The 67879-nt window shown below is 41.0% G+C and overlaps 2 protein-coding genes across 3 annotated transcripts; both read left to right on the top strand.

Moving 5' to 3' along the window:
* Positions 1-23558: 23558 nt before the first annotated feature.
* Positions 23559-30554, top strand: nccrp1 (P1, F-box associated domain containing). Its single transcript, XM_040011943.1, has 6 exons — positions 23559-23768; positions 24855-24935; positions 25012-25108; positions 25274-25369; positions 29955-30093; positions 30176-30554. The coding sequence occupies exons 1-6, from the start codon at positions 23627-23629 to the stop codon at positions 30320-30322; spliced, it is 702 nt and encodes a 233-aa protein (XP_039867877.1). The 5' UTR covers positions 23559-23626; the 3' UTR covers positions 30323-30554.
* A 131-nt stretch (positions 30555-30685) lies between these two features.
* Positions 30686-64762, top strand: slc8a2a (solute carrier family 8 member 2a). 2 transcript variants are annotated; one of them, XM_040011924.1, is made up of 13 exons: positions 30686-31970; positions 45118-45528; positions 46862-46999; positions 47153-47380; positions 49389-49667; positions 54157-54588; positions 56414-56775; positions 57249-57352; positions 59878-59990; positions 60238-60261; positions 61498-61597; positions 62428-62694; positions 62833-64762. In XM_040011924.1, exons 2-13 carry the CDS (start codon positions 45187-45189, stop codon positions 63207-63209), a joined length of 2766 nt encoding a protein of 921 aa, XP_039867858.1. In that variant the 5' UTR covers positions 30686-31970; positions 45118-45186; the 3' UTR covers positions 63210-64762. The 2 variants fall into 2 exon arrangements, with proteins under 2 accessions (XP_039867858.1, XP_039867867.1); XM_040011933.1 differs by lacking the exon at positions 60238-60261 and having other exon boundaries at positions 62833-64761.
* The last annotated feature ends 3117 nt before the right edge of the window (positions 64763-67879 follow it).

The following is a 67879-nucleotide window of genomic DNA, read 5'->3' as shown; positions in this document are numbered from 1 at the left end:
TGCAGTGTCGTGTTGGGCTGCAAAGATCACAACCATCTAATATTGATTTCCAGCTTTTACCCTTATGTACAGATATTTCTGTAGACAAATAATTTCAAATATTCATGTCAATACATTTTGCAGGTCTTTGTATCCTATTATAGATGTTTTCCACAAGTCAAATTTTCTCTTCTTGTCTTGGAGCCAGTGGTTTGCAGAGTCTGACAGTGATGCGCCTATCTCTTCCTAATGACTATTTTCTTAAGTCATCAGATTGTTGATTTGGTCACTTCTAAACTTTTTTGCTATCTTTATGATCTTGTTTTTGTTTTGCTCTTCAGCAAAACAATACAAATGCAAACTTAACACTTGGAATTAACTCTATATTCTTTATCGGCTTATTATTTCATGAAATAACAAGGGTACAGGTCTCACCTGGCCATGAAATGATGATGAAAATTTGCACTTCAGTCATATTTCAGGTAAAATGGTGTACAGAGGAAAACCTACAGCAACTGTGTCACTGTCTAGAAACTTAAAGACCCAAGAGTCCAAAAAATGAGGGTAGTTCAAATATGCTGTGCATGTATTTAAGGGAGTGTGTTAATATTTTCTGTGACAGCCCAATCTTCATGATTTCTCTGAAGACCGAAGGGAGAAAGAGTCTCACGTATGTTTTGAGATGTTGATGGTACCAGTGCTGCCCCACACCACAGACATCTGAAACCCTTGACTCAAAACTGATATGATAATTATCAGATGCTGAATCTTTGATGGGAATACTGAGCGATGGAATGTTGAGGAAGAAAGTCGATGCCACCTGTGACTTAGAGAATCCATCATAGCTATAACACTGGCATCGTTCCAAGAGAGAGGGGCATCCCAGAATGCAGCTCTTTCTGTGGGATGGCCCACCCATCTTTGACTGGCAACTGACAGTTCACAGCTGCTCTTTCAACGTCACCATGTCTGTGAACCACAGCACAGAAAGGACATATCCAGCTATCCAATTCAACCATCCCAGACTCCTTAGGCTTGCATGCATGCTTTCCTAGGTCCCCTCTCATTTTTGCACTCTAACTCGCCTGCTGTTGTATTGTAGAGGAGGGTCACCGTGCCCTTGCCCTGAATTGAAACCACTTCTCATGTTTCTCAGCTGTCCCCTGCCTGTCCTTCAACAAGTCAGATGTTACCAAATTAGTGCAGGTTTCTTCTATCTCTCCACATACCAATCTGTCCCTGTTAACTAGAGCAGCTACTTTTGTCTGTGCAGAATATTTAGGTACTTTGTAAGTGGCTGGGGTTGTTTTGTTGTTTGTTTTTTCCCTCAAGTAAACAAAATATATTTTTTGGCATATATATAATATATATATGTGTGTGTGGGGGTGTGTGTGTGTTAGTAAAACTTAGAACAGGTTTTAGCATTTAATTTTCAGGAGGAAGCAGTATGAGCAGACCCTAGCTGCTTCTACACACAGCTACTGGATAATACTGGTCTACAGCAGTTATGCAACAGGGCGGTTACATCACATAAGCTGCCTTCTACAAACGGTGCTCATGGAGTTCCTCCAGCGTCACAACAAGTTGGAATCACCATCATATTACAGAAATAGTCACCTATCGTGTTTGGGCACATGCTAACCGAAGGGAAGTATGTTTCTAGTCCAAAATTATAGTTATGAGAATTTCAAGATGTTTTATGATTTGGTCTCACCGGTTATGGCTGCTTACATTTCTCTGGAATTTTGGTGTTTTGTTCTTTCAATACATCCAAACAAGTGAGCATTAATCTGCAGGCTCGCACACACTTTTGAAACAGCGTGAGCCTTTGAAAGGAATCTGTGCTGGCTGCACTGACCCATGTCAGAACAGCACAGTGTCAAGCTGCAGCTGCGTGTAATGCTACACTCTCAGTATTGGTGAGGGCAAATTGTGTCACTTGGTCTAGGAATGGGAAATGGGTCATTTTAATTCCAGTGTCGACGCTTATCGGCAGTTCATTCATAATAAAACAGTTTCAAGAAATCATGATTGGAAAAGTAACTTCTGATGCTTTGCAACCAAATACAATGATGGAGCAAGCAGCTAAAAATAGCACCTTTATGGCAGGCTATATTTAAAGCTTCTTTCACACATTAACCTCAGCACCTGTCTGGACAGAACCAGCAGGCTCATGCCCACAGTATGAGCTGCATGTAATATGTAATGTGTTTGTTCTTAATTACTTAATTTCCAGATATCTACATTGTTACGAATGTGTTTTATACTATACTTTCCTGACTTCACAAAAGAAAACCCAAATTGCACCGTTTTAAAAAAAAAAAAAAAAATTTTGATTGACGATTATGCAAATTATCAACTGGAAAAATTAGATTTTATGGAAGCCGGGTTTGAGGTATCGCAGTTGTTGCAGCGCTTGGTTTCTGGTTGGCCTTTCTTCATTTAAATTCTAACCACTTGCGTCACGTTCACATAGCGTGGCATGGGTGAGGCTATAATTATACCAGGTTTGCTGGGTCCATCCTGGTAGAGCAGCATGTGTACACCCAGAACCCTGATTCAATTTCATTGAGTCAGTTGTCTGTCCATCACAGACAGGACTCGAGGTCCCTTTGCTTTGGCTAAACACCCCAAATACTGACTGCAATAAGCAGTATGAATAAGTGTACCAAACGTCCATGGAAGTGGGTGAAGCGAGAGAGTTATTCCATTTGCTCACCAAAGCATTTACAACTGAGTCTTCCAGGTTCTGTTCTAAACAAATGAGCCTGTCAGTAGGATCCCAGAACCTTCCAGTACAATTTGTGACCATGGACCTTTGCATGTTTAATGATCCCAAATGAAAGAGTGTGCTGTCCAACATGAATCCACACCTAGTCCAGGACCATCGCTGAAGAGAAAATATTTATTTTTAGGTTATATGTCATGTCATCTTGAATTTTTGCTTCTCAAGTTTTCTTTTGTCTCTTCTTCCTCCACTGAAAGTCAGAAATCTTGCATAAATGTTAGTGTAAGATTATCTGCTGTATCCCATAAATTAAAAAAAACAACAACACAGGTTTGGTCAGTTCCACAAATCTGAGCCATCCAACAATCTGAGCTTATGTGGAGGAGGTATGTCCTTTCTACCTTTTGTTTTCACAAAAGAGAGGTAAGTAGGGAAGCCATGTGCTTTATTTCAAAGATGGGTCATAGGTTGGGTCTAGAGAATAAAACCTTAAATCTGCATTTGCTCTACTGACCACCAAGGTACTCATGTCAAAAGAAGTCCACCTGTACTAAAATTCTTAAATGCAGTCATTAGTTTCAAGCCTTACTAAATACAGTGGCACAAAGGTGGTTCACTTCCTACCAGGGTATACACTCATGACGTGATGTATGTCATATGTATGGCATCTTACTTAATGACCTTGTAGTACCATATCACCCTATTAGAGCACTTCGCTCTCGCTCTGCAGGCCTACTTGTTGTTCCTAGAGTATTTAAAAGTAGAATGGGAGGCAGAGCCTTCAGTTTTCAGGCCCCTCTTCTGTGGAACCAGCTTCCAGTTTGGATTCAGGAGACAGACACTATCTCTACTTTTAAGATTAGGCTTAAAACTAAAGCATATAGTTAGTGCTGGACCAGGTGACCCTGAATCCTCCCTTAGTTATGCTGCAATAGACATAGGCTGCCGGGGATTCCCATGATGCATTGAGTTTTTTACTTTCCAGTCAACTTTCTCACTCACTATGTGTTAACAGACCTCTCTGCATTGAATCATATCTGTTATTAACCTCTGTGTCTCTTCCACAGCATGTCTTTTATCCTGTCTTCCTTCTCTCAGCCCAACCAGTCGCAGCAGATGGCCCCGCCCCTCCCTGAGCCTGGTTCTGCTGGAGGTTTCTTCCTGTTAAAAGGGAGTTTTTCCTTCCCACTGTCGCCAAAGTGCTTGCTCATAGGGGGTCATATGATTGTTGGGTTTTTCTCTGTATCTATGAAGCGCCTTGAGGCGACTTTTGTTGTGATTTGGCGCTATATAAATAAAATTGAATTGAATTGAATGTCCAGCTTAATGTCTCCCATTGTCATGTGTGGCTGCGTGCAGGCAGGCGTGGAGGACCCAAAGTGCAGACACACAGAGAAAAAAGGTGAACTCAAATGCAACTTTAATGGTGGATGGCAAAAAAAAACAGAAAACTGGCTGAACTGGGAATACAGAAACTTAAACTGGCAGGCAGATGGACAGAACCCACAGCATGGGATGAGGGAGATCACAACACAGACAAAGGAAAACACAGGGCTTAAATACACAAAGGGAGCAATCAGGGAATGGGAAAGAGGAGGGAAACACGACTGGGACAAATCAGACCTAACGAGGCAAGGGAAGCAAAACCAGATACATTGACATGAGACGCGGACTTTCAAAGTAAAACAGAAAAAAATAACACAGATGCGGACATGCCAAGGGGATACAGCAGACAGGGGAGAAAGAGCAACTAAGGAACACAGAACAGAAACCAGAAGGCAGAACTCTCACAAACAAATGAAAAGACTAGAAATGATAAATAAAGGCAAAATCAAAGTACAATAGTAAAGAAAACTCAAAACTCTGGGTCAACGACCAAGGTCTCCTAACACCTATGCTGAACACATAACTTGGTCAGTAGCAGATTACTTGGGTATGATGAACTTTGTAGTATAGGGCCCTGTTGTCTGGTATTAAAATGCTAAGCTGGCAAATGCTGAGCTCCAGGTTTCACAAATGATACCTTCCAAATGTGGCAAAGTGGCATCCATCCTTATGCATCTTCCTCCCGTCTCATTGTATGGAATGTCGTCGCCTATCTTTTGTTTGCCAGGTGTTTCCACTCCCCCTGATTGCCCCTCTTGTTTCTGGATGTGATATATAAAACTTCAAATTTCTCCTTGACCTTTGTCACTGTGTCTGTGTTCCTTGCCTGTCTGATCTCCCTGTGTGCGTCGAGCCTTAGAGAGAGATTTGGCTTTTATTTTTGTTGGAATTTTTATTTTCTGTTTGTTTTTCCTTTTGGAGCCCCACCAAAGGCCCTTTTCCCTTACAATGCTAGTAACAGATGCCACGGTGCACAGCCAGAGATCCTATTGCCATGGTAACTTATGCTGCAAACCAGATTAGAGGTGAAAAGGTGAAATCACTTCTACTGACCAGCCAAGTCCCTGGAAAACAGTGTCACCATTCCTGGAAGATCTCTGAGACCTGGGCAGATAGGTGGGTCTAAAGTTGTTGTTGTTGTTGTTTTTTTAATAGTGTCTGTGTCAGGGTCTATGCTAGCAGACCATGTGGAGAGAGGAGGAGGACCCAAATGCAGACACTTGGAACAAAACTATAATTTAACAAAGGGCGAGGTTAATCAGGTCCAGTTGTGTCTCCCACCTGTGTGTGATTTCCTAGTGTCCCTCTGTGTATTTATAGTGTGTGTCTGCCTGTGTTCCTCGTTGCGTCGTCTGTGTTACTCCGTGTACTCTGCATTACTCTGTGTTCGTCTCCTAGAAACTGTCTGTGAACCTCTCCGTGAATCCACTGTGTGCTCTCCCTGCTGTCCTCCTTTCGTGTTCAGGTTTGCCATTTTATAGTTTAGTTTCTCCCAGTTTAGTTTCTGTTTTGCCATCCCCTCTTTGTCATTTATAATAAACCACCATCGCATCTCAGTAAGTGCTGCATTCGAGTCCTCTTTCCCACACATCACACGACACAGAGGACAGAGACACAAAGGGAATTTAAATGGACGAGATTACACATGACAAACAGGGGAGACGACAGGATACAAAGACACTGAAACATACAAAGCGCAAGGGAGACTGATACACAGGGGACTTGACAGACTCACACACTGAAGACACACCATAACCAACATAGTGGGGAAGACACAGATGCGGGACGAACCTAGACAGACGAGAACTAAATAGGGAAGCAGAACTCACTATCAACAGAACTGAAGTCTAAACTATACAAACAAGAACATCATAACACCAGCCCATGACAGTGTGAAGTTAGTGAAATTGACAATAATGTTGTTGTTCTATGAGCAATAATATATAAATTAGGATACTTATTTGCACTTGGTGTCAATCGCTGGTAGACTGAGCACATATATGAATTCTACACTGTAAAAAAAAAATCTGTAGAAAAACAGAAAATGTCCTGGTAATTTTCTGTCATTCCACTTTCTGTTTTTTTACGGAAGTTTGACGGACTTTTCTGTAAATGATAATGATAAAACGGAAAATTCTGTAGATTTACAGTATATTTTCTGTATCATTAACTGATATTTTCCATTAATAGAAAAATGTAAATTTCTGTTTATATTACTATTTCCAAGCACTTCTTTTCTCTGTAACTCATTAAATAAAGTTCTTTATATCCTTAAACGTACATTTCTATGCAACTACAACGTAGTACACCCTGTGCTCAAAGAATTCATAAATTAAAACTTTTTAAATTAATCTGTGCTTAGTACACAAAAACATACAATTAATGTTAAATATTCTTTTATTCTCCTCAACTCAAAAACTATTCTAAAATATAACGACAGCATCCATCTCGTCATAAACAACTAAACAGCTGATACATGAACAAAGTAACTCACAAGCTTTCAAATTTGGTCATTTTTATTTTCCTTGAAATCTGTTTGCCCTCATGTAAATGTGTTTACATTCCAAGTGTTTTCTTCAAGCAGGACACCTGACAAACAAAAATGTCATATTTAACGATATGTTCACATTTAATAATATCCAGAGTTTGGTTTACATCCATGTCTGTCCACTTATGATACAGTATACACATGTAGTCAGTTATAGCCACTCACCTTTGATGACTGAATACATTCACCTCATTAATGAAGTGAATGTAATTCACATTTTTTTTGAACATTTGTCTGAGATTAACTCTTTGGGGTCTTTACCTTGCAATACAGGGAGTGCATAATTATTAGGCAAGTTGTATTTTTGAGGAATAATTTTATTATTGAACAACAACCATGTTCTCACTGAACCCAAAAAACTCATTATCAAATCAAATCAAATCAAATCACTTTTATTGTCACATCACATGTGCAGGTACATTGGTACAGCACATGTGAGTGAAATTCTTGTGTGCGAGCTTCACAAGCAACAGAGTTGTGCAAAATACAATAATGTAAACAAGCAAAATACAAGAATGGCTACATCTGAAACTAATAAATATATGTACAATATATAATAGTATATGCATTTCTGGATGTGTATACTAAATATTTTTCTACCTGTGTGTGTGTGTGTGTGTGTGTGTGTGTGTGTGTGTGTGTACACATATTTTCCAAATTAAATAGAGTAAACAATAAATAAAATATATAAAATAAAATATACAGAGTGAGACATGTGCAAAACAGTGGCGTTACTGTACAGTATGGAGTGCATAATGTTAAAGTTCCAGTAGTGACTGTGAGGTGTCTATGAAGTGTTCAGCAGTCTGATGGCCTGATGGAAAAAGCTGTCTCTCAGTCTGCTGGTACGGGACCGGATGCTGCAGAACCTCCTTCCTGATGGAAGTAGTCTGAACAGTTTATGGCTGGGGTGACTGGAGTCCTTGATGATCCTCCCCGCTTTCCTCAGGCACCGCTTCCTGTAGATGTCTTGGAGGGAGGGAAGCTCACCTCCAATTATCCGTTCAGAGCACCGCACTACTCGCTGGAGAGCTTTGCAGTTGTAGGCGGTGCTGTTGCCATACCAGGTGGTGATGCATCCAGTGAGGATGCTCTCAATGGCACAGTGATAGAAGGTCCTGAGGATGCCGGGGCTCATGCCGAATCTTTTCAGTCTCCTGAGAAAGAAGAGGCGCTGCTGCGCCTTCTTCACTGTTTTGTTTGTGTGTACTGACCACGTAAGATCCTCAGCCAGATGTACACCAAGGAACCGGAAGCTGCTCACTCTCTCCACAGCAGCGCCGTTGATGGTGATGGGGGTGCGTACTTCTCTGCACCTCCGGAAGTCCACTATCAACTCCTTTGTCTTTGCGACGTTGAGGGTGAGATGGTTGTCTTGACACCAGTGGGTCAGGGCGCTGACCTCCTCCCTGTAAGCTGTCTCATCACTGTTGGTGATAAGACCCACCACTGTAGTGTCGTCCACAAACTTCACAATGATGTTGGAGTTGTTAGTGGCCGTGCAGTCGTAGGTGTAGAGTGAGTATAGGAGAGGGCTCAGTACACACCCCTGTGGAGCACCAGTGTTCAGTGTGACGGGGGATGAGGTGATGCTGCCCAGTCTGACCACTTGGCGTCTGTCAGACAGGAAGCTAAGGATCCAGCTGCAGAGGGAGCTGCTCAGTCCTAGATCCTGCAGTTTCCTGTCCAGCTTCGAGGGAACGATGGTATTGAATGCTGAGCTGTAATCTACAAACAGCATTCTCACATACGTGTCTCTCTTCTCCAGGTGTGACAGGGCAGTATGTAGTGTCAGGGCTATGGCATCATCAGTGGACCTGTTGTGGCGGTATGCGAACTGTAGAGGGTCCAGTGAGTCGGGTAGTGCAGAGCAGATGAAGTCCCTGACCAGCTTCTCGAAGCATTTGCTTACGATGGGGGTCAGGGCTACAGGTCGCCAGTCGTTCAATGAGGAGATGGTGGAGGATTTGGGTACAGGGACGATGGTGGCCATTTTGAAGCAGGCTGGGACTACAGACAGAGAGAGGGAAAGGTTGAAGATGTGCGTGAACACTCCAGCCAGCTGAGCCGCGCATGACTTGAGGACGCGGCCGGGAATCCCGTCCGGACCAGTAGCTTTGCGTGCGTTCACCTTCCTGAAGCACCTCCGCACATCCTCCTCAGACACAGTGTGCGCACTGACATCATCCGCGGTGCACACACTGTCCGGTCTCATGGTGTTCGCTTAATATCAAAGCTGAATGTTTTTGAAGTAGTTTTTAGTTTGAGCTATTTTAGGGGGATATCTGTGTGTGCAGGTGACTATTACTGTGCATAATTATTAGGCAACTTAACAAAAAACAAATATATACCCATTTCAATTATTTATTTTTACCAGTGACACCAATATAACATCTCCACATTCACAAATATACATTTCTGACATTCAAAAACAAAACAAAAATAAATCAGCGACCAATATAGCCACCTTTCTTTGCAAGGACACTCAAAAGCCTGCCATCCATGGATTCTGTCAGTGTTTTGATCTGTTCACCATCAACATTGCGTGCAGCAGCAACCACAGCCTCCCAGACACTGTTCAGAGAGGTGTACTGTTTTCCCTCCTTGTAAATCTCACATTTGATGATGGACCACAGGTTCTCAATGGGGTTCAGATCAGGTGAACAAGGTGGCCATGTCATTAGTTTTTCTTCTTTTATACCCTTTCTTGCCAGCCACGCTGTGGAGTACTTGGACGCGTGTGATGGAGCATTGTCCTGCATGAAATCATGTTTTTCTTGAAGGATGCAGACTTCTTCCTGTACCACTGCTTGAAGAAGGTGTCTTCCAGAAACTGGCAGTAGGACTGGGAGTTGAGCTTGACTCCATCCTCAACCCGAAAAGGCCCCACAAGCTCATCTTTGATGAGCTCATCTTTGATTTCCTTTACCAATCCAGCCACGGGCCCTCCATCTGGCCCATCAAGACTCACTCTCATTTCATCAGTCCATAAAACCTTAGAAAAATCAGTCTTGAGATATTTCTTGGCCCAGTCTTGACGTTTCAGCTTGTGTGTCTTGTTCAGTGGTGGTGGTCTTTCAGCCTTTCTTACCTTGGCCATGTCTCTGAGTATTGCACACCTTGTGCTTTTGGGCACTCCAGTGATGTTGCAGCTCTGAAATATGGCCAAACTGGTGGCAAGTGGCATCTTGGCAGCTGCACGCTTGACTTTTCTCAGTTCATGGGCAGTTATTTTGCGCCTTGGTTTTTCCACACGCTTCTTGCGACCCTGTTGACTATTTTGAATGAAAGGCTTGATTGTTCGATGATCACACTTCAGAAGCTTTGCAATTTTGAGACTGCTGCATCCCTCTGCAAGATATCTCGCTATTTTTGACTTTTCTGAGCCTGTCAAGTCCTTCTTTTGACCCATTTTGCCAAAGGAAAGGACGTTGCCTAATAATTATGCACACCTGATATAGGGTGTTGATGTCATTAGACCACACCCCTTCTCATTACAGAGATGCACATCACCTAATATGCTTAATTGGTAGTAGGCTTTCGAGCCTATACAGCTTGGAGTAAGACAACATGCATGAAGAGGATGATGTGGACAAAATACTCATTTGCCTAATAATTCTGCACTCCCTGTATAACATACTTTTGACTGTTTAAGTGGTGCTAAAACTGAACAGATCTAAAGAAGGTGTTCCTGAAATTTGGGTTTATTAGAACAGGACGGATAGATGACCACAGGACTTTTCCCCATATGATAACTAAAACACAAAATAGATTAGACAGATTACTGTTCCAAACTTAAAGATAAAAGTGCATTTACTGGACTTGTTTTGTCAGCTCTTGCTTTTCAAAGACAGTGAGGAGCAAAGTGCAATAGAAGTGCTTTTTCTGATGAAGAGTTAAACTGTAAACAGCAGCGTGGTGAATAAGGATCTGTGTCCACGAATCCTCAACAGTGACAACACTTAAACATCATAGTTTCAAAATCCTTAATGCACACCTTTTTCTCCACTGTGTTCAAATGCTCTTAACTGTTTAAGTAGAGTAAAAAGTCTGACATATTTCACGGCCATTAAACGTTAAACACGGCTCTCAAAACGAGGTCATGGTTACTTCCGGAGCAAAAACCTCTGCTTGTGCGCACAGAACCTAAATTGCATCAAATAAGACAATAATAAGACAAATGACTACAAAGTGACACCAGAGGCTGGAGAAGAGCAAGCATAAAGTGACACGTTGTGTGCGCACAAGTTCTCTTGGTACTACTCTTCACATACCAGTGTGTCAAAGTCCTGAATGCAGCCTGCATGCTAGTCCATCAAGTTCCATCTGAGCTTTAAATAAAATACACTCAGCTTTTCCTTGGATTTTCAGAGTTGCTCAGTTCATACGGGAACTGCAGCAGTCAGGGTTAACGTGTCGCTGTGTTGCTCCTCCATCTCAGCCATTGAGACTAGTCGCAATTTATTCTGAGGAAAACAAGAGACACAAAAAGATATTTTAAAAAGTTTATATATATATATATTTTTTTTACCTTGAACATAAACAACAGCAACAAAAAACAAAGGATTATGGCTGTGCGATATGACGATATATATCGAATGACGATATAAAAATGTGTATTGTTTCATATTATACACTATCGTTTGTTTCGTGATGTTGCAAAATAAACTGTTTTAACTGAAATGATATACATTATTCTCAAACTTCAAATTTCAGAATATGCATCAAACAAATGACCTCAAATTAAAACATGAAGTAACTATAAATTGGCGCTTATAGTCACCATGCGCATGAAGGCACAGAGAATACCAGCATGGCCAGCGAGGATGAGGCAGAACCAGGTAGCTCCAAACAGAAGGACCAGTCAAAACAAGTCGAGTTATTACTAAACGAGGGGCTACCTCTGTAGCATGGACATGGTTTGGTTATGAAAAGTCTGACACGCCCCAGAAAACTGTACTATGCAAATTATAGCACAAAACGGTCCCCACCACCACTCAAACATGACAAACCTCTTTAACCACCTACACAAGAATCACATGAAAGAGTATTGTTTAAACTCTTGTCCTAGTTCAGTTGACTTAGGTTTTTTAGTTAATTCAAATACTGTAGTAGTTCTTTTAACTTAGGAATCTATTTTAGCTTAACTAACATAATCTGTTAGCTAAGTTGATAGAAGTTTATTAATTAACTGAGCTCCTTAAGGTAGCTGTGTGAACTCCTAAATCAGTTTCATTTTAATTATCAGAGTTTATTGACTGGATGTAAAGAAAAATGTGTATCGAACATCTTAAGTATTTTTTTTTTAGCTTTCCATCATCCATTTCAGCAAAACTACCTGTTAGGTTTACCTTAGATCTCAGGTTTAAATATCTACATTCCTTTAAATTAATTTTTTGTTGTTTACAGAAAAAAATAAAAACCCAAAGATTCCATTAAAGTGTATCTGATCATTTCAGGCAGAAAGTTTGTTTTAAGAACATGACAAGACAATTACTCACGAGCACCCAACATTCAGCATTTATTGTGCCATCTTAGGCTACGTTCACACTGCAGGTCTTAATGCTCAGTTCAGATTTTTTGATCAAATCCGATTTTTTTGTCTGCTTGTTCACACTACAAATAAAATGTGACAACAAATGCGCTCGAGTGTGAACGCTCAAAGCGGCCGCATGCGCGTGCTCTGTTTAGACCCAGACCAAACAGTATCGTTTGACTGATGGCCCTTAATATAAAGACTTGTTTCAGACTTTACGTTTCCCAATTTTGCTTTAAGTTATAAAGTTATTTTGTTATTTACATGTGGTCTAATAATTATCCTTATTGCTGTTTTAGAGAGGAGCGGTGCTTCAAAGGTTAGTTGGAAATTTCTGTCAGAATCTGCAGATTATACAGTACAAATAAAATGTTCACGTTTCTCCGTTGTCTTCCCAACAGTTTCACTAACATCTACAGTGGGGCAAAAAAGTATTTAGTCAGCCACCGATTGTGCAAGTTCCCCCACTTAAAATGATGACAGAGGTCAGTAATTTGCACCAGAGGTACACTTCAACTGTGAGAGACAGAATGTGAAAAAAAAATCCATGAATTCACATGGTAAGATTTGTAAAGAATTTATTCATAAATTAGGGTGGAAAATAAGTATTTGGTCACCTCAAACAAGGAAAACCTCTGGCCCTCACAGACCTGTAACGTCTTCTGTAAGAAGCTTTTCTGTCCCCCACTCGTTACCTGTATGAATGGCACCTGTTTGAACTCATCATCTGTATAAAAGACACCTGTCCACAGCCTCAAACAGTCAGACTCCAAACTCCGCCATGGCCAAGACCAAAGAGCTTTCGAAGGACACCAGGAAAAGTCTTGTAGACCTGCACCAGACTGGGAAGAGTGAATCTACAATAGGCAAGCAGCTTGGTGTGAAAAAATCAACTGTGGGAGCAATCATCAGAAAATGGAAGACATACAAGACCACTGATAATCTCCCTCGATCTGGGGCTCCACGCAAGATCTCATCCCGTGGGGTCAAAATGATCATGAGAACGGTGAGCAAAGATCCCAGAACCACACGGGGGGACCTGGTGAATGACCTGCAGAGAGCTGGGACCAAAGTAACAAAGGTCACCATCAGTAACACACTACAACGGCAGGGAATCAAATCCCGCAGTGCCAGACGTGTTCCGCTGCTGAAGCCAGTGCATGTCCAGGCCCGTCTGAAGTTTGCCAGAGAGCACATGGATGATACAGCAGAGGATTGGGAGAATGTCATGTGGTCAGATGAAACCAAAGTAGAACCTTTTGGTATAAACTCAACTCGTCGTGTTTGGAGGAAGAAGAATACTGAGTTGCATCCCAAGAACACCATACCTACTGTGAAGCATGGGGGTGGAAACATCATGCTATGGGGCTGTTTTTCTGCCAAGGGGACAGGACGACTGATCCGTGTTAAGGACAGAATGAATGGGGCCATGTATCGTGAGATTTTGAGCCAAAACCTCCTTCCATCAGTGAGAACTTTGAAGATGAAACGAGGCTGGGTCTTCCAACATGACAATGATCCAAAACACACCGCCCGGGCAACAAAGGAGTGGCTCCGTAAGAAGCATTTGAAAGTCCTGGAGTGGCCTAGCCAGTCTCCAGACCTCAACCCCATAGAAAATCTGTGGCGGGAGTTGAAAGTCCGTGTTGCTCGGCGACAGCCCCAAAACATCACTGCTCTCGAGAAGATCTGCATGGAGGAATGGGCCAAAATACCAGCTACTGTGTGTGCAAACCTGGTAAAGACCTATAGTAAACGTTTGACCTCTGTTATTGCCAACAAAGGTTATGTTACAAAGTATTGAGTTGTATTTTTGTTATTGACCAAATACTTATTTTCCACCCTGATTTACGAATAAATTCTTTACAAATCCTACCATGTGGATTCATGGATTTTTTTTTATTTTTTTTTTCACATTCTGTCTCTCACAGTTGAAGTGTACCTCTGGTGCAAATTACTGACCTCTGTCATCATTTTAGGTGGGGGAACTTGCACAATCGGTGGCTGACTAAATACTTTTTTGCCCCAATACACTGGATGGCCAGGAAGCATTCGCAGTGGCTTCTCCAGCACTGATAATTGGCGTCTGTCTTGTGTCAGTGACGTAAAAGATGGATTTAATGTGAAATAGAAAGCAGCAAACCAAACAGCGTGAAGACCAGGCTTACATTAAGAAGCCCCCAAATGCCTTCATGCTGTACCTTAATGAGCAGAGGCCAAAGGTGAAAGCAGAACTAAGTATCAGTGACAGTGCAGCTGTGAATGCAGCTGTGGGAGAGAGAGTAAGTGTAACTCTGAATATATTTATGCATCTGTTAATGCTCTATGCTCTTGTTTGTGCATGTGCACCAGCTGTCCTGTAGTTATGTGTAGTAGCAGTGTGGCTGTGTATTTATACGAGCTGACAGTGTGTTCTTGTGATCTTCTATTCACAGTGGAGGTCGCTCTCAAAGAAGGAGCAGAAAAAATATTTTGACGAGGCGGAAACGCAAAGATGTCATCACGCCACAGAACATCCGAATTGGTCAACCAAAGAGAACTATGTATGTCCAAAGTGCTAACATACAGTTCATCCATGTGCCTTTCACTGCACTGAATGATGAAACAGTCACTGCAGAGAGTTTGTATCAGCTCAGGAAAATTCTGATGTGTTTGTTTTTAGGGCAAAAAGAGGAAGAGGGTCAGAGATCGTAACTGCACCAAAGGTGAGAGAATATTCCGGGGAATCGTTTTCATGTCAAATGTGATGAAAAAAGTCAAAAATCTATTAGAAAAAAAACCCATTGTGTTTTTGTTTGTGTCTTCTGAACCTGAAGAGGACGCTCAGCAGGCCAAAACATGTTGTGTGAGGCCAGGTCAAGCAGAGCCGTCTTCTTCAGCTATAAAGGAACCGCATCAGCTGGATAGAGTCTGGGTGTGCCAGCCACAGACACAGCCAGGTGTTAACACCCTAACCATTCAGGACACAGTACTGGTGCAAATGCCAAACACACTGAACCCAGTTAGTGTGCCTGTGTGCAATGTGCCATGTGCCACAACTTTATTAGTCCCTCCTGTAATAAAGTGAATTATTATTTGCAAGATGATTTGTTCCACAATGGATTGTGTTGCTGCACAGACATTTTAGAGTGGAACACAAGTAAGTCAGGGTTGGGCCAGATCGTTAGGCTGCATGTTATTGTTGTACGTGGCAGAAAATGTTGTTAGGAAGACACTGATTTAACTCCACAGTAATTGGAAAGGCTTAAGTTTGCAGTGCTGTTGAACTGTTGAAGTAAGATGTTTTCCTCAAGGCACTTACACCAGTCACCCAATAACAATGAAACCATGGACGGGTGACATTTCTAAAATTGATAAACTTGTTCAAATACAATGTTAAAATGCTGGAACATAACAACTGAGCTCATGAAAGCATTGAGACAGGGTCCAAACATTAAAGTTATAAACTGATCCCCATGTCACTGAATGAAATAAGGGTTTGATCCCCTACAGCCCAACAAGAATTCTGGCTGCCACAGATGTGTTTTGTGCCCATGTGGCACATAGACTGCAATCGATCAATCATAAAGCACTGATTTTATCCACAGAATCAGTTTCTTCCATTCTAACCTTTCCACCATCATGGGCAAGACCAAAGAGCTGTCAAAACATGTCATGGACATGATTGTAAACCTGCACAAGGCTGGAATGGGCTACAAGATCATCAGGAAGAAGCTCGGTGAGAAGGTCGTGTGATTATTCAGAAATGGAAGAAATATAAAATGACCATCAATCGGCCTTGTTCCAGAGCATCATGCAAGATCTTGACTCAAGGGGTTAAAATGATCATGAGAAAGGTGGAGGAATTTTACAAAATTACACAGGAGGAGCTTGTTAATGATCTGAAGGCACCTGAGACCACAGTCACCAGAAACACCACTGGTAACACACTACGCTGTATTCAAATCTTACAACACTTGTTTAAGTGCTTTCACAGTCAAGCTGAAAAGGGTAAACACTAACTAGCCCACTGGCTGGGCTGAATGTGCTTTACAGGTCTGCTGGTCTGCCCAGGTCTAGTGTATATGACAGTTAAATCTCCCACGAGGCCTTTTTTGTACCTGTGAGGTGAATCTATGAAGTCACTGTGACTTTCACCTGCTTGCCATCACCAGTGCGTGAATGTGTGTGTGTGAATGGGTGGATGACTGGATGTGTAAAGCGCTTTGGGGTCCTTAAAAGAGCCGGCTCTTTCGGCTCTGAACCGGCTCTTCAGGTTGTTTTGTTGCTTTCATTAATTTATTATTAACAATAATATAAAATTATGCACAAAAGGAATTACTAATGTAAAAAAAAAAAGTGGTTTTATTTATATATGTTTATATATAAATATATGCGGTGGCACCTAGAGACAAAGCACGTACAAACTCCAAAACACTTTTCTAGCATGAACTGAACTTCCAAAACAGAGCTACCTAGATCACTTAAATTACACAATTGAAAGCATGAAAGCATATGTGTATTGTTTGTGTATTTATACACAAGCATTCATATATAGTCAAATAATAAAAATGTAAAAATAAAAATAAAAAATGTTCATTTACCTGTTATTACCACACACCAAATCCGGTCGTTGGTACTTGCTGGCTTGTGTAGCCACTAGGTAACAAAAGTTCAACACTGCCCATAGCATCCTGGAGCACTTCTGTTGTCTTTTGTATGTGTTTTGAGTTTTTATGTGCTTCTGAGTTTTTACGTGTTTTGGAGTTTGTACGTGCTTCGGAGTTTGTACGTGTTTTTACGTGTTTTGGAGTTTGTACGTGTTTTTGAGTTTGTAGGTGCTTCGGAGTTTGTACGTGTTTTTACATGTTTTGGAGTTTTTACGTGTTTTGGAGTTTGTACGTGCTTCAGGATTTGTACGTGCTTCAGAGTTCGTACGTGATTTGAAGTTTGTATGTGCTTTGTCTGTAGGGGCCACTGTAAATATACTTTTATTTATTCACTCCACATAAAATGTAATAAATAAATCATATAATACAAAAACCAACTATTCATATTTCAACTTTTAACTATTTAAATTTTCAGCTTTTTCCTTTTACAAATTTAAAGTGAAACAACCTAAAACACTGCAAACCACAACACAATTAAATATAAATTATAATATGAAAACTAAAAGAACATGCACATTCTCTGTCATATGAACCTGCATGAATAAATTTTCTGAATCCTTTATCATCCGCAACTGAAAATAGTTGTGGATGATTGCTATCCGATTGTTCAGTCTGACGTCACTAGCCGTGTCTGGACTTAAACTCCGCTGCAGGTCCATATATCAAACGATCACTGTGGCATTACTGAGAGTTGAAAAACTGCCTAAAGTCTTTCATCTTTAATAAAAATGATCAGCGTTCTGCTCTACCAGGTGTAACAATTGAGTTTAACATCCAGGCATCCATGAAAACGGAATTTATGACATTTAACGGAGTTAGAAGTTAGCAGGGAGTTAGCTCACTAGCTTCTATCTAAATACAATATAGCATGTCCTGACTGCGGGGTTTTGGAAACAAATTAAAACGTATAGCTCTGCTATCACTTCCAGCATAAATGAAGACAGAAAACTAAACAGCAGTGACGTTTGTAGGGTTACTGAAGTTGGGCTAGCTGGTATATAATGATGTGCTACGTGACCGCTAACAACACAGTTATGTTAGCATAATATAAACAAGCTAACTTTTTTTCCACTCGATAAAAGTTAACGTGAGTGTTCTCGGTGGTCAGAAACAAATGTAATCGCATGGCAGGATGCTGTAAAAGGACCAAACTTCAGCCAGGAGAACAACTGAGATAATCCATCCACAATACGAGGTTAGTCATTCATATTCTGCTGCATGGGCTGGGCTGTAGTTACATCCTAAGGTTTTAAAAACTGAGCTTAAATAAATGATTAGCGGTAATAAAAGCCGAGGGAGGTCAACAGGGATCACTGACTGTTTTAGGAGCTTTTTGAGATCAAATAGAAGAAAATACATAACATTAAACATGTTAACAACACAAAAGCCATATTAAACGCAGACTACTTTAGACCCGGAAGTAGGATTCGTCGCGTCATCACTGAACAACCGGATACCTTTCTAATGTGATGTTGTTGTCCCTGGCTCTCTTTCTCTCCCTCCCGCTCTGTTCCTGTGATACTGAGTGTAACTACTGCCCCTCCCCCCTCTGCCCAGTAAAGCACAAGGCTCACGTGCAGAGTGAAGCGGAAAAAAAGTGCGAGAGAGAGAGAGAGAGAGAGAAGGTGAGAGAAAGAAAAAGGCTGTATCCCAATTCAGGGTCTGCAGCCTTAAAGTACGCAGCCTTAACGATCCACAAGGGCCGTGTAATCAAAGACAGCTAAGGCCGGAAGTGCGAGGCTTGTGAAATGGGACGTCTAGCCTCCTTCGCCGCTGCCCAGGTTGCCTAGCAACCATGATACTAACAGCTGGAAACTTTTCAGCATTGTTTGACAGAAATGAAGGAGAAACTCTTTTGTTCATTTGTTTGTTTCTTTCTACATGAGCTTTGATCATTCTCTGTAAGATTAAGCTCAGCTATTGAACGCCGTATATTTTAAAGTAAAGGCTTTTAAACCAAGTTAGTACAAACATCACTAATGTCACATAACTTTGCCGGCATGTGGCCAACAGTAATGTTTTAATGTTCTTCATTATTAAACATTTGCACATAAATAAGTGATTCAGCACTTACTTAAAGTTTACTCTTCGGGCGCCCCTCATCTGCCGTTTTTTTCTGCAAATTTATCCACACCCACCGCTGCGCTATGCATTCTGGGATATGTTGGGCCACGAAGTCTACACCGCCACATCCTTAAAATTCAGGGAAATGAAGGACGCATTTGAGGGCCGCATTTCGAGCAGCCTTCGAATTGGGACAGCCTTCGTCGCGTCGCTGTGATGTAATCGGCCTTAAAATGCGGCCTTTAAGGCTGCAGATCCTGAATTGGGATACAGCCAAAGAAAAACCCACGGCTGGCGATAAGGAGCCGGCCGGTTCACGTCAAAGAGCCGGCTCTAAGAGCCATTTCGTTCGCGACCAACCCATCACTAACCTACACCATACCTACAGTTTGTTAGTATGGTCACAACAAGTGAAAACAAAGACTACAAAGAAAACAAACTGGAAGTGTGGGTTGGGTCTTGTATCAACAATTATGGCATTAAAAGTAATCAAGAATAGTATTCCAAAGTAAGGGCAACTTTGGAGTTCATCATTATTTTATACCCTATTAATGTGTAGATTTGTGCATCATTACAGCTCATACTACCCTCTTTCTCCCTTTGAGAGGTTGCTATTCTCATCACCTGACCGAAAAAACCTCTGAGTCATTCCTCCTTCCTCTGACAAGCTGGATTACCAGCCCTGATTACTTTCATACTTACTCAGTTACTACTTTAAAAACACCTTTGTGCTGATTCAAAAATTCTTTCCTGTCAAATTCCTGTCCACATTTCCTCCTGAAATTATTATTCGGAGAATTAACACTGGTGTTATTCACTCTCAGTCTGGCTCAATCTGCTGCTTCTTATGGATGAATGAGCCTCAAATGAGACAGGTTATTCTTTCCACGCTTTCTGTGTGTGTGTGTGTGTGTGTGAGAGAGAGAGAGAGAGAGAGAGAGAGAGAGGCAGAAAGCAATTATTTCAGCTCATGTAGCCACAGCTTAATGGAATAACTTGCCAAATCAAAGCAGATTACGCTTGCGAATCCATGTGAATCGTGAATTCAATTTGAGGTGTGTTACAGTGTGTGATAATTTGCATTTTCTCATTTCTTTTAAATTGCATTTGATTGTGATTTCATAAACAGCAAGAGGGACAACTAGGATTGTTTGCTGCAGGAAGAAACATATATCATTTATGTAGATCTGGGATGTCCAAACAGGAAATGAAAACTTAAGACACAAGAGCTTCTGACAAATTTTACACCTGTTAGAAAGAGGAAAACATAAAACGAATCACCAAACTTACATTTACAGGAAATGCTCGATCAAAGTGTAGAACAAGTGATTGTAGCTTTACAGAGGAATATGGTTTCTTGGCCTGGAGCTCTCACTAAAGTAACAGCAAGAATTACTTATAGATGGCATAGAAAAGATGGACATCCCCGCCACGATGTCATCCATTGGTTTGCAGTGAATATACTTAACCTTGCACCCCAGATTCTCATTTATCAGTTAACTCTAGCATGTTGGGTTATAATGCCATTATGTTAACACACACCTGAATGGTTCAGACCAACAAACTGCCAAAATGTCTATCTTTATAGAGGTCTCACACATTTGCTGACAATCAAATAATCGTGTGCATTTGATTAGCCGTTACTTATGATTTGAGAAATGGTGGCAGATGAAGAAGTAGCTTGAAATGGGTAACAATTGGCCAGTCACAGTTGGAGGCTGTGTCGATGCTTTGTTGGATTTCTAGAATGGCACAGGGAAGTAGAAACACAATTACTGCAGTATTAACACATCTCCTGGACGAATTAGGAGACTAGATCAACCACCACACACTTATTAAGAGGAAAACTATGAAAAACCTTTTTCATATGGCTATCTGAGGGCTCTGCTCATATACTGAAGGTTCAATTAATTCTTTATTTGCTCTTACATAATTAAAAACCATCAGGGTGGCAGCTGAAAGAATAAACAAACAAACACTGTCTTGTGAAATTTGGAAATTTGTGCAATCTGACTGATGGACAAGTGGAAAAAACTAATCTTCAGGAAGTTGATGTCTTCATTCTGTAACTGGTGTTTGGGTTTTTATCACTTGACATATCTTAAATGCTTAATGTGCAGCCATAGAAACAACAAAACTGTCCTGAACATTAGAACGTAAGTGAATCCAGATAATGAAAAGATACCCTGGATATGGTGAAACTGCCTAATAGTACAAGACGCAGGCCTCTGCCACATCTAAGCTGTTTTAACAACACAAGGCATTCCTACAATACAAAGCAAGCCACAGTGGTGTTGCGGCTGATCTGTGCACACTGCTTCTCCTCACAGTTCTGTATGCTATGAGTAACTATGTGTGTCAGAGCCATATTACAGCACAGCATGTTGCCCTGCAGCTCAAGCTGCCAACCCAGCATCTGCTGCAACCTGTGTGTCTGTGGCTTTCCGCCAGCCACACACACCCTGTCGACTCAGGGTCTTCCTTATGTCATTAGCATGTAGCCTGTAAATTAATCTAAATGACATTACATTTTATAAGTTTTAGGCTATAAATATACTGATTTCAACTGGTTCCCAACATCTATTTGTGTTATACTATGAAGCACTTAGAGAATACTATAAATGAACAAACAATGATCAGGCTGGGTAATTTTTTAGGCACATATTTGCAATTTCTACATGAATTTAAGGTGGAAATGTCTTTATTTACATAAAGAAATGCAAAACTGAGGTAGCAGGATAAAAACATGGAATATAAATCCCATTAGACTCTCACACATTAATTACATTAATGATAAATGTCAGACTTTCTTATTTAATTTTAGGCATGATCTAAAAATGTGCGAGGCCCTGTTGTTTGATAATTCCCTGAGGAGTGTTTCTGGTTGCTGACTTTGCTTTCAGTGAGTTGCGCATGCTTTGAAAAAGCTTTAGTGCAGCACAGTTGTGGATGAAATTAGATGTCCTCACTAAATACATACAAATGTCTCCACCTTGTGGATGTTTAACACTGCAGTCAACATTAAACTCTTACTGCACTTAACTGCATTTAACACTTTCAATAGAAAAATGATGCAAAATGCATTTAGCGCTTAAGATGCAGACTGAGCATTTTGATTTCTGTAACTAAAAAAGCTTAACTTTAACTCGGCCAAGATACAGACTTCTAAGCATTGCAAAAATCAATGTGCAAGAGTGCAGTTATCATGCAATATCCTAAAAGTGCAAAGTGCTCCTTGCATCAGAATCATCAGACACTGCTTACTGACGAAACTTTCCGGGAAAGGTGTTTTTTTTATTGCAGAAATGTTTAAACCGTACTGCAAATAAAACAATTCCATATTTTTTCAAATGAGCTAAATAGACAACTTTACAAATAGAATGTTTTTTAATTAATAAGTGATTTATTTTGTGGTATTTTCAAAGTGCTTACTTTGACTTAAAATACATTTTTGAAAAAAATACATTCGAATAAGTAATAATATTAGAATAATATTAGAAGATTAATACAAGACTGGCAGACTGCTGTTAAGATTAAGCATTTTTATATTTCCCTGAGATTTAAATACATGAATAAATAAGTACAAGCTACTGAACCTAACAAAAGATTTAATATATTTATCAAAGAATTATGCACACAGAAAAAACTAGAGGCTACTGGAGGATACAGCGAAATTATATTATTATATTCACCTTATAGTTCATTTTAAACACACTTTCAGTAGTGAGGTTTCTGTAGCTTGTTTAGATAAAGGATTATACGTTAAACGAGATTCATCGAAGCTTCATATGAATAAATAATATATAATATGAGGGCTTATATTATATATTAATATATATTTAATATAAATGAGGTGATAGTAAGTTGATTTTGTTATTGTCTTAATGTGTTTTTCTAAGTTTAGGTCTGCATCCATCACTACACCCAAATTTCTTGCCTGGTTTGTGGTTTTTAGGTGTATAGATTGAAGTTCTCTGGTGACCTGTAATCGTTTTTCTTTGGCACCAAAGACTATTACTTCAGTTTGTTTTTGTTTAGCTGGAGAAAATTGTGGCACAACCAGTCATTAATTTCCTCAATGCATTTACCAAGAGCCTGTACAGGGCCTTGGTCTCCTGGTGACATTGTGATATATATTTGTGTGTCATCTGCATAGCTATGATAGTTTATTTTGTTGTTGTTTATAATCTGTGCCAGTGGGAGCATGTAAATGTTAAACAGAAGGGGTCCCAAGATGGAACCTTGGGGAACTCCACATGTGATACTTGTCTGCTCAGATGTGAAGTTACCTATTGATACAAAGTATTTCCTGTTTTCTAAGTATGTTTTGAACCAGTTTAGTAGAGTTCCTGAAAGACCTGCCCAGTTCTCCAGTCGTTTGAGTAATATGTTGTGGTCAACTGTATCAAATGCTGCACTGAGATCCAGCAAAACTAAAACTGACATTTTTCCACTATCTGTATTCAGACATATGTCATCAATAAATCATGTGATGATGGAAATTCTTTTAAACTGCTGTGACTTTAAGAGGCCAGGGAAGAGCAGCATGTTGGCTTGCAACACCGGGGTGTGTCACAGGCAGACCTCCTTTAGTTAGTCATAGAAAATTTGCTACTGTTTACGTACACTGCCTCTATTGGTGGTTTGTGCTCGAGTGGGAGGAGGGGGCGTTCCAGATAAAACTACCGACTGGGAACTCGGAAACAGCTGTAGTGCCCTGTCACGCTATTTGCACCATGTCTGCTGCCGAGTGGAAGAAGAAGTGCGAGGAAGAGTGGAGCCTGCAGAGTGCACCGATGCCCGATGGCCTGGACTGGAAGTCCGTGTATGAAGCCAAGCCCTTCGGAAGAAATTTACTGATGAACCCTGCGCCATACGGTACCATATCACTGTTACACACGCTACGCTTGTTGTTTTGCGGTCTCTCCCTGATCCACAGAAAGTTTGGATTACAGACAGATGGCATGTGCTGCACACATTTATGCTGGTGTGAATTCATCCCTCCAGTATTAGCGGGATTAAGTTAATAATTAATTCATTGTCTTTGGTCATTTACGGAAAAATGGATCCTGAATGCACAGACCCCTCCCCTAACTTGTTTTTGAGTACCTGTGTGCAATCTGACTAATGCAGAAGTGGAGAAGGGAAAAAAAAAACCTGATCTTCAGGAAGTTGATGTCTTCATACTTTAACTGGTGCTGTTTGGGTGTTTAGCATTCAGCATATATACTGTTGGTTATGTAGAGATGTGTTTACAAACAAATAGATGCTTTGGGTATAGACATCGGAGACACTCTGACTTTAAGCCCGCTAAGCCAGTATTCTGCTGCACACAACAACTAAACTAGTTTGTGAAATGCATTGCTAACAAGTAAATGAAAACACAAACCCATCAAAGCATACAAAGTTTATGAAACGATGCCAATAGACACAAATGCACATCCAACGGTCAGAAATGGAAGCTTGTGTTATCTCCTCGAAACTGCGGCCACATTCAGCTTCATATACAGACGGAACAAAAGTTCCTGACGCTTCAGCAGCTGTACTTTTGATAGTTATTTGAGACATAACTTTACTGAAAACATTAAGCATTGAGTTAAACCTCCTCGTCATTTAAACAGTGCAGTATGCTGTTTTTAAGAAAGAAAGAAAACAGATCAACTAAAACGGCTGCTGTTTTTTTTTGTTTGTTTGTTTTTTTGCCTTGTTGTATAGAGCGCTTTGAGTACTCCGGGAGCGTAGAAAAGCGCTATATAAGAATCTGTCCATTTACCATAAAGATTAGATGTGAAAAAGCTTTTATGACCCTAAGACAACTGGAAACTGAGGTGTGACTCAGAATGCTGACTTAGTGTGTTTTTACAAAGAGGCACGCCCAGTGCTTGTCAGAAAGATAACTCTTTGTCTGTGAGCTGTGTATACTGGGATTACAGTGGCCAACATTGTCTCTTATTCTCTACACAGGGTTGAGTAAAGACATCCCACCACCTGAACCCGAACTGCCTGCCGTGCCTGACCGCGGACCTCCACGATTTCAGCCTGATGGTGAGGGACAGGAGTGACGTTAGCCAAAAAATGAATCAAATCAATGTGGTTTCATGACTAATCTCTGAATCCCCAGGCAACTTCACTGGTTGGACCACGAATTCGGAGGTCCTGCCCTATGATACAAGTGGCATACCTGAAGGTGTTGTGGTGTGTGCATTGCCTCGTTACAGGTAGGTGTTACTTGGGTCAGACATTACCACGATGCTGGGTATAACCGGGATTATCTGCAAACATACTTGTAGAAATGACATTTAAAGAGTGGGTTGCTATATAACCTCTAGTTGTATAATTACAGTGGTAGTAAGTATAACTCTTGTTTGTGGTGGTGTTCCCAGCTGGTTCACCATGGAGCAGGTTGTGGACCTGAAAGCAGAAGGACTGTGGGACGAGCTGCTGGATGAGTTTCAGCCTGAAATTGCCATCCAAGACTGGTGGGTAAATAAACATAAATACAAACAAAAAATGTAAATAAATTAGTTATAGTTGTGACTGCATCATTTTGGTTTAGTTCAAAGTGAAACGATAGAACCTTTGCACCGAGTGAGTAAAGTGTAAAAGGGCCTAATAATGCTAACAGAGTTTGCATTGTCAAACAAGTTAAACAGGAGCAGTGTACCAATACCAGAGCCAATCCATATGAGCCTTTACCTCTTCTACAAAAAATGTCAGCAGTTCCTTTAGGGACACAGCAGAGGGCGCTTGCAGGCTAGTCCTCAGTGAATAAAAATGAATGAAACTGAACAGCTAAACTAAGGATGCACAACTGCTTCTAGACAAAAAGATCACACATTATGTTACTTTTAGCAAAAACTGTAATAAAAGGACACTTAATGTACACACACTGGCTACTTATTGATCTGTTAAGGAGTTGCGACATCACGCTCCTCAATTAATAGCATTCATTTCCAAATGGTTATTGGTCAACAGAGACCTGTGTGTTTGTGTGTGTGTTTCAACAATCTGCTGCTAGAAATTCCCTACTGCTGCTTGTTTCATGCATGAAGTCAACACTGTAGATGCTTTTTTACTACAGTCAAAACCCATAAAAGTAGAAAAGCAAAACGAAACTGAACTATATGCATTCTTACAACCCCTTCTATTAGCAATGTGATAAAAACTGACAGGAAGAAAAGCTCATCCCATGACATGTATATTTTGGTGTCTCTTGAACACCCCCTATTAAACTGGAAGTCTCAGTCACAAAGGTTATTGGACAATACCAAGTGCTAGTCCTAGCTAAAACCATCAACATGGTCATTGTGCACCTTTCAGATCAACCTACCCTCACCGGCCACTTTAAGTGCACTGGCCAAACTTCTCATTAACGCAAATACGTAATCAAGCCAGTCACACGGCAGTAAATCAGTGCATTGGGATGGGGGGAGGGGGGGATTCAAGTAATTTTGAGCATGGAATGGTTTATGGTCCTCGGCATGCTGTTTTAAGAATTTCACAAACCGCTGATCCCCTGGGGTTTCCCACACAACCAGCGGTAGGTTTTACAGAGAATAACGAAATATCCAGCAAGCAGCAAGTCTCTGGGTTGATGTCAAAGGTGAGGAGATGGACATAATGCTTCGAGCTGTTAGGAACTACAGTAAGTCAATTAACCAGTTTTTAAAACCAAGGTATGCAGAAGAGCATCTCTGAACGTACAATGTGCTACAGTTCTCTTAAGACTCTTCAGGGTCATAGTCTTTAGGATCAGAATTTGGCATTAACAAAATAAAAGCATTGATTCATCCTGTCTTATATCAACAGTCGAGATGGACAGTGGTGTAATGGTGTAGGGAATATTTTCTTGCCACACTTTGGAGCCCTTTTCCCCCCACACTAAACATAATTAAAATTCTACAACCTACCCAAGTATTGTCACTGACCATGTCTAACATTTTTATGTGTATTGTACCCATCTTCTGACAGCTGCTTTCATCCCTCAATCTGGTTTCTTGAACATGACAATGAGTTATCTGTAATCAAATGGCCTCCACAGTTACCAGAGTTCAAATACAGTTAAGTAATGTTGTAAAACAGATGTTTTGCATCGTATATGTAGAGCCAACAAATCTGCAGCCACTGCGTAATGCTGTCATGTCAGTGTGGACTAAAACCTCTGAGGAATGTTTTCCCAGAATCTTGTTGAAATACCACACAGACTTAAGTTGGTTCTGGAAGCAAAAGGGGTTCTTATGCAGTACTAGCAATGTGTATGCAATGATTGTTGTACAAGTTGAGACAATAAAGAGATGAACTCCAAGTTTAAAATGCTTGAATTGACACATGCGTGGCTTCTGTTTGCATGCCAAAAAGGAAGAACAAACAGACTCTCCTAACTTCACATATATAGATGTCAAAGGAGCATGCAAAGAAAAGCGTCTGGACTTCTTTAAGTTGCTTGAAGACGTTTCACCTCTCATCCGAGAAGCTTCTTCAGTTCTAAGGTCAAATGGTGGAAAGTCCCAGATATAAACCTAGTGGGAGTAACCCCCCACAGAGGGACAAAAGGACCCCCTGATGATCCTCTAAGCGCCTGAGCCAAGGTGTGAAACTGGGCGTGGGTCCCAATCAGCCAGAGTTTCGGGTGTGTTCATTGTGAAACCTGGCCCCACCTTATCATGCGAATTCCTGAGATCAGATGGCCCAGGATGTGAGTGGGCGTTAAGGCGTCGGGGAAGGGATCTCAAAACTGGATTATAGATGGCAGAGAGTTGGTGTCGTAAACCCCCGCCTCTATTCAAAGATATTCGCTCACAGTGGACATAGATGGCTTCTTTCACTCCTCTTTCAAACCATCTGTCCTCTCTGTCCAAAATGTGAACATTGGCATCCTCGAAAGAGTGTCCTTTATCCTTAAGATGCAGATGGACTGCTGAGTCTTGTCCTGTGGAGGTGGCTCTTCTATGTTGTGCCATGCGCTTGTGAAGTGGCTGTTTGGTCTCTCCAATGTAGAGGTCTGGGCATTCCTCGCTGCACTGTACAGCATACACCACATTGTTAAGTTTGTGTTTTGGCGTTTTGTCTTTCGGGTGAACCAGTTTCTGTCTGAGCGTGTTGCTGGGTCTGAAATACACTGGGATGTCGTGCTTGGAGAAAACTCTCCTGAGTTTCTCTGATACACCGGCTACATAGGGGATGACAATGTTGTTGCGTCTGTCCTTCTTATCCTCCCTCGCTGGTGTCTGGTCTTCTTTTCTGTGCCTCTTTGCTGACTTTAAGAACACCCATTTAGGATAGCCGCACATTTTGAGTGCTTCCTTTACATGTGCGTGTTACTTCTTTTTCCCTTCAGGCTTAGAGGGAACATGTTCTGCCCGGTGGTGTAGGGTCCTGATTACTCCAAGTTTGTGTTCCAAAGGGTGATGGGAGTCAAAGAGGAGGTACTGGTCCGTGTGTGGGCTTCCGGTAAACTTCGATGTTGAGTTTGCCGTTCTCTTCAATGTGCACAGCGCAGTCCAGGAAAGGCAGACAGTTATCCTTTGTGTCTTCCCTGGTGAACTTGATGTTTTTATCCACAGCGTTAATGTGCACAGTGAAGGATTCCACTTCTTGTGTCTTGATTTTGACCCAGGTGTCGTCCACATATCTGTACCAGTGGCTGGGTATTCTTCCTTTGAAAGAGCCAAGAGCCTTCCTTTCCACTTCCTCCATGTAAAGGTTGGCTACAATAGGTGACACGGGGGAGCCCATGGCACAGCCATGTTTTTGTCTGTAAAAGCCTTCGTTGTACTTGAAATATGTAGTGGTGAGGCAGAGGTCTAACAGTGTGCAGATCTGATCGGGTGTGAAGTTGGTCCTGTCCTCCAAGGAGCTGTCTTCTTGTAGTCGTTTTCTGACAGTCTCCACGGCCTCCGTGGTGGGTATGCAAGTGAAGAGAGAGACTACATCAAAGGACACCATGGTTTCATCTGGATCCAGGGTAAGTTTCTGGACCTTGTCGGTGAAGTCGGTGGAGTTCTTGATGTGGTGTGGGGTGTTCCCCACGAGAGGAGCAAGGATGGTAGCAAGGTGTTTAGCAATGTTATAAGTGGCTGAGTTTATGCTACTGACTATGGGTCTGAGTGGGACAGCTTAACAATGTGGTGTATGCTGTACAGTGCAGCGAGGAATGCCCAGACCTCTACATTGGAGAGACCAAACAGCCACTTCACAAGCGCATGGCACAACACAGAAGAGCCACCTCCACAGGACAAGACTCAGCAGTCCATCTGCATCTTAAGGATAAAGGACACTCTTTCGAGGATGCCAATGTTCACATTTTGGACAGAGAGGACAGATGGTTTGAAAGAGGAGTGAAAGAAGCCATCTATGTCCACTGTGAGCGACCATCTTTGAACAGAGGCGGGGGTTTACGACACCAACTCTCTGCCATCTATAATCCAGTTTTGAGATCCCTTCCCAGACGCCTTAACGCCCACTCACATCCTGGGCCATCTGACCTCAGGAATTCGCATGATAAGGTGGGGCCAGGTTTCACAATGAACACACCCGAAACTCTGGCTGATTGGGACCCACGCCCAGTTTCCCACCTTGGCTCAGGCGATTAGAGGATCATCAGGGGGTCCTTTTGTCCCTCTGTGGGGGGTTACTCCCACTAGGTTTATATCTGGGACTCTCCACCATTTGACCTTAGAACTGAAGAAGCTTCTCGGATGAGAGGTGAAACGTCTTCAAGCAACTTAAAGAAGTCCAGACGCTTTTCTTTGCAAGCTCCTTTGACTACGATGACCTGGATGACTGAGAACCTTCACAGACATATATAGATGTGTTTCCACTTAAGTGACTGAGCTAAATTAAGGCCCCCTTTGTCCCCTTACACTCCAGACATCCTGGTGCCAGGATAATAGCACTCATTCCCCTGAAGGTCCCAGATATCTATACTATTTGTGAATATAAAGACATTCCACAAGCCTGGAGTGTATATGAGTGTATAGTAATCTGCTCTGAACAATTTAATCACATCACATACAGAAAATGTCTTTGAAGTTTTTAGGAAATCTAAGTGTGTCATGTTATCAGGTATGAGGAGAGTCAGCTGCATGACTCAATCTACCAGCTGCATGTGAAGTTACTGGGTGCGGATAAAAACACAGTGATCTCAGAGCACACAGTCAACCCCACCGAGCAGCGACTGGTTTACTCTCACGAATGGAAAGAGGTGAGACTCTCATTTCTTTGCCACTACAGTGCACAGTGCTGTATTCCAGCATTTCAATGTACACATCTGTCTTGGCCTGCAGGTGTCACATGTGTTCTCCGGTTATGGACCCGGCGTGAGATATGTCCACTTCTTGCACCGACTGAAGAACAGCTTCCTAAATGGTTTCCACAATACACAGTTCACTGGCAGTGCAGTGATTGTACGACCAAGCAAAAGCAGCCCGTAGGCTAAATCTTACGGTGCAGCCATATCTGATAATGCACTCAGTGTAATCAGTTTCAGCAATATGTAACTGCATTTACAAAGGTTGTCATGACAATAATATAATGATGGACACAATCATCAATATTTGATTACTGGTTTTATAGGAGGCATGGAGGTGGGCCAAGAGGTGTAATTCACAGTTTTTTCTGAAGATTCTGATATGATGCAATAATAAAACATACAGTTTTCTGGTTTGAGAGTTGATCATTTCTTTTAAGTATTTACATATTTGGGTATTTAAAATATTAGATATGTTTGTGCTGTGTGTAAAACACTAACCATGCACTCACTATTTTTACTATGTCAGGAGGTTTTATGAAATTCTTCTTGATGAAGAGCTTATATGTATGATTTATAAATATGATTTATGATCATATTTGAATGTAAAACGTGTTCATTGCAGGTTCTGGTAAGAATTATTTTTCCCAAATGTTTCTTGAAATTACAATGTTTTAATAATGTCATCCATCAGGTTTTTTTTAACCACTTATCTTCTTACAGCTCGGGGCAGGTCTTCAAGGATAAGGACAAACATAGTCCAACATTTTCTAAAAATCTGTTATTCATTCATTCATTCATTCATTCATTCATGATAAAGGCAGTATATTTAAGATTCATTAGTTATTTTTATGCCACATCATAAATATCTGTTCCACATAACACCTATCACTGAAGATATAACATTACCTTTGTGATCAGACTGTCATATTAGAAGTAATGCAAAGGTTAAGTACAAATAAACTAATTTATATTTAAATGTTTACATTTGCTTTGTTTAATGATTACATAACAACAAAGCATCCAGAATGGTGACCATACTGTACTCCTAGTAGCCTTTTGTTTTCTTTCCAGTGGTGCTTTCTGATTAGAAGTGATGACGGATATACTTGGATTTTTACTACGAAGAGCTCTGTGCATGTTATAATATGAAAAATATTAACAGTGGCCTTTTTAGAACAAACAAATATACATTAATAGCAATTAACTAGAACGCTTTTCAGACCAGAGTAAGACTTTATTCTGCCTGAAACTCCTAACAAGAGCTTACAATGTCATTAGTTCTTGCCACACAATTCTAATAAACTGTATTTCAGCACATGAGCAGATTCTACCCTCAAATATAAACATTAGAAGGACAAAAATTGGGTTTTTAAAAAATTCTGGGGAGGAAGCAAGCCTTCAGGAGAGCACGGTAACATCAACGTCTCATTTGTGCATTTTAATCTGCTTAAGCTGCGTTCAGGCGCTCTCAAAAATTATTACATAAACAACGACGTTAACCAGATTTATGTGGCGGGAACAAAGTCTATTTGACGTTTGAGGTCGTGATTAATATATATTATTTCCAGTCTCAGAAACCTTTGCTCTTGATCCACTTTAAAAGCGTACAGTCCAAAACACGATCTCGGGAGGAGACCCTGAAGGCAGCACGTCACGAGCCGCGTGGGCTCGCAGCATCACCACCTCTGTTAGCCACAATGTGAGTTAACGAGAAAGTTCACTTTGAGAGTTCAGCCTGCTGTCGACGCGGGGAAAGTTTAACCAGGACGCGTTTCTAGACTTTCTGAAGCAATGGCAGCCTGTGGTGGAGAAGTCCCATAAAGCATAAGGTAAGACACGAAGGGAAGGGATGGCCAGCGAACAGGTGCGGCGGACAAACCGCCGTTGTGGCGGGCTGCTAGAGGCTACGCCCTCGCGATCCATGTACAGTTTTGATAGCTAACATTAAATAGGGCCGGGGTCACTACGCTGTTACAAACCTAATGACTTTAGTGGTTAAGCTGTCAGTCACACCAGTGAATTATTTATCTATGTAATTATTTTCTAATATAGAAAAAAAAGTGAGGTTAAAAGTTGACCGGGATTTTTAAAATTTAAAAGCAATCTTGCGTCAAAAAGGAATGGGTTCGGGAAGGAAATAGTAAGCGGTGTGTGGCCGGTAAAAACAGGAATATAAACATTATATAATGAAGACAAGTACCTCTAGTCCGTATTTATTAAGCCCATAATCTTTACCGTATATTTGCGTTATATAGTACAACTGGAAAAACATCTAGATGGATCATCACTGGTAGCTGCAAGTAAATGTTTGATGAGTGCTTGAAAACGAAATCTAATCTGCTACAGCTCCACCACATGTGTGCATTATAATTCATACCAGAACCTACTTACTCTCCTTTACTGTCCCATGAGTCCAGGATGCTCAGAGAATGTGTGTTTGTGTGTTCCCGCTGGACATTCAGAGGTTTTATATGTTTTATTCAGAAAGATCGCCCAGCTTCGTCCCTGACATTTAATTCTGATAAGGGCTGGACTTCAGAGCTGACATTTAACTGACAGATAAACACTGTTCATTTAGCAGATTGGCTTCACACAGTATCCCCACTCACTCATCTCTTGTGTCCGCCACAGCCCTGGCTGGCCATCGGTGTGTTAAGAGTTGCTGATGTGTGAGACAGGAGGCGCTGACTGCAGATACATCCCCAGTGCTGGTTCATTATATTTGCTTAGAGAGATTATATCAGTTATATCACTTTTCAGACGAGGATCCAAAAAAGCACTATGATTATTCATTTTCTCTTTGTAGTTTTTTGGCATACACTTATCTCTTCTGTTGTAATATCTATAGAGCTTAAATCCACTCCAATCAACAAGGAATGCAAAAAAGGTTGATGTTACACTTTGGGTGTATTTGAAACAATTAAATATTATGATGCAATGTCACATTTAAAGAGTCTTTGTAATGAGGAATTCAATATTAGGGATGATTATTTATTTGAGGCATGCTGACATATAGGTATTGAATATCAGTACCACGACATATATCAGTGCTAGTGGCTAATGTCTATCTGTTGTTGCTTTGTCTTTCTGTCTGAACATTCAAAAATAGTGTGACGATGAGCCGAGTGACCCTGTTATGAGAACAGACAACCAAAAATATCCTCATCAGCATCAACTATTGTTGAAATTTTTATTTTATATTAGCCTCACAGTTAGAGCGTTGACGACTACCCACCTCAGCACTCGGGGTCCCTGCTCTGTAACTTGTTGCTATGGTAAGAGTTGATTATGAATGCATATGAAGTAAGACATTTATTTAACAGACCTGTTGCAACTGTGGCACCCTGTTACAGTGCCATGTTCAAATTCAGTGAACTCTATAGACCTGTTCATTCACAAGTGTTTATTCAAGCAGATTGCACAATTAGGTGCTTGAGTCCATACACACGTGCGATGAGAAACACCTGGATTAAAAGTGGTATGGTCTCATGCTTTTTCATTCTTTGTCAGTTCTATATTTTTTAAACAATTGTTTTAGTTAAAGCCCAGTTTTCATGTTGTTTGCAGACAGACCGTTGCTGTCTTGCTTATGTGTGATATCTAAGCACAGGGAAGACAATATGTGTTGGGGGTTCAGGAGGTAAATCTAAGTAGTCTACCACTAAAGCTCACTGACACTTATCCTGAAATGCAAGCTCCTTCCCACAGACTCACACGTATGTGAGCACTCAAGTAAACCAATGCGGCAGCATTAGGTGCAGTCACCCATATGTGCACCATTCGTGAGTGCCAAGGGACAATGGGCTATACTACACCTTACATTTCTCTCATATTTCACATGCGATTCCCCTGCATGTTAATCTCCAGGATTAAGGAAAACCAGGGTCAGGGTCTTATGGATGATACTTCTTTTTGAATTAGATTGGCTTACCTTGTTTGGATATCAGTTGTTGAATAGTGCAACAGTATTAATGAGCCCAGAAAACCTCTGTCACATAAATCACAAGTGAACAATTTCTGTTTATTTTGAACTTGTTAAGCTTGCTGTGATGTATAGTATTTATCAGTTTCTCTGTGAGTTCGTGTGATTGATGGGAAAAGGAGAGTCTGTGCGTATCAGGGTCTGTTTTGTTTTCATTGACTTGCTGGTCTATTGTGTTTGCCAGCCTGCTGGCTGCCTCTGCACATTTTGTTGATCTGAACCAGGTTGTTTTCCTGAATTAACATGTTGTGACTTTTATCCTTCACTGTGTGAAGGATAAAAGTCACCTTTCAAACAAAAAAAATACGTTTGTAGCTTGCTGTGTTTCCATTCCCATAATCTATGTTAGACTTCAGGCGACTGTGTGATGTCACCCAGTTAATGAACAGTACAAGTAACGTATTCACTTATACTGGGTAATAAGTAGAGATTCTCTCTTGAATGAGTTACAGCAAAGACTGTCTGTATCTGAGCTATTATTTTGCACAGCCATCAGTATGTATTTGTATATTCAGTCCACTGTTTATGTTTATGACAGTTTCCTGAATATTGCATAACAGGTGTCCCTGTCTGGGTTCATACTGAAGCTGAGAGTGCTGTTCCTTCTAAGGTGACAGAGCCAGTGGCTGAGCAGGCTGTCTCAGGTAATGGAAACCTCAGGAGCCGCTGTCTGCTGGCTGTCAGCCGCTTGTCTCCCGACCTCCTTTCTGTCCGCCCTCACCTCCGGCCCCATGCTGACTTTCTCTGTCCACCTGCCTTATCTTTTTACAGTGAGGTGCACGTGGAAGTCCCAGGAAAAGCAGCTGTGTACGTTTCTTTTTTTTTTTTTTTTTTAAACACAGGCAGAATGAGTCTAGAGCGAGAAACAAGAGACGGAAATGGTTTAGAGATGTTGAATGAATTGTTTATCTCAGAGTCAAACTGATTAGAGAGGAAGAGAGACGTTAAACTCTGTAACCCTTCTTTAGTCTGACAGTATGCAACTAAAGCTGCTCTGGATGTGTACACACACATATATGTATGTATATATGTATATACATATATATATATATTTGTGTGTATGTGTGTGTGTGTGTGTGTGTGTGTGTATATATATATATATATATATATATAATTATATATATATATAATATATATAATATATATATATATATATATATATATATAGGGGGACAATGATACACAAAATTCACGGTTCGGTTCGGTTCGATACTTTGGTGTCACGGTTTGATATTTTTTCGATGCAAAAAAATGTTCATCCCTTTTTAATTTGTCATTTATTAAAATTATAAATATATATTTTAACTCAAAAGAACAGTTTTTAAATTTAATGTTGCTGAAACAACAAAATAATAGTAAAAAATTAATCTATCTGATCGAGGAATCCCTCATCTTTGGAAAAGAGAGTTTATTACAGAGAAATGGCTCTTTCCAAAATAAAAGCTATACTATACGCTTCTTCTGGGCTATATTCTCAGCAGCATATTAAACATATCAGGTCCCCATGAGGAGAATCATGTGCTAACGGCTGTCTAAATGACTCGGGTAAAGTTTGTAGCATGCGTGCTTGTTGTTTTTGTCTGCTTCCACTTGTCTTTGCTCTAGGATGATGTCGCTGTAAATGTGCAGTCATATTCGTTGTGTTCCCACTAGTGCTGTCAGCGTTAATCTGAAATGACGTTAACGCCACAACACAGCAAATCTCCGTTAACAAGTTACCGCGGATCGCCCCGTACGTGGGGCTGGATGCCGTCAACACGTTAACAAGCTAACTGAGCTAACGCACTAGTTCCCACCAATTGAGCATTGCGTGGCACATCTGACATACTATTTTACTTTTGTCCATGACGCGCTTACCATCAGGGTCATGCTTCACATGAAAACCAAGATAGTTCCAAACGCCAGATCTGAATGAGGGTGGGGGAGGTTCAATTTTGGTTAGCGTTGAGGCAGTTGCCTTGTTGCAACGAGCTTAGCTTCTGTGTTACTAGCTTGTGCTGTGCTCAGTGGATCTGCGCTCGACAGTGCAGATCCACTGAGCGCTCAACACAGACAGCATCGGCAGAAGAAAAGTTGATAAAATAAATAAAACATTTTGTATTGTTCGATACATATGCGTACCGAACCGAAAGCACTGTATCGAACGGTTCAATACCGATACGAGTGTCGTTGCACCCCTAATAAATATATATATATATATATATATAATTATATATATATATATATATATATATATATATATATTATATATATATATATATATATTTTTTTTATTTTTTTTATTATTTTTTTTCTTGGGTTTTTTTTTGTCAGTTGAAATTGTGGCATGGTGTTTACACAGGGATTAGAATTAATAAAGATAGTGTAGCAGATCAGTTAATTTTAATTTGTCATAATAATACTGTCTGGGTACTAAAATTCCAAACTTTATTTGCAATCATCATGTTCAAGTAATATAGGACATTCAGTAATGTCTGTGAACTGTTTTTTTTCTGCAGCTGAATAATAATAAATATAATGTGTAAGTGTAAAAGAACAAAAAAAAAAAACCTTGGATTTGGTGCTTTTTTTAATGAAGGATGAAATTTATACACACTGATTTAAAATACACATATTCTCATTTAAGTTATTCATTCAGCTGCAGGATTAAAGCTCAAAATGTCTTTCAGTTTGTCAAGACCACTTAATTTCGTCTGACTGCAGAAGATTGCTTCTTCTTGCCGACGCAAGGCTTTTGTGACAGCATTTGTTGGACCGAGCAACACACAGTAAAAGTGGGCATCCCAAAGAGCTCAGTGCAGATCTGAGAAGATGACAGATTGACACAAACAGTACAAGTTATTAGAAAGTGTAGCCACATTGCCACGGTCTGAAAAAGATCCAAACTGTCGTCCTCAGCAGAGATTAAATTGGCCCAAACTGCGAGGAACCACCAAAGCCCGAGTCAGTGTCACTGTGTTGTGTAAGAACCAAGCTCCAACTCCAAAGCTAACACGTTCAAGCTTAACTAAAGTTGGAGATTGTGCAGGGGAAGCAACACAACTTCATATAACATTATCCATTAACAGATTTAATTGATCTCTGCTATTTCTAAGTCAGATATCAGATATAGTTAAGGCACTTGTTCAGAATGCACCTTGTCCCAAATAGACAGTTTACAAAATGTGCTACATGTATAATTTTCATGATCTTGATTTCAGACAACTCACAACTAAACTTGTGCATCATCAAAGGCAGAGCTGGTTTTGATATCGGTTCATGTTGTGCTTGAAAGTTGTCTCAAAAATTCACAAAACACAGTTTTAACCCAGTCTGTGTATCTGGCTTTCACTGCTTTCTTTCTATCATAAAAATGTCCTCAGTTCCAGTTCTGAAGTAGCACCACACACACACACACACACACACAACATGGCAACTTCAAGTCTGTGTTAGAAGAAGCAAAATTATTTGACTAATAATAAATTACAGTTACAGAGTTGAGTACATTTTAATTTGTGTTAAAGCCGCCAGTAGAAGTACATCTTTACTGACTTATCTTTCAGAAAATGCCCACAGCCCAAAATATTCTAGTGGTTCCATAAAATTTCTGTGAATGAATGCAAACCGTCTCACAGGCACTGATATATACAAAAAGATCATTAGCTCATCAAGTTACCAGTTGTAAGTTTCTTGTGTCTACAAGAAACTTTACCCTACAAAATATCTGAGTCTGGCTGACAGTTAGTGAAGCCACGTATATAACTGAATAACAACCATGTAGTAATGATGGCAGAGTGTTACCTGCTCCAGAGTGTCAAATGTCCATTATATAACTGAACTGAAGTATTAGGGTTTTTTATGTGTAAGTATGTAGACATTTTTAGAAAGATGTTAAAAATATGTTTTTACAATATCAATATACTTTATATACAATATACCCTGTAAAACTGTAGAGCTAATCTCTTAAATCAGTCAGCGATCTCGTTCTGAAGTACAATAAAAAGTTACCTGATGTCAGTCTGGAATGTTATGTGGCCGTCTTCTTCGGGCTGCTCTCGTTAGGGGTCGGCACAGCGGATCATCTGCCTCCACCTCACCCTACCCCACCCCATGGTGAAATTTCAGTGACTAAATTTACAGGATTTAGTGAATGGGATGAAATAGAATCAGTTCCAAAATGACATTGAATGAGAAATTATTTGGACGTTATGCAGTCAGTTGTAATACAGTATGGGACTGTACATTATGGGTTAGACATGCAGTTGAGTCGTGGTTGAAAGTAGATCCCCACACTTGAGGAACTGAACAGCATGGCAGTGTGCCCGCCGTGTTGTAAACTAAACCTTGTGCTCAGCCGAGCTTGCACTGCTGCCGTCCAGATTGATGATAATTTTGACCTGGTGGACTTCTGGGGAACAAAGACAGTAAAACAGATGGGTTATCTTTCTCCTGCTGCGTGCGCATGGACTTCTCAGAAAACATTTAATTCCTCAGCGGTACTGATTGAGCTGGTGTACTTAATTTATACATGCATAATTAGAGCAAACGTGGCAGATTTTTGTAAGACACACCTGATGGTATAAGTTTGTCTACATTACTCTCGTAGGCTTTCTGAAAGTTTTTATTTGGTTGTGTTCTCACTCATTTTCAGTCCTTTCGTGCAACGTTCCAAGTGGACAATAAAAGAAGAAACTGCCTTAAAAACATCTGCAGCAGGTGATTAATATTTGAAAGGCATGAGACACAAGAATACATCTCATCTTAAGTTTAGAAATGTTCTCAGTTAATAGGTGGCTGTCAAAAAGGCGAATACATTTTTTAATAACAGTAAGTAGAACTTTTTGTCTAGTTTATTCTGATATGCTCACCTTTCTGCTACATTCTGCTTGCTCAGTCTGTTAAACTTGATGTGTTAAACTTATTTTCTTCAGTCATTTACTTAGTGACTATAATAACTAAATGTGTTTGTGACATGTTTTAAACTGGCTTAAACATTTGCTGAGGGCGCTTTGGAAAATCTGATGCAGTGGAAACAAGTAGATGATTCTTTAACAAACCCCTGCCTGCTTTCCGCTGCCTCTGCCACGGTCTTTTTTAAAATTTGTGATAAGATTCAAAAATTAATTGCGTAATAAAGTAAAAGGAGGTGTTTCTCTTTGATTAAATATGAAAAATGGCCTACCAAACTGACAGATTCTAGTCAACACCTGACACAACGCATGCATGTTAACACAGTCCAGCACTGACTGGTAAAAAATGAGATGTTTACAGTGAAATCTCCACAATATAGCTGAATGCCATGTTAGTGGTTTGGCTCAGCATATCTGTGTGATTATTATTATTATTATTAGATATCTTACACTCTGGTTCATCAGCAGGCTCATAACAAAACCCCAAAGTCCTGTGTTACTCATTAAAGCAATGGTTCCCTTTGGGGGATCTTGGGAATCATATTTAATGCCTCACTGGTACTTGAGGCAAATAATAAAACTCCAAGGTCTCTTAACACTGGTCTTGTTTTGGTCTGAATATCTACTTATCCCAGTTTGCGTGATAAACTTGAAAAATATTAAAACTCCGGTGGTGTCAGTGTTTGCTTTGAAAAATCAGATGGGAATCAGATATTAAGTATGTTCAAAAATCATTTGTAACCACAGAGAACCAAAATACATTTCACACTTAAATAGTGTGAATACAGATAAAGTATATTTTGATGTATGTTTGTGGTATTAACAGGTTATTTGTTAGTGGTAAATTTTGCCTATTAACATTGAGAGTTATTATGATATTTTCTTGAACGGCAGGTGAGTGCGTCTGTGATTCACTGTAGATGTTGTTAGAATGCAGAGGAAACGCTTTACAGACGAGTGTAAGCTTGTGCTCTGTGTGCAATCGCAGGCCATGATTGGCTGGCTGTGAAACTGATACACGGTGTGTTATTGGTTTACCTGTGCATAGAGCTTACATCCTGGAAAATTGATCTGTGTCAATCTGCATATAGGTTAATGTTTGAGCTGTTGGGGCAACACAGTTTCTTCCTGCAGTGATGGATCGCTGATTAGAAGGTCTGTGTGTGCGTTTCAGGTCTCTGTTTTGGAGAATATGTCAAACGGGACCAAGACAGGAAGTGTCTTTGGTTTTCTTTTTAGTTTAGACAAGAGTGCTTAGTATTTGATATATATGTGTTAATTCTGTGATCACTGTAATCAAAGTACTTAACTTGACTGTAATAGATAATCCATTGGTGAATAAGTAACACACCCATCTGCCTCACTGTCTCTGAGTCTGACTGGTTTAGAGTCACAGCAGAAAGCCATGTCATCCACTTGGTTGTTGGCGCTAACACAGATTAGCCAGTGGTCGGGAAGACTTTGGACACCTCTGAAATTACTCCTGTAAGTCCGATTGCATTTTTTTTCGTATTATTGATGCTTTAATTATTCATCTTTAACTCACCTGTATGCCCGACTGCTCCACATGTCAGAAAGAGCATCCCTTTATCTGACAATACCCCACGGCCAGGATACAAGCGGGAAATATTAAACTGTTAAAGGTGCTAACTCTTTTTTCTGCTGGCTCTCCTATCAGTGTAAGATAACCCCAGGCAATCACTTATCGGTGGTGCTGACAGATAGTGGCCGTGTCGGAGGCCGTAAGGGGAGAGGAGCTGTCATCCAGCTCACTGTTCCTGTGCGTGAAGAGGACAGAGAGACCACAGAGTTGTCAACACCCTGGGACCCCTGTACTCCAGGCATTAGAGAGGCTTGTAAGACGAGAGTGCCACATTTTTTTGCACTTTATGTTGTTCACTATCCTTGTTTTTTTTTATAATCCTTAAAAGACAATCAAGTTCCCAGTGAACATCAGTCCTCCAGAAAAATCAGAGAGTTGACCTGAATCAGTGCCACTGCAGAGCTGCACAGCTCGAAGGGAGGAGCAGTAGTCTGCCAATTTATCTGCCTATTTACCCAGTCTCTGAAGTGGAAAGACTATGAAGCACGCACTTAATGTCTGACTCATAAATCCACCTGGCTCTTCATATGAATGATCCTTAAAGAGTAGGTGATTGAAAGGAAGAGATATCCTTCTATATTTAGGTGAATGCATTGATCAATAATGCATCCAGCTTATCCTGTACCAGCTTCTTGATTAGCTAGCACTCATTATCCACTGAGGCTTTGTTGCATGCTACCAATCATCAAAATTCACCGTGTACTATTCTGAACAAATCTGAGTTTATGTTTTAAGCATGTCTCGTCACAATGTTAAAAAGGTCATATAAAATATTGAAGTCTTTGGTTCTCACTTTTACATTTAGTGGACTTCTTAAAGGGGCTGGCATTCAGATTATTATTTTTTTAAATAATTTTTATGTGACAGTAAAATAAATAGATAAAGAGTGTTTTTAGTGTTATTGTCGTCATGCTCAAACTTGCGCCAAAAAGTTTTGTTCTTTGTTCTATTGTCCAAATATGATTATTGGGGAGGTTATTTTTGGTGAGCCTGTTTCCCCCACAACAACCACTGGCATAAGGTAGCCCTCTGTCTGAGGTCGAGGTAACCGTAGCAGGCCTTGGAAAGTGAAATGCGATGCTGCAGGCCCTCAGGGCTGTGTTTTTGAATCACAACTGCATAATGAGCTGGCAGAGCTCCGGCTGCATCAAAGATGCAGCACCCCAGTATCTGTTTCAAGTCACAGTGCACAATAGTGCAGTGTCACCTGTGCAAGAGCAGTGGAGGCGTTGGGCTCAAGAGGAGCACTGAAAAAAGGCTGAAATCTTTCTCCCACCCTGCTATGACACCCTCAGACTCACTGCTTACACTAAATCTCCCTGTTACACTTTGTCTGTGTGGTGCTTGATATTGTTAATCTTCCTTTCAATCAAAAACACGTGTTGGAAATGGCCAAAATACTTGTTTTCAACTTGAGAACTCTAGAACAGCGGTCTCCAATCCCTGAGCCACGGACCGGTATCGGTCTGTGAGTCGTTTGGTACCGGGCCGCGAGAGTTGAGGCTCGGATGTGAAATTCATGGTTTTCAGGGGTTTTATCGTTAACTCTGTTTCCTTGGGTCTTTTCCCGTGTTGTAGTTGTGTGTCTTATTTTGAAATAAATATTTGCGCATTACCATAGCGACCAGAGAGCATTAAGGAGCAGAGAGGAGGATGTTACTCTCAATGTTGTTGGCACATTTCAGGAGGACGCTGCTAATAAAGTTACACAATTACACAGTGAATTTGTGTTTATTATTATACTTACAAAATACAACAGTTTTTGTCTCAGTTGTATCATTTTGTTTTGTTGTATTTATCCGTGACACCTTAAAGGCCGGTCCGTGAAAATATTGTCTGACATTAAACTGGTCCGTGGTGCAAAAAAGGTTGGTCATGACTCACTGATCAATCAATAAGTGAAGGTAGCACATCTTTACAGTTAGTGACATTTTTGCCTGTGTTCCTATTTCTGGTTTAAATCAGTGAAGTTACTGAAAACCAGCAGTCTGACATTACTGGCTGCATAGAAATACATGGAAGGTAAGTGAAGAGCACAACAGTAATTGGTGGGATTATTGGGAAACAAACAAGCCCGGTATATGTTGTTGTCAAAAATTCTGCTTATCGTTAATGTGAATGCAGTTTAAGCATTACCTAGTGGATTAAGTGGAGAGCTAGAAATAGTTGGACTTGACCTCAACACAGAACTCAGGTTCTTGACCTTGTTTCCTGAAAAGGAGCTGGACTCTGGTCCACTCTGAAGTTGTATGTTGGGGTTTTCCTTGGTGGAGTAAAGGGTTTCTTTCCTTCACCTTCAGCTTGGGGATGACATGTTAACTCTTTTTTGCATGACGCTGCAGAGGACACAGCTTTACGGGACTCCTTTCTTTGGTGGATTCTTGCCAGAGATTTTCTTCCTGTTAAAAGCAAGTCTTTCTGAGTCATTAGAACTGTGGTAGTATCTCTCGGGCACTAAGGTGAAGAGAGGACTGGAGTCTTAATGAGTTTGTGGAACTCCCGAAGCAGCTGATGGGAACCATTAGGCCAAGTGGAGTGTGGCTCAGGCAGTGGCTGAAGTAAAAACTCAAGTCTGAGAGGAATTTGGTGAGGTTGTGGATCAAGACTTTAGGTGAACATGATTACGGCAATGAGGCAACTCAGGAAGGGTTAACAGCACTCCCTCCTTAAGCGCTTATTAGCAATGTCAATAGCATTGTTTAGCCAAATCCAATATTCCATCAGTGCTTAGTATTGTTGTGGTTTGATGTTTTGGAAGTCAGCATGGGGGAGTTGGTGAATTCACTGAAGTGCTGTTTCAGGATGTCAGGAATCATCAGGAGTCTGGATGTGTTCAATTAAAATATCCTTATCTAGTCTGATGGTGAAGACTAACATCTCTTGTGACTGCTGTTCTGTTGGTTTTATGTTTCACAATATACTGTTCTGTCATTTCTACTAATAAATGAATGGATCATTGCTGTGAACCCAGACAACTGGTGGCTCCTTAATCTCATGACCAGGGTTACCTGAATACAAATCCTCCCCACTTTTGGTGTCTGAACCACATTACACGTCCCTAATTCTAACTAAATGTTAACTAAAATATGGATATGCTTTACTCTAATGTTATGAAAGTCCAATTCTCAATCGCAATGTTGGACAAAACATCAGTGCTGAAAACTAGCCAGTTTCATTACTGATCAATTACAAATTATTTAGAGGATAGCAAGGAAACCGTTGCTAGTAGGTCAACATCGACCATATGACCTGCTATAAAGTGCTGGATTCAGATGGATAATCTTAGAAAAAGTCCAGAGTTGGATACACGCACATATCTTCAATTTTTATCCATGTAGTAAACGTCTATATTCAAAGAGCCTCTCCGCCATCATTCTGACATCTATACCTTTTACAGAATACTTCAGTATTTTATGGGGAATAGCAAATATTGCCCAAATCTATTATAGTACGGTTATAAGTGAAAATTTATATTTCTGACCATTTTATCACTGCAATCTCAAAAGGTCGTATATGTCCTGTTGGAAATTTGCCTTAAAATTACTGTGATGTAGTATTCACACAGAGATGCTGATGCTGTGCTGAACACTGACTGAACTCTAAACTAGTTCTTAGTTAGTCTTGCCACCAGGTCTCAGTGACTGGTGCTAGAGGTCATTTTGATATGTTGTTACACTGATTCAGTCAGCTCAGTTTACAATTAACTGCTTATAACAAGCCTTTGTGATGGCGGCTATGCTTAAAAAAAACTAAATGAAATGGGGGAGCCTGCATTCTGACAGAGTGTGCTTGAAGACATCGCTGAAGCAGTATGAATGATGTTTTACTCTGACGGTCATCATATCGTCATCTGCTGGATATTACATAGGTTAAACATGCGGGAAGGGGAGGAGCTTTGACAGTTGATACTAAAACACGTCTAATATTTAAACTGCTCACAAAGATCATAATAATACCAGAAATGAAGCAGCGTGTCTAGAATTTTGTGTGAAGACTGCAGAACTGTTCTTACAGCCGCATCCATGTTTCTATGTTGTTTTTATGGTAATCTGATGTAGAGCATATTTAAAATGTACTTATTTGCATGGCATTGCTGTTATAGTTTACATTAGAATTGCTTTAAATGCTGATGTTCACATTCTTGGATAGTGCATCCAGACCAGGACACTCGAGGACGAAAAGACAAACTACTTGCTCCTGATGAATGTAGTGTGTGTGTGTGTGTGTGTGTGTGTGTGTGTGTGTGTGTGTGTGTGTGTGTGTGTGTGTGTGTGTGTGTGTTTGCTAGAAAGCACTTAGGCATGTCTGTATGAAGGTGTGTTAGTGGGTGTACGAAGCTTGTTGTCATATAAAGCGCTTCGAGTGCTCGAGCAGAATAGAAAAGCAGGGTATAAGAACCAGCCTATCATGTACCATCTAAGACATGGTGAGATATGTAAACTATCGTATACGATAAAGATTTTCTCTTTCTCAAAAAAATGTGTGCTCCTCTTCTTCACTAGGAGTTTCTTTTGACCCAGCGGTTCCCCCAGTGAACCCCACCCCCAGGCCCTTCCTGACTCAGGGATACCATGGGACCCCCTCCGGTTTACCTTTCCAGCCTCCTCTTCCTCTCGTTCCTCCTCCTGTGCCACGCCGGGACCTCCTTCAAGCCCCAGGTTGTGGAGCGAGCATCTGGCCCTGAGCTGCCGCAATCCTCTGGTAACACCTCAGGCTCTGGAAAACGGACGTGTTCTGACACTGTGGTTTGTAAACCCGGCATCCTGCTGCCGGTGTGGCTACCACTCAACCCTCCACTGGGGGAGCAGGCAGGGAGGGCAATCATCTATTTCCTCTGTCTCATGTACATGTTCCTGGGTGTGTCCATCATTGCAGACCGCTTCATGGCATCTATAGAAGTCATTACCTCGCAGGTATTATTGAACTTAAAATTGGGAATTAAAAAATGCAACCATTTAATTTTTTACTATCAGGGTTTTGTGTTTGCTCATAGTTGAAGAGTGTTTTGGCTCCTTTTTATCAGGAAAAGGCAAATTTTGTTTGCACTTTGAGCTTGCCTTTTTTTAAATATCAAAGTAAAGTGCCAGTATATGTCGCCTTAGATGAATTAACAGATATGAGAATTAGGTAATAAAGAGAAACAGTTTTAAAATATTTACTATAAATTTTTTAATTTTCAATCTTCAATTTAAAAAAATAATTTTATCACATTAACTCGTTGCCAAAACAAAAGTAGTTCTAGTATCAGGCCCACTGTGTTTGAAGCATCGACTGTAAGTATAAGATGGACAAAGCCACTGTCACCTCACCCATTGCTGCTGGATTCCACTTTTGAATCACAGTCTTAACTGCCAATGAGTTGTTTGTTTGTTTTTCTGGGAGCTAAAAATGGACGCTAAAGGTAGTAATCCTGGTTAGCAAGCTGTAGACGTGCTCATCAGTGCTAAATAACAGGCTAGTTTAAATTTCAGTACCAAAACCAAAGCACAAATCTCTTGGCTGTTCTACAACTAGATAATTATTTTACAGATAATTCTATTAAATAAGTGGTGGCATACCTGTCAATCAAAGCAGCCAGACCCCTAAATTTATGCCTTACACAAATTAAATTACCACCCTCTTCCAAAAATGTTGGATCACCATGTAAATGTAAAAGCAGAATGCCTGATTTTGCAAATCCTATAAATTCACATTTTGTTCACAGCAGAATACAGTTTCATGCAAAACCAGTAGAAACGTTTTAAACTTATTAGATGACCTAGCAACAGGTCAGTAACATGATTGGGTGTAGAAAAACTATTTTAGAGAAGCAGAGTTTAAATAAAGGTTTGCCAATCTGTTAAAAAATAGAATATTGTTCAACATAAAATTGTGAAGGCTTTGAATATCCATCATCTTTAGTACCTAATATCATAAAAAGATTGATACATACATTGATACACAAGGGATGGGGCCAAAAATCAGTACTGGATTCTTGTCTGTGGCAAAGCTTGTTTAAAATGGACCGTAGTAGACTCAAAAACTGTGATTAGAGTTTACATTTTATACAATGTAACAGCATTTTGAAATTAGAGAAGCAGTCCTCAGTGCAGTTATTATGAAGAGTAAAACTGTCAACAGTCAAATGAGCTGTTTTTTGTACCAGACCGTAAACAAGATTTCCAACCTGATGTATTTGGGCATTTCAAATATGTCTCAACTGAAATTAAGCATTTTGGGCATTTTCCCAAACTTCTGTGACTGCAGGAGAAAGTGGTGACCGTCACCAAACCCAACGGTGAAACCACAGTCGCAACGGTACGGATCTGGAATGAGACTGTATCCAACCTCACGCTCATGGCACTGGGCTCCTCCGCACCTGAGATCCTGCTTTCTGTTATTGAGGTGCACAACTCATTACATTTGCAGCAACATATGCGTAACATATACAACAAATGCTGGAGCTGTATGTGCACTCGGAGTCTGTTTTGAATTCTAGTTGCTTTAGTTATGTTAACAAATGAGCTTTGATTGACTCCTTTTTTCTCACTTTAACAGGTGTGTGGGCACAACTTCCATGCTGGGGAGATCGGCCCGGGCACCATAGTGGGCAGCGCTGCCTTCAATATGTTTGTGATAATTGGTCTGTGTGTGTGGGTGGTACCTGACGGAGAGTCTCGTAAGATCAAACACCTCCGGGTGTTTTTCATAACGGCTTTCTGGAGTATCTTTGCCTACATTTGGCTCTACCTCATACTGGCTGTCATCTCACCTGGGATTGTAGAGGTATGTTCTGATGGTTGCATACATTTTAACTGAAAAACATATGTACTTCTGGCCACAGTGCTATTGTTGATTTTTGGAAATGCAGCCTCTGCACTAAACACACTTTAAAAATGAGTATTTCTTTAAAGTTTGTGGTTTTATGAGATTATTTTCTTGAAAAAATGTGTTGTACTCATAAATATACAATGACTAGTGTATTATTATTTCTTTCAACAAATTGAAAACTCATTGAAAATGCCATGTTGGCCCTTCACGTGGAATACGCAGGACCAGATGAATATGGCTAGAGACTGCCCGTACACCATAGGCCAGGCTTGGCCAACTCCAGGCCTCGAGGGCCGGTGTCCTACAGGTTATAGAGCCTACCCTGGGTCAACACACCTGAATCAAATCATTAGTTCATTACCAGGCCTCTGGAGAACTTCAAAACATGTTGAGGAGGTAATTCAGCCATTTAAATCAGCTGTGTTGGATCAAGGACACATCTAAAACCTGCAGGACACCGGCCCTCGAGGCCTGGGTTTGGACACCACTGCCATAGGCGGAGGAGAAGAGGACTCGTAGGGGTTTGCATTCTGTGGAGGCAAACTTGTAGTTTGTGCCGCCACTTGCGGACAGGATCATACCCATATTTTTTCATCTAAGAAGGGGTCCCCTTTATGAAAAAATATAAATGCGAGTGGAATCTCCTGAAATGAATTCAAGTCTCCAACACATTTATTCCGGATATTATCACAGTTACCTTTTGTCAGCAGATTAGACATGCGACGCTTCTGACTCCGTACAGCTGACAACGGTCCAGCTAAACAACAATAACAGCTGGTTATAAGCCAGTATTACCCCAGCTAATGATAAACTAGATTATTACAAAAAGCACACGGGTTGGTTACATTCTCATATAATACAAGAGAATTCCCTAAGTGTCCAAGTCAGCAACGGTAGATCCACTTCAAAGAAACTTCCACTAACACTGGCTAAAAGCAGCTAGCAGTGGCAAAAACAGCAGTACTTATGGACGGAAGAGTTGAGGATATCTTCAACAACTCACTGCAGTATCCCTGTCGTTGGTCAGAAGTAAGCGTCATTGACTCATACGCTCACACTGGACTCTTTTTACACAGTTTTACAGCCTCCTCCAGAGGCGAGGTAAGGAGAGGTAAGAAAACAGGATTCAGTTGACTTCAATCTGCAGTCTGCTGAGATCTAGTGGTGAGAATTCACACCCTGCAGCTTTAAATATTAATGCATTGTTACTTTTATTTGTATGACATTAGTGCCATTTGTTTTCAAATGTTTGTTCAAATTTGCTTTCTGCTAAATTTACTTTCTTTCATCAGAAAGTAATAATCATACCAATTCTACCAAATGTGGCAATCCTAACAATCTTATGCCTAAGCAGCAGATCTGAAAATATCTTTTTATAGCTTCCCTATGCCCATGTGCTTCGTTGGTATCAATTAGTTTGAAAAAACCTGAAATGTCAGTAAGAGGAAACTGTGGAAGACCTGAAAGATCAATAATACTCATAAAAACTACATCTCTGCATGGCAGAAGGGCAAAGCAAAGCATCACATGACTGAGCTGCAGACACAGAAGTGGTGGCTCACTGTTGCACTTTGCAGTGTTCATGTATGGACGACAGATTAGCAAGAAAACAAATATTTAAATCAACACCTGAATTCTGCTGTGGAGAACAAAGGGAAACGGTGGAAAATGTAAGTGGCAAGAATCTTCAAACAGATGCGGGGATCTTAAATACTGAATCTTACATGACATTCAAAATATTACGAGCTGTATTACAAGGTTTGGTAAATCCTCACTTGGTAACCCTTTGCACACCCACAGTCTGTATTTTTAGATTTAAGTTTTTAAAAACTTGCCGCAGATGTTGTGTTTCTAAAACTCACCCAAACATCTAATTAGCTAAAAGGTATACACATACCTTTTATTCTATTTTTAATATATCAAATGAGTAACTGATTATTTTTCATGTTGCCTGCATAATCAGGTGTGGGAGGCCATAGTGACGCTGCTGTATTTTCCGGTGTGTGTGATCTTGGCTTGGATCGCTGACCGCCGCCTACTCTTCTACAAATACATGCACAAGCGTTACCGTGCTGACAAGAGGCACGGCATCGTGGTGGAAATGGAAGGGGACCTTGCTCCCAAAGGCATTGACGTGATCGTGGACGGAAAGCTGTCAGACAGCAGTGCATGCCCTGGAAACTCCTCCACTGTTACGGTCTCTGTGCAGACAGGCAATGAACTAGACCAGAACAAAGATGAGGTAAGACTCAGGCAAACGTGTTATTGAGCCACTCAGACTGAAGGCTTTAAAAGAGCGTTTTTTTTCTCCATTAATTTCAGGTTTAACATCTGTTTTGTTTTAGCTAATTAGAACTCTGCTCCCTGTAGGGGTCAGCGCAGCTGATCATCGTCCTCTATCTCACCCTGTTTCTAGCACCAACCCTCAGCATGCCCCCCTTCACTACATCCATGAATCTCCTCTGTGGTCTTCTTTTTTTCCTCCTGCCTGGCCGCTACATCTTCAAAATCCTTTGTCCAATATATCCTTCTTTGCCTCTTCGGCACCTGTCCGAACCATCTCGACCTTGCCTCTAACTTTGTCTTCTAACCGCTTAGCCTGATCTGCCCCTCTGATATACATTTAGTTATGGCCAAATATCTTGTCAATGACATGAATGTCATGATAAGTTTATTTTTCTAGTGATTTCTTTGATCGGTTCTTTATCCAGACTGGAATAATTATACAGTATATATCTTGAATGACTGAAAAACAAGCATTGGGTTGCACAAGTTTGATTTTGTTTTACTTTAATCCACTCAGGGTCAAAACTTTGCTTGTATCCACACTAATGGTTAAATGTTCCTCAACAAGTTCCACCTCAACCAGGTACTTTTGGTAGCCATCAGCAAGCAACTGCCGTAATTCTGACTGGATATTTGACCAGTTTCAAGCAAAGTCAACAAATTTTGATTAGGATTGAGGCCGGAATTTTGGGGAGGCCGTTCCAGTAACCTGATGTTACCTTTGCTTACTTTACCCATTACAAAACCAGTTTTGATGTGTGCTTGGAATCATTATTCTATTCAAACACCCAACTGAGACCAGGTTTCAACTGTGTAGCTGTTGAATTAAGGTGAAGCTGAAGAATTTGGAGGCAGTCCTCAGTCTTCATTATTCCATCCACTTCATGCTTTGCTGCATGAACTGAATGTAATGCTGCCACAACAATTCTTGACCGCTAATACGATCTTCAGAAAGCCTTACCTTTACTCTTCCCAATATATGTCTTGTCATTGTGACCAAATATCTCAATCTTTGTTTCATCTGACCATAAATTTTTGCCCAGAAAGCATTTGGCTTGTCCATGTGGGCAGCTGCACATTTTAGAGAAGGAGCATGGACTTCTTTCTTCGTCTGCAGCCTCTCAGTCTGTGGTGATGTCAAATTTGTCACACTGGTCTTCCAGTTCATGATTCTAAACAGGTTCCTCTCATCTGTCTGTGAAGGTTCTCAGTCATCCAGGTCATCGTAGTCAAAGGAGCTTGCAAAGAAAAGCGTCTGGACTTCTTTAAGTTACTTGAAGACGTTTCACCTCTCATCCGAGAAGCTTCTTCAGTTCTAAGGTCAAATGGTGGAGAGTCCCAGATATAAACCTAGTGGGAGTGACCCCCCACAGAGGGACAAAAGGACCCCCTGATGATCCTCTAATCGCCTGAGCCAAGGTGTGAAACTGGGCATGGGTCCCAATCAGCCAGAGTTTCGGGTGAGTTCATTGTGAAACCTGGCCCCACCTTATCATGCGAATTCCTGAGATCAGATGGCCCAGGATGTGAGTGGGCGTTAAGGCGTCTGGGAAGGGATCTCAAAACTGGATTATAGATGGCAGAGAGTTGGTGTCGTAAACCCCCGCCTCTGTTCAAAGATGGTCGCTCACAGTGGATATAGATGGCTTCTTTCACTCCTCTTTCAAACCATCTGTCCTCTCTGTCCAAAATGTGAACATTGGCATCCTCGAAAGAGTGTCCTTTATCCTTAAGATGCAGATGGACTGCTGAGTCTTGTCCTGTGGAGGTGGCTCTTCTGTGTTGTGCCATGCGCTTGTGAAGTGGCTGTTTGGTCTCTCCAACGTAGAGGTCTGTGCATTCCTCGCTGCATTGTACAGCATACACCACATTGTTAAGCTGTCCCACTCAGACCCATAGTCAGTAGCATAAACTCAGCCACTTATAACATTGCTAAACACCTTGCTACCATCCTTGCTCCTCTCGTGGGGAACACCCCACACCACATCAAGAACTCCACCGACTTCACCGACAAGGTCCAGAAACTTACCCTGGATCCAGATGAAACCATGGTTTCCTTTGATGTAGTCTCTCTCTTCACTTGCATACCCACCACGGAGGCCGTGGAGACTGTCAGAAAACGACTACAAGAAGACAGCTCCTTGGAGGACAGGACCAACTTCACACCTGATCAGATCTGCACACTGTTAGACCTCTGCCTCACCACTACATATTTCAAGTACAACGAAGGCTTTTTAAAGACAAAAACATGGCTGTGCTATGGGCTCCCCCGTGTCATCTATTGTAGCCAACCTTTACATGGAGGAAGTGGAAAGGAAGGCTCTTGGCTCTTTCAAAGGAAGAGTACCCAGCCACTGGTACAGATATGTGGACGACACCTGGGTCAAAATCAAGACACAAGAAGTGGAATCCTTCACTGCGCACATTAACGCTGTGGATAAAAACATCAAGTTCACCAGGGAAGACACAAAGGACAACTGTTTGCCTTTCCTGGACTGCGCTGTGCACATTGAAGAGAACGGCAACCTCAACATCGAAGTTTACCGGAAGCCCACACACACGGACCAGTACCTCCTCTTTGACTCCCATCACCCTCTGGAACACAAACTTGGAGTAATTAGGACCCTACACCACCGGGCAGAACATGTTCCCTCTAAGCCTGAAGGGAAAAAGAAGTAACACGCACATGTAAAGGAAGCACTCAAAATGTGCGGCTATCCTAAATGGGCGTTCTTAAAGTCAGCAAAGAGGCACAGAAAAGAAGACCAGACACCAGCGAGGGAGGATAAGAAGGACAGACGCAACAACATTGTCATCCCCTATGTAGCCGGTGTATCAGAGAAACTCAGGAGAGTTTTCTCCAAGCATGACATCCCGGTGCATTTCAGACCCAGCAACACGCTCAGACAGAAACTGGTTCACCCGAAAGACAAAACGCCAAAACACAAACTTAACAATGTGGTGTATGCTGTACAGTGCAGCGAGGAATGCTCAGACCTCTACATTGGAGAGACCAAACAGCCACTTCACAAGCGCATGGCACAACATAGAAGAGCCACCTCCACAGGACAAGACTCAGCAGTTCATCTGCATCTAAAGGTCAAAGGTCACTCTTTCGAGGATGCCAATGTTCACATTTTGGACAGAGAGGACAGATGGTTTGAAAGAGGAGTGAAAGAAGCCATCTATGTCCACTGTGAGCGACCATCTTTGAACAGAGGCGGGGGTTTACGACACCAACTCTCTGCCATCTATAATCCAGTTTTGAGATCCCTCCCCAGACGCCTTAACGCCCACTCACATCCTGGGCCATCTGATCTCAGGAATTCGCATGATAAGGTGGGGCCAGGTTTCACAATGAACTCACCCGAAACCCTGGCTGATTGGGACCCACACCCAGTTTCCCACCTTGGCTCAGGCGATTAGAGGATCATCAGGGGGTCCTTTTGTCCCTCTGTGGGGGGTTACTCCCACTAGGTTTATATCTGGGACTCTCCACCATTTGACCTTCGAACTGAAGAAGCTTCTCGGATGAGAGGTGAAACGTCTTCAAGCAACTTAAAGAAGTCCAGACGCTTTTCTTTGCAAGCTCCTTTGCCACGATCTAGAAGAAGACCCAAGCTGTCATGTTCAGATGAGAGGAAGTCAAAGTGGTCCCACATCTAAATAATCTGCAGTTATATACATTGTTTAAATTGGTTATCTTTGAGTACCAAAGCTCCTCCCCTTAACCATGTTGAAAATTGCCCCAAAGCCAGATCTGTGCCGAGAAACCAACTAATTTAAGTGAACGCTACAAATTCTTCCAAGAAGTGTGGCCAAAGCTATGCTAACAGCTTGTTGATGGCAAGCCCACTAAAATGTAACCAAATATTAGTGGGGGTGTATGTATGTATTTTCATGTTCATGCTCATGATGAATGCATGTAAAGTTCTTACTGCTACTGCACATATTTCCAATCAGTTCATTTTTATTTAGAGCTCAGTGAGTTTATAAACAGTCATATTTAATGGTCACAGTAGACATTAGTTTTTAGTTTAGTTTCACTTTATTAAAGATACGCATGGGTCCATAGCAAATAAAATAAATACAAAGTACATGTAATATTAAATAGTGGCAGTTCATTATCACGTTTCCTGAAGCAAATAAGATTTTATCTCAGTTGGAGTCTCAATAAGGGAATTGCAGAAGAGCAGACAGGTTGTCAAAGAAACAACGACATGTTTTGTCATCGCAAACTAAGATATTTGTTTTCGTTCTGGTGTGAGCATCCCTCTTCACATCCTCACTGCAAACCCTGTCTGGATAGTTACAATAAAATCTCTTCTTGTAAGACACTGTTGAGCAAATAGTTTTTAAAGGGCATTTTTACATAACATTAAGCAACACACATATCTGTGTAAACACAAGACCTAGTCTGACTACTAGTTCTCCTGCTTTGATAGGTTGTCCGCATCTTGAAAGATCTTAAGGAGAAACACCCAGACAAAGATTTGGACCAGCTGATCGAGATGGCCAACTACTCTGCCCTGGTTCACCAGAAGAAGAGCCGTGCCTTCTACCGTGTCCAGGCGACTCGCATGATGATCGGTGCTGGTAACATATTAAAGAAACATGCTGCTGAGCACGCACGGCGTTCAGGCCACGAGACTGATAAGGCCACGTGCTCGCACATTTGTTTTGAAAGCTCCCAGTATCAGTGCACGGAGAACTGTGGCTCTCTGACCCTGGGGGTGATCCTCGATGGGGGAACTGGTCAGAATACATTCTATGTGGACTACTGTACAGAAAATGGTTCTGCCAATGCTGGAGCAGACTATGAATTTACTGAGGGAACCCTGGTGTTCAAACCAGGGGAGACCCACAAAGAAATCAAGGTAAGACAGGAAAAAAAGCTAATGTTAGTGTCAGTGTTTAACGTTTATCGTCACTGTCAAGTGTCAAGTGTCAAACACAAAAATTGTCCTGGAGAGGTGACCAGGAATCTACAGGGAGAGCAGAATTATTAGGCAAATGAGTATTTTGTCCACATCATCCTCTTCATGCATGTTGTCTTACTCCAAGCTGTATAGGCTCGAAAGCCTACTACCAATTAAGCATATTAGGTGATGTGCATCTCTGTAATGAGAAGGGGTGTGGTCTAATGACATCAACACCCTATATCAGGTGTGCATAATTATTAGGCAACGTCCTTTCCTTTGGCAAAATGGGTCAAAAGAAGGACTTGACAGGCTCAGAAAAGTCAAAAATAGTGAGATATCTTGCAGAGGGATGCAGCAGTCTCAAATTGCAAAGCTTCTGAAGCGTGATCATCGAACAATCAAGCGTTTCATTCAAAATAGTCAACAGGGTCGCAAGAAGCGTGTGGAAAAACCAAGGCGCAAAATAACTGCCCATGAACTGAGAAAAGTCAAGTGTGCAGCTGCCAAGATGCCACTTGCCACCAGTTTGGCCATATTTCAGAGCTGCAACATCACTGGAGTGCCCAAAAGCACAAGGTGTGCAATACTCATAGACATGGCCAAGGTAAGAAAGGCTGAAAGACGACCACCACTGAACAAGACACACAAGCTGAAACGTCAAGACTGGGCCAAGAAATATCTCAAGACTGATTTTTCTAAGGTTTTATGGACTGATGAAATGAGAGTGAGTCTTGATGGGCCAGATGGATGGGCCCGTGGCTGGATTGGTAAAGGGCAGAGAGCTCCAGTCCGACTCAGACGCCAGCAAGGTGGAGGTGGAGTACTGGTTTGGGCTGGTATCATCAAAGATGAGCTTGTGGGGCCTTTTCGGGTTGAGGATGGAGTCAAGCTCAACTCCCAGTCCTACTGCCAGTTTCTGGAAGACACCTTCTTCAAGCAGTGGTACAGGAAGAAGTCTGCATCCTTCAAGAAAAACATGATTTCCATGCAGGACAATGCTCCATCACACGCGTCCAAGAACTCCACAGCGTGGCTGGCAAGAAAGGGTATAAAAGAAGAAAAACTAATGACATGGCCACCTTGTTCACCTGATCTGAAGCCCATTGAGAACCTGTGGTCCATCATCAAATGTGAGATTTACAAGGAGGGAAAACAGTACACCTCTCTGAACAGTGTCTGGGAGGCTGTGGTTGCTGCTGCACGCAATGTTGATGGTGAACAGATCAAAACACTGACAGAATCCATGGATGGCAGGCTTTTGAGTGTCCTTGCAAAGAAAGGTGGCTATATTGGTCGCTGATTTGTTTTTGTTTTGTTTTTGAATGTCAGAAATGTATATTTGTGCATGTGGAGATGTTATATTGGTGTTACTGGTAAAAATAAATAATTGAAATGGGTATATATTTGTTTTTTGTTAAGTTGCCTAATAATTATGCACAGTAATAGTCACCTGCACACACAGCTATCCCCCTAAAATAGCTAAAACTAAAAACAAACTAAAAACTACTTCCAAAAACATTCAGCTTTGATATTAATGAGTTTTTTGGGTTCATTGAGAACATGGTTGTTGTTCAATAATAACATTATTCCTCAAAAATACAACTTGCCTAATAATTCTGCACTCCCTGTAGATTTCTCCCCTATAGTTGTGGTGTCTGTCATCAGTGGGATCAAAGAATCTGTCATTCTGAGAATTTAATTGTAGTGAATGTTCAATAAAATGGTTAACAACCATGTGCATCTGGAAGGAATGTAACTTAAAATACTTTGCTCTCTCCAGGTGAGGATCCTGGATGATGACATCTTTGAAGAGGATGAGCATTTCTTTGTGCGCCTTCAGAACCTGAGGTTAGAGGAGGGTGGAAATGAAGGGACGGGGACTCCACCCAAAGGGAGACTAGTGGAGCCGCTGGTTGCTACGGTCACCATCTTGGACGACGATCATGCTGGCATCTTCACCTTTGAGCAGCACGTGCTGCGGGTGAGTGAGAGCACAGGCATCCTGACGGTGACTGTGTTGAGGAACTCGGGGTCCAGGGGCACAGTTGCTGTGCCGTACCATACGGAAGATGGCAGCGCCAAGGCAGGAGTGGACTACGAGGAGACCAGAGGGGAGCTGGAATTCACCAATGAGCAGACCAGGTAAGGTATAGTAACATAGAGGCAATGACTGGGAGATAGGGGCACACTGTTAATCAAGCTATAAGCTGTCATTCCCGACATCTCTACTTTGGCTTCGGTGCTAAAACTTAAGCATATATTTATTTTTCACTTTAAGTCACACAAAATGACAAATAAAAAAAGGTTTGCTTGAAATTTTTGCAATTTTATGAAAGTATTCACAGTCTTTGCTATGACCCTATTCATTCACTATTGAGCTCAGGTGTGTCAAGTGGTAAATTCAGTTCATTGGACATTACCTATGCATGTTACATATATATAGGTGCAGATGTTTAAGAAGCAGAGACTATGTTGTATTTCTGAGTTTTTCTTCCTGTGTAAAATCACAGAACTGTTCTGTATAGAAATAAGTGCGTGTGTGTGTGTGTGTGTGTGTGTGTGTGTGTGTGTGTGTGTGTGTGTGTGTGTGCGTGTGCGTGTGCTTGTGTCTTCAGTCAGACATTGCAAGTGTGCATTATAAACGTGGAGGAGTATGAAAAGCAGGAAAACTTCTTCATTGTGCTTGACGACCCCAAATGGCTAAAGCGAGGACTCTCTTGTGAGTGTGTAATTATTTCAGATTTCATTTTTAATGTTAAAGTGACTTCTCATGACTCTGTCACTTAAAAAAATTAGTATAAGATAACAGTTGTAGTCTGTTTTTCCTTTCTCATCTACACTAATAGAAAGCATTAGATCGCATCAATGTGCAAGATCAAGTATCAAAACAGTAACAACAACACACGCAGCTGAATGCTGCAAGTAACCTCACACGCAGGCGTTCACTACTGTCTCTGTTTCACTGCAGCACAGACGCTACAGCTAATTATGAGTTACTGGTGTAATTATTTGTTCGTGTAACCTCATTGTGTCAAAAAGATGCAGAAATTGGATATTTGCATGCCAGTGGAGGGGAAAGAAGTAGTCGTGTATAAAATAATTTTTGTGGAAGTTCAGAAGGGAAATGAGTGTAAGGCTGTTTTATCACAGCATGAAAATATTGCTTGTACTCATTATCTGTCTTTGTTCACAGCACTGCTGCTAAACCAGGGTAAGATTGTTTGGGTGTGGTTTTGCATGTGATCTGTGCAGCATTTTAAAATAGCTGGCTATTATTTTGAAATTCCAAATCCTTGGCTCTAAATGTGACAGTGTGAAGTGGTCGTTTTACACTATCAGCAGAAATTTGCATTTCTTGTTTTGAGCTCAGTGAACGCCCAAGCTCTTGCTTCTTTTTACACTCACTTTAATACCTTACTGTCAATTTGTGAGTTTGTCTCAATGGGCATGAAGACGTCTGTAAAATGTTTATGAATACATTAATATTTATTCCACGGGTTTGTGTTTTTATTAAAAAAAATAGTGGAAGGGCCAGAGGATGAAACACTAAATGTGCTTGTGAAGAGGGCCAAACACTCGGGAAGTACAAGTAGAAAGACTGGCTAGCTTATGTGCAACCCAGGTGAGCACATTTCATTCAAGCAAGCAGAAACCATCTTTGGGCCAGGAAAAGCTTCAACTCTATTGGGAATGCTTTCCACAAGGTTTAGGAGTGTGTTGATGGGTTTATGGGAATTTTTGATGATTCTTCCAGAAGCATATTTGTGAGGTCAGACACTGATATTAGACAAGTAGGCAGTTGACCTCAGGTAGAGGTCAGGACTCTGTGCAAGTTCTTCCACACCAAACACTTCATCCATGTCTTTATGGACCTGGCTTTGTGCACTGGTGTGCAGTCATGTTGGAACAGGGAGAGGTCATCTCCAAACTATTCCCACAAAGCTGGGAGCATGGAATTGTCCAGAATGCCTTGTTATGCCGAAGCATGTTGTGGAAATTTTAAATAACCTGCAAACACCCCCAGTGAGCATTTTGAAGTGGTTTAATAACATATTGCAATATGGATATGTCAGATTCCACAACTCTTACATGTTGGCCCATCTCACGGGTGGGGGGGGCGGAGCTTTACCTTCAGCCCCATCCTTAAAACCTTCTCCCTCACAGAGAGAATTATGACCTTGTTTTCTGTTTGGCCGTCACCTCCCTTGAGCAGGATGTCCGTCTACAATGGATCCACTGTGAAGGCGTAATAAAACTTGGGGTCCACTTGTGATAACATTCTACATGCATGCATACAACTGGTGACAGGACTGATCTTGCTATACTAAAGTGACAAAGCGATATTACTATTACTAATGTGATATGATTAAAACATGATTAATACAAAAGAAATCTGCCACCAACCCCACACCATAATCACCCCTCCACCAAACTTTACAGTTAGCACAAAGAATCAGACAAGTAACGTTCTCCTGGCAACCACCAAACCCAGACTTGCTAGATAGAGAAGCATGATTTGTCTCTCCAGAGAACATGTCTCCACTGCTCCAGAGTCCAGTGGCGGTGTGCTTTACACCACTGCGTCTGACGCTTTGCATTGCTCTGGGTGATGTACGGCTCTAATGCGGCTGCTCGGTCATGGAAACCCATTCCATGAAGCTCTCTACACACTGTTGTTGAGCTAATCTGAAGCCCACATGAAGTTTGGAGGTCTGTAGCGATTGAATCTGCAGAGAGTTGATGACCTCTGTGCACTATGCACCTCAGCGATCTAAGTGTCCAAGTTTCTGTCGTTCCCAATTGCTTTCACTTTGTTATAATACCACTAACAGTTGCCTGTGGATATATTTATCAGTGAGGACATGTCATAACTGGACTTGTTAGACAGGTGACATCTCATTGCGATACCACAGTAGAATACACTGAGCTCCTGAGTGTGTTTGTAGAAGCAGTCTGCCTGCCGAGGCGATTGAAACACCTCAATATAATAATTTGGATGGGTGAGTGAATACCTTTGGCAATATAATGTAATTGATGCACTGTACTGTGCACTTGTCTTCCCACTCTGATGGCAAAATTTACAACCAGTTGTAAATGGTTAAAAATGCAGAAGCTACTATATAACATGTTACATTGTGCTAGTGTGCTATTTTTCTTCACCTTAGCCTCAACTGAGGTTAAGAGCACGTGTGTAAGATATCATTAAGGCTTGAATAGTGATCTCCTGTCTGCTCTCTCTCACAGTGAATCCCACCCCTGAGGAGGAACAGGCCAGGAGGATCTCTGAGATGGGAAAACCCATTCTTGGAGAGCACAGCAGGCTAGAGGTCATCATAGAGGAGTCCTGTGAGTTTAAGGTGTGTGTGGAGTGAGTGGGGGGTGTTTGTTTCTGTATTATCATACAAGTGTTACACTGCAAGTAAAGTGGCAGTTACTGACATGAAGTTATGTTAAACACATGCAGCCTGAAGATTGACAAATTAAACCAGAACTTTACTTGCAAATTTGGACAAATTCCTTTAAAAACTTTGAAAAATAAATGTGTAAGATTGTACAAGTATGTGGTTTTCTTCACTAACCTCCTGCTGCCTTGTTGTGCGTCAGAGTCCCAATGGAGTACTAGACCAGGTACAGTTTCTACTCACGCGCTGTTTGATACTCATCTGCTTCCAAACTATCTATTTTATTTTATTCCATGTACCTTTATTTCCCATACATAGAAGGAATGTATGTGTACATTGTGTATTGTGTAAGCACTGCTTGACTAAGTCCATCTCATTTGGTACTGTGTTTATACCCATCAGCCACTATATTAGGTATACCTGTATAATACCAGGTTCAAACCCCCTTTGCCTTCAAAAATACATTTATTCTTCATGGCAGAGATTTAGCACGATGCTGGACGCATTACTCAGTTTGGTCCATGTTAACATGACAACATGACTCAGTTGCTGCAGATTTCTCAGTTTCAAATCTCTTGAAAGGTACTCTGCTGACTGTGGAGACCGTTTGAGTACATTGAACTCATCGTTATGTTTAACAATCAAGTTTGAGATGATTAGAGCTGTGTGACAAGGCACACTACCCTAAAACTTGGGATTATAAAGGGATGAAAGTGTGCCAAGAAAAAATGGCTCATAATATTATATCATTACTGCAGAACTAAACTGTTAATACAGGGTAGGATGGATCCACCCTGCCAGATTCTGACCATCCAAATGTGGCAACAGAACTAATTAGACTGATTAGACCAGGCAACAATGTGAGTTGCTGCTGCTTTCCTATCCGCTTGAAACAGTCTAGCTTTTCTGCTCTGACTTCACCAGGGCAGTTTCACCCAGAGAACTGGCACTCACTGACCAGTCTTTCTCTGACCGTTCTCCTTAAACTCTAGTGTGAAGGAAAATCCCAGTGGATCAGCAGTTTCTCAAACAACCACACCACATTCAGAGTCACTTAAATCACTTTTCTTCCACATTCTGATGCTCTGTTCGAACTTCAGCAGCTTGTGTTGACCCTGCATACATGCCTAAACGCTTTAAGCTGCTGCCGTGTGATTGGCTGATTAGATATTTATGTTAAAGAGCAGTTGAACAGGTATACCTAATTAAGTGGCCAATAAGTGTTGTTCATGTGTTCTTATTCTTAATTAGAGCAATGAATAGATCATTTAAATAGTATTTATTCTTTTTGGTGTCCGGGTGTGTGTTAAATAACAAAACAAGTTAAAATGAAAAGACATTTGAGACGTGGTTTGAAAAAAGTCTTGAAACTGTGTAATGTGAACCCATCTGTTGTGTATGCATCCATGTAAGCAATGATTGTTTCTGCTTGATTACCAACATATTTAATTTGTTGCAACAGAACACTGTGGACAAACTGCTCAAGGATACAAATCTGGCCGTGGTGATTGGTACGCGCTCATGGAAAGAGCAGTTCATCGGGGCGGTCACAGTCAGTGCAGGTCAGTGGCATCTTTGTATTTATTTATTGTTTTGTGTTTTTGTCATTTTTTTGAGCTTCACTTGTAAATTTCTGAAATTCAAGTTTGCCTGTGAATCCTTATGCATGAAATTTATTGCACTGCATGTAATTTTATTAGAAGACTTTGTGAACGTTATAATTAAAAAATGAAGACTTGTACTTTTGAAACCAGGTATGGACACAATGTGGACTGGGAAGTGTGGTAATGTCTCTGTGTTGTAAATGATAAATGGCCTGTATTTGTATAGCGCTTTACTGGTCCCTAAGGACCCCAAAGCACTTTACACAACCAGTCACCCACCCAGTCACCCACTGGTGATGGGAGCTACATTGTAGCCACAGCCATCCTGGGGCGCACTGACAGAGGCGAGGCTGCCGGACACTGGCGCCACCGGGCCCTCTGACCACCACCAGTAGGCAACGGGTGAAGTGTCTTGCCCAAGGACACAACAACCGAGACTGTCCAAGCCAGGGCTCGAACCGGCAACCTTCCAATTACAAGGCAAACTCCCAACTCTTGAGCCACGATCGCCCCCAAACAGAACTCTAACTTCAACAATAAACTTTTGGTGGTTAAAACTGACTAGTGTACAGTAAACGTCGCCTTGGCTCATGGATGTGAAAGATTTAAGATGCTTTAAATACTGATAATATTTTTTGATGTGTTGGGTCTTACAGGGTTAAAGCTTCATCTGATACTATGAAGCGGTCTGTGATTGGCCCAAAGTGTGATTGCACCATTTGTAGGTATTGACGTCTTCCCTTTTTTTTGCCGTGTTTGATTTACTTTCTCTGTGTCTTGGTAAACAGGTGATGAGGATGAGGGAGAGGAGCAGCGAGTGCCCAACTGCTTCGACTATTTCATGCACATATTTTGTATCTTCTGGAAGATCCTGTTTGCTTGCGTCCCACCCACAGGGTACTGGAATGGCTGGGCGTGCTTCATAGTGTCAATCACTGTCATTGGTATTTTAACAGCCATTATCGGAGACCTAGCCTCCCATTTCGGGTGCACCGTCGGCCTGAGAGACACTGTCACTGCAGTGGTCTTTGTAGCACTGGGGACTTCTCTTCCTGGTTAGTGAGGTGTTCTTGTTGTCATAGTTGTTGTTGTTGTAAACACTCTTGTATTGCAGAAGTTTGAATTAGGAAAGTGAATGTAAGAATGTACAGCTGATTAGCCTCATTCTCTAACTTGACTGTTTTTTTTTCCAGACACCTTTGCTAGTAAAGTTGCTGCTACGCAGGATCAGTACGCAGATGCGTCTGTGGGAAACGTGACAGGAAGTAACGCAGTTAATGTGTTTCTGGGCATAGGTGTGGCCTGGTCTGTGTCTGCCATATACTGGGAAGTCAAAGGGAAGGTTTTCCGTGTGGACCCAGGATCACTGGCCTTCTCTGTCACGCTTTTCACCATTTTTGCCTTCTTGTGTATGGGAGTGTTAATGCTTCGCCGAAGGCCGTCCATAGGTGGTGAACTAGGAGGCCCACGCGTCCCCAAAGTCCTTACCTCACTGCTGTTCTTTGGACTCTGGTTCCTCTACGTCCTCTTCTCTAGCCTGGAGGCCTATTGCCATATACAAGGCTTCTAAAAGAGCACAGCTGTGGAGAGTCATGCCTGCACAATAACACACACACACAAAACTCCCACTGATAAACAGTTGCCGTCATCATTTGACATCTGCTGCCACGGTTTAGAAACATACATATACACACCACAGATTCAACCACGGAACATCCGCTGCCGGACTGTGAAATTATTGTGACAGCACTCCTTCATTTTCACCTCATGAAGTGCAGCGACTGTTTTTTAAGAAAGCAGAATAGATGTGAAGTCGCTGGATTTTGCTTGATACCTGGAGACTCGCATCCTGGATGCCCAGGATTTGGTCGTATGTCTCCCCACACCTGTAGAGTCTGGGTCAGAGCTTATTTTACAAGATGACTATTTCAGGCGTTTATATACAGTAAGCTGCTCAGATACATAAAAATAACAGTTGGAAGAACACTACTTTGCTTCATATGTTTCTTTCGCAAAAAGAGAAACTTTGTTTGTTAGTTCATTGTTGTCAGTATTCATGAATCCAGGTGATTTGAAGGAAGACTGCAGGCCACTCAGTAGCAAGTGAGCTTTTTTGACAGTCCACAGGAGAAGCAATAAGCTGCTGTTATGAAATATCTCCCACTGCTCAGTTGTGTGTCTGTGTTGCGTTAGGTGACATGAGGCACTGTTTGATGTTTAGCGCTCTGCACCTGCTTAGTTTGATCTCATTGTAGGCATTGATAATAGCAACACTACATGGAGCCAGTATTGAAATGTGAAACTGATAAAAAGTTACACGATGAATTTCTCATAAGCACCTTGTGTCTGCCATTTAGTTTGACTCCTTGAAAACAACGATTCATTCACCCCTGAAGTCTTATCTGTTTATTTATCAATGGTGTAATGTTATTGTATTTCTAATTTTATGAATTTGACTGTTATTGACAAAAGCACGTTGTAATTTATTGTAAGTTGTCATAATTACATTTAAATTTTAACTGCATGTGTCTCGATGAGGTTTGTCTTCAAGTCCACGTAAGTAAGCATGATGACTTATTGGGGTTATATACTTACCTGTTCTGTGTTTAACAGATGCATTTTAAGTTTGTGCACCCAAAAAACATGGAAAGTGAGGTTAAAAAATATTTTTCTCTTAGAAAGAAAAATCAGTACATAATATATAATTTAATATAATATAATAACATGTCATGCAGGTCGGACCTCAATTAAAGCCTAAAAAATTCACTATCTGAGATTTTAAGCAGAGCAAGATGAGTTGCTGTTGCTGGGGAGCAACTGATCACACCTCTTATTGTAGAGAAAAGTCACTGATAGCATTAAATGGTATGTGAAGAGGAATGTCAGCGTATTTTGTTTCCTTTTTTCTTTGTTGATTGATTAGAGGGAAGGTTTGTTTTGCACTATTGTTCTTTTTTATTAAACATAGAAAAGAATGAATGATCCACTCACTGAAGAACGCCAATGTCCCTTATTTATTGAACCTGTGAAACATGGGGGGGTTAGATCACCTGCCATAGGTCACATGACCAAGACCAGTGACACTAATATCCAGTGTAAACCACGTCTTATACAAGAAAAGAGTTGACAAATAATCGTCAAGTAATACATATTACCTTGGCATGGGTCAGTTAAAGATGGTGTTGACTTTGAAGATGAAAATGTTTAAATAAAAACACTTTATAAAAGACTTCCTACAACCCAGGATTCAGTAGCTTGTAGAACCATATATAGCAGCCTGAAGCAGCTGACTTTATCAGTCTTTGTTGTGGTTGTGGTTTTAGCCCACTCTTCTTTAAAGTGTTGCCTAAGTTCATTGACGCTTGCAGGCATTTGTGCCGCAGTATTTCAACAGGGTTGAGGTCTGGACTTTGACTGAGCTTTGGTTCTTTTCCTTGCTGCTGTGCTTGGGATCATTGTGCTGTTGCATGATCCAATTTGGGCCAAGCTTCAGCTGTATTACAGAGAGCCTCACATTAGACTGCAGAGTTCATCATTACTGACTGTTACCCAAGGTACCCAGGTCCTGGGACTGTAAAACAAACCCAAATGAGCAGATGTTTGTGATGTGCTACGATTAACTTTAGCCAAACATGAAGATTTTTTTTCTCAAGCAGTCCACACCACAAACAACAGTAAAAATCGCATCTAAACTTCACAGCATCAGGAGACTCACAAAAAAATCATAGAAGTATTCATTCTGTGCATCAGACGTTTTCCTGATTGTTTACAACTTGTTAACTGCACTTATGCACAGGGGCTGCTGCTTGCTGTATCCTGCAGTTATGGCAGGTGTATCAGATGAAACTAGGTGCACGCTTCATTGGCTTTGCAAGTGATGGTGCAGAAGAAGGTGTAAAAAGGCCAACCTTTATCTGACTCTCGTTTTCCTCACTGCATCATTCACAAGTTACAACCTGCGATTCAAGACGGTGCAGAACACGTGAGTCAGTGCGAGTCACTTCTGACTGATGACTGCGATACTGGCGTGAGTTGTTAAGGATATCCTGAACTTTCCTGTTGGTAAGTGCTGCTTTTTTTTGCTGCTGTTAGCCAGCAACGGTGAAACTTCCTTTGAAGTGGATCAAACATGGGAAAGAATAACTCCCCAGGAAGAAGCATCTGGCAGGACTAGGCTCAGGGAGGGGACTCCATCTGCAGCGAGGGGTTTGGGGCGAGAAAAGACAGGAGAGATAAACACGTGAAAATGTGATCAAGCTGTTCAGAGGGAAAGTTTGATTTTTAGGACACTTGAGTACAACATTAGCCCAGTGGCTTAATGTTAGCTTATAACCAGCTGTTGTTGTTTAGCTGACTTGTTGTCAGCTGTCTTCAACTGCTGATAATAAGTGATAATTGTGATGTCGAGAATAAAACCATAGCCATATTTATTGACGTTTTCATGTCTTAGAGCCCTGACTCCAGGAAGAGGATGATGTTTTATCCAGATCACGCTCTGTCTTTCCTTCACGTTTTCACTTCTTTGGTGAAGGGACTCTTTTTTTTCAGATAATAAAGGTATGGTCCGTCATATCTTAAATGTTAAAATTTGCTTCCACAGCATGCAAACGTGTGCAATTTCTTACTGGCCATATGTTCAGTATTTAGCCACATACAAAAAATATGATCAAAGTATTCAAAATGGGAGAGCAACATGGCCACAAATCAGCACCTGCTCCTATGTATTTATAATGGATGAACATATGTCTATATAAAAATGTTTCGAAACATATAGCCATGACTGAACGGCACCATCTACTAAGTTGGACAGCACATGCAACTCCACTTGTATGCACAGCAACCCTGTGCAGCGCAACATTCAGTCTGGTTGGTGTCTTGTATTGTCAAGCTCTTGAATTGTTCAGACCTGCTAAAACACACGTGCACTCAAGGAAAACTGCCCACGGATACTTCAAAATGCAAACTGGAATACCCAAAGATTGATGCACCGACCTTCCAATTAGTAGACAACCTGCTGAACTGACCGTATAAATGCATGAGGCTGTTTTGAGATGACTTCCAAGCTGCTATTAGCAATACTTAAATTAATCAGCACCCTGAGGAAACTGTTGTTAGGATTTGATAGTGGATTGCATGGTATGTGTTTATTTATTTGAATATTTTACAGTAAAGGAAATGTGTTTATCTTGTTACTGTATATCTTTATTTTTCTGTCTTGTAACTGTCCTAAACACTGGACTCCTGTTGAGAGTTACATTATTGCTGCAACAAAATCTTACTTGCGATGATCCAAGGCAAGGCTTCTCATTGTGTAGCCTGCAGGCAAGGAACCACAGTAATGTTTCGTGCAGTCTGTGAGTGCCACGAGAACAGTGTGCAAAATTGTACATTTTATCCATAGCTCAACAACAGCCTCAAATATTTAATGCACATCCATTTGATGTGAGAAGTTTTAATTAATAGGTGAAACGTGCACATTTAAGCTGATTTGTTTCTCACATCTGTAACCAGATAAACATAAAAAAGACAGAAGAATAAATCATATTTTCTTGTGTGTCTGTGTGAGTGATATTATGAAATGACAAAAGTGGAAATAATGTTTTCAAAGCAAATACAGAATGCCTGAGATTTTCATAGAATTATCTTCCTGGTCAGTAATAAGGACATATCTACCATAAGCTGGTAGATATTGGTACATAGAAAAATTGCCAGAAATGAGCAAATGAGTGTTTAATCCTCAAAATTCGCCAGTGGAAACTGTACTTGGTGTTTCACACCCTGTTTGAATTCTACTAAAATCATATGGTATTCAGCAGGCCCTAAAATTCTAATAAAACCTCAGACATAACAAGACATAATATATATCACTCATTATTCATTTGTCAAGAACTAAAGCAGAACAAAGAAGCATTTGGAAGTGCATCCTTGCTACTTTTATAAGAAGAAGAGAGTAAATAACACCTAAGTGCTGTTAATCAGATACACTTGATTAATCTTCATCAATAATCTTAGTTGCTGCCCATCAGTTTGGCAAGGGTTACATGGACAATTCGAAGTCCATCATTATTATTAAGATTATTCACAAGTGAAAATTATTTAAGAGAGTTGCCAATCTTCCCAGGACTGGACGTCTCATCAAATTCACCGCAGGGTCGTCCCATGGAGTCCTCAGTTACTATAATAAATCCCCAGTTAGCATTCTTTTATATTAGCTTAAAACCTGTCTGTCTTGCCTGGAAT

This window comes from Simochromis diagramma, unplaced genomic scaffold (genome assembly GCF_900408965.1).
Source record: "Simochromis diagramma unplaced genomic scaffold, fSimDia1.1 OVJJ01000123.1, whole genome shotgun sequence".
Classification (NCBI taxonomy): Eukaryota; Metazoa; Chordata; class Actinopteri; order Cichliformes; family Cichlidae; genus Simochromis; species Simochromis diagramma.
The sequence above is the reverse complement of the archived record's forward strand: the minus strand, read 5'-3'. Positions and strand labels throughout refer to the sequence as shown.

Coding starts and splice junctions, on each gene's coding strand:
- nccrp1 (XM_040011943.1), top strand. CDS start 23,627: ATGTCTGCTGCCGAGTGGAAGAAGAAGTGCGAGGAAGAGTGGAGCCTG. Junction 24,936..25,011: donor TCCACGATTTCAGCCTGATG/GTGAGGGACAGG, acceptor CTGAATCCCCAG/GCAACTTCACTGGTTGGACC. Junction 30,094..30,175: donor ACTCTCACGAATGGAAAGAG/GTGAGACTCTCA, acceptor CTTGGCCTGCAG/GTGTCACATGTGTTCTCCGG.
- slc8a2a (XM_040011924.1), top strand. CDS start 45,187: ATGGGACCCCCTCCGGTTTACCTTTCCAGCCTCCTCTTCCTCTCGTTC. Junction 56,776..57,248: donor TTCACCAATGAGCAGACCAG/GTAAGGTATAGT, acceptor TTGTGTCTTCAG/TCAGACATTGCAAGTGTGCA. Junction 60,262..61,497: donor CCAATGGAGTACTAGACCAG/GTACAGTTTCTA, acceptor TTGTTGCAACAG/AACACTGTGGACAAACTGCT.